Source organism: Somniosus microcephalus, chromosome 2 (assembly GCF_052327205.1).
Source record: "Somniosus microcephalus isolate GS21.2 chromosome 2, FLI_Smic_1.0, whole genome shotgun sequence".
In the NCBI taxonomy this organism is placed as follows: domain Eukaryota; kingdom Metazoa; phylum Chordata; class Chondrichthyes; order Squaliformes; family Somniosidae; genus Somniosus; species Somniosus microcephalus.
This window is the reverse complement of record NC_140988.1, coordinates 204,674,353-204,746,441: the sequence shown is the minus strand read 5'-3', so window position 1 is coordinate 204,746,441 and position 72,089 is coordinate 204,674,353.

Here is a 72,089-nt window from a genome sequence, read left to right as displayed (position 1 = left end):
GCATATAAGATTGTGAAGGGGTTGGATCGGGTGGATGCGGGGAGGATGTTCCCGATGATGGGTGAAACTAGAACTAGGGGGCATAGTCTTAGAATAAGGGGCTGCTCTTTCAAAACTGAGATGAGGAGGAATTACTTCACTCAGAGGGTGGTAGGTCCATGGAATATGCTGCCCCAAAAAGCTGTAGAAGCTACATCATTACATAAATTTAAAACAGAAATAGACAGTTTCCTAGAAGTAAAGGGAATGAAGGGTTATGGGGAACGGGCAGGAATTTGGACATGCGTCTAGGTTCGGATCGGTCATAGCCCTGTGGGTAGCGGAGCGGGCCCAGGGGCCGTGTAGCCTGATCCTGCTCCTATTTCGTGTGTCTAATCCTGTTAGATTCGGGAGATGGTTCTGTGATAGTAGATTGGCGGTTAGGATCAGATCAGCCATGATCTTATTGAATGACGGAGCAGGCTCGAGGTGCCGATTGGTCTACTCCTGCTCCTATTTCTTATGTTCTTATGTTCTTATGTAGACTGAAAACAGCGTTTGGGTTCGGGGTTCGATCTTGGTGCTGTCTGGAGCTTGTCGTCGTCATGTGGTCTCCAGGCGCTGCAAGGGCGTTGTCCGGGTTCTCGTAAAACAAAGTTAAAGTCTCTGTTTGGGTACTTTACCTTGCAGGGATGGTTCTTCGTCGACAGCGGCCAGTTTGAGTTGGTGTGCAGATATTCGACGGTCGGCCGAGGCTGAAGGACCGATGATTCGAAACCTCCCCTCGTTTGGTCTTCTCTGGCCGGTCTGCCCCTCGGTGGTTTTCCCTTCTCCCCTCGTCGCATCCCGCCTCGCCTGGCCTGAATCTGTCCGCGTCCGCCCGACCCGGTGTCGGGGCAGTTCCAGATGGAGTGGGAAAAGGGCATGGGCAAAGGCCAGGGGGTAAGTGCGGGACGGGGAAAGTGCGGCAGCCACGAGGGCGAGCGGCCGAGGAGCAGCACCAGCACACCAACCAACGAACGCACCTGACTATCTCGGACACCAACTCAACAACAACCAACTTCCTTGCTACCTGAGGGGGCCTTCAATTATACCTTCGTCGAAAACCCTTATCTGCGCACCAAATCAGGTTAGTTCTTTGTCTTAATCTTGGCGGGCTATTTTAAATAATGGTAGCAATCCATATTAACTGGTTTTGGATGGCTGGTAATTGCATCTACTGGCCCGATAATTGACTTGTATTGTCCTGAAAGTTCCTTGATGGACCTTGTCCGGCCTTGATGGCTCGGTTAATCTGTTTCCGATAATATATGCAGACTGCTAGATGGCCTTAACTATAGGCCTAAACTGAATTTAGATTTGCCTCCAATTCAGTCTAATGCATAATTCAGAGTCCTGTCTGGTTCCAAAATACAAAGTTTCTCTTCACAGAAAGCCTGCAGCCTTAGTTTCGATTTCTCCCAAGCTGTCTGCATTGCAGAATCTATTTTGGAATCCCACAGACTTTCTGCCACGAGGCATGGACGCCATCTTGGGTACCCTTTTTAATTTAAAATGTCCACGCAGGGTCCCGTTTATTAATAACAGCCTTCCGGGAAATGCAGAAATTTTGCGAATCTTACATGTTCAAACGCCAACTTATTCTCACTGTCCATACATACACTGCCAATTTCTTCACCAAACGCCAGCTTATAACTAAGCGTTTGGGTTTTTACCAACGCGTCTTTCGCTGCCCTTCTCTGCTCTTATCGGTTTATCTTCTTCTTCGTCTCATCTTGTCTCGTCTGCCCTTTTTGTGGCCTGTGTGTCCTGTGTGGCTTTTGAACTCGGGGCACTTTCTCCTCCCGCATTTGGCCCCGGTGTAATGGGCGTCCTTGGTTGTTGAGCCGTGCAGAGAGCGAGAAGAGAACCCGCAACGAGGCCGGGGTGCGAGTACGAGCGGCAGCAGGCCAAAAGGCCAAACGATGAGAGCAGCAGCAAGAGAGCTAAGAGCTAAGAGAGCAATTACCACTGATGGGCCTACAATTATACCTGTTCTTCGACTCCTTATCTGTGCGCCAAATCAGGTCAGTCCATTGTTTAACTTTTGGCGGGCTTGTTTTAAATGATTTCAACCATTTATTTTCACGACTTTTGGAGCGGTTGTCTCCGGGTCTAATGGCCCTGATGTCCTGGTTGTTTGTCATGGATAAGGCATAATTGGCCCCATCCTGATTTGATGGCTACTGTGAGCTTTTACCGTTTAAACATGCAGAAACCTAATGGCCACAATTATAGGCCCATTCTAGCTTGATCTATTTCAAGTCGAATGAATGCGTATTCTGTGTTTACTCTGTCTGGCTGGCTCCAGAGAGTCCTGTTCTCACAGATTCCTGAATTTTAAGTTTCATTTTCCTGGCCTGCTTGCCTGCAGAGCCTTGCTTTAAAAATCCTGTCAGTTTTGGTCACGAGGTTTACAGAAGCCATTTTGGGTACCCTGCTTTTAATAACTTGTTCAAAAACAGGGGCCTTTGATCCATAACTTGGGGAGTGCGGGAATTTTGAGAACCCTGCAACTTACACTCCCCCCTGTTGATACTGAACTTGCTTTAAGTATCATCCTGATGAGGTGAGCAAAATTTCCGACCCTCCATAGTCAAACTTCCCCTGTAATTATCTATCTAAGATACCCACGACACATGCATTTCCCATTCTGTAAAAATGTTGTGTACATAAGCATACATAGAATAATATCACAGTTGTTTACACACATCCAAGCACAGAGGGGGGCCGACACTCCTGCACCACTTGGTACACATTATCTTTATGACAAACACATTCGAACAACTTTATTAAAAACAATAAAAGAACATAAAAAAAACACAATCTTTAATCAATGATACAAACAGCAAATTCAAACATGTGCATCTCCCTCCATCTTAACATAATGTTCCTTCCATGTCCTTTGGTTTCAGAATTCTAGTATCTGACCCTTTCCCTTACATTGAGTGCATACTAGATACAATACTATCCCCAACTGGCACACCACGAGAATGTGGGAAGCCAGTCTGATCCACGAAGGGACCTCTATATTATTGAAAATGTCCCACCAAAGTGGGATCACAATGTCTAATATCTTAGCCCCTATCTCTACTGTTTTCTGCTCCAGAGTGTAAAAATGTTTCTTTGAAACTATAACTGCTTTGAGTATTTTGGTAAGGTGTTCTGGGAGAGGGGGAATTTCGTAGCCGAAATGTGCTGCGTACTTTTGCAAATTGGTAAAATTCTCTTTTACAGTGAGGTGAACAGTGGAGGGTTCAGGAACGGGGTCAATTCGTTCCTGGGCCACTTGAACTTCTGCCTCGGGATTAAAGCAGAAACTGCTGTCACTAACCAGACACCAGCTATGCTGTCCATGCTGGTAGTGGTGCGCGCCTGTGGTGACACAATATGTCCCACCTCCTATATATGCTATCTGCGGGGGAACATGGCCTTGTGCCATTGCCTCCATGGTTTTAAATAGCAGTTCAAGTGCTGGGGACACAGAATTACGTGTGCTCCCCAGCTCCGGCACCCTGAGAGGTCAGTACCTGTCATAGCGTGCTCCCACTTTATGACGTAAGGTGGGACCGCGGTGAAACAAATGTGCGCACCCCCTTGAATGACTCCAATGTTCTCAACCCTCTATACCGGTGCGGATCGGACTGTCCTACCCATGATCGGCATCCTAACTACTATTCCCATGATCGTGTGGTTAGACCGTCCACAATCCACTGGGACTGGGTAGGCCTCGGAAGCTAGCCGGAGTTGGCACGGGCTTAATGCATTCTCAAATGGATGGAGGGCTGCGAGTTGTTTGTTGCTGATCCAGGAGGGGACTAAACCCTGTTTTAAATCCTCCAGATTACTGCGGCCCTCACCCAGCAATCATGCCCCATACAGCACGCACACCTCGTTCTGCGCAGCCTGGTCAGAAGCATTTCTGTCCTCCCTTATGAGGGCATTTACAGTCTTTGCGTGCTTCTTCTTTAATTGGACCGTCATGGCCTGGTCCTCATACAACTCCGAGCCCACTACTCTGTTCTCATCCATTAATATCTTCCTTAACTGCATTTTTAAACCATTTATCTGGGTCTGCAACTCTCTGTCATCCAGACTGTTGATGACAGAGGACCCAGTGTTAAACGCAGTCAAATTATCATTCCATACTCCCCTTCTTTTTCTCCCTGCATTACCCAAAAACTCACGGTGTGTGGTGTACAGTTCGGTTTTGTCGACATTGGCGAAATTGAACTCATAACATTTCCTGAACATCTCCTTGAATAGGGCTTGGTATAGCTGCTCTGTTTCTTTGGGGCACCACTCCGGTAAGTGTACCTCAGTGAGATTTAAAATCACGGAGGCTACCGCATAGTGTACCCCCTGGTACAGCACCTGATCGGTAGGCACTAGTACCAGCCCATTCCCTGGTCCCTTGGTGGTGGCAGGGCACCCTTCCCTGTGTGTCCTCGCCGCCTGCTTCGTGGGCAGGGTCTTTCGGGGCGGGCTACAAGTTCCGTGGCATTGACTGGGATTGGGGAGTATGGGACCGTGCACACCTTCTGGCTGGTATCCCACTTCATCCTCTTCCCAGTGTCTCGCCACTGCCGGTGGAAAATGATAGATATGGCTGCGGGGCAGACCCTCTCCGACCCCCACATACATATATAAATTCATTGATCCGATTCCCACCACTTGTCCCAGCACAAACTTAATCCCCTGTGAGTCCCTGTAATCGTCCGGTGGGTATTGTTCCCCAACCATTCCCACTCGACTGCGGGGTTTCTCATATCCTTGCTCAGTTTTCTGAGCCACCACCACCTATCCAAAGGAAGGTGTCCCTTGCACGTTAAACATACACGCTTCCCCACGGTGACGCTGACCCTTGTGGTGATGACCTGTACCCTGGGGCACAGGAGGGAGGCCTCCCCGTACGTGAACCCGGTCTGGCTGGAGTACTGAGACGAATTGGACTCCAGCCACCCTGGCCACTTTCCCTTGTGGACGTAGACGGCGGTCTCCTCCACATCCCGTTCGCAGCTTCCGTCGGTTGCTATCGGTGCTCTATCTCCTGAGCACGCATAGATGTGAGAGTCGTCCACGTCGCTTCTCTTTCCAAGGCTCAGTCCTATCAGGGCGAGTAGGATTACGCTCCCCTTCATCCTGAAAATCCTTCTGCAACAGAATCAAAAACATATAGCCAGGTCCCCAAGAGATTCTCTGGCTTGGGTGAAGCATAGTCGGGTCTCGCGACCTCGACTCAAAATACACACTCTTAGCAGATTACTACTTAATTAAAACTACCCATCACCTTACTTAAACTTAAGCTTAAACACCCAAACTTAAGCTAAATAGCTAAATTTATATTACCTAAACTATGTACATCCGCCGCCCATCTCCGGGCGGCCAGGCTAATTCCTGTTAGGGCTGTGGCACACTGCTCCCTCCGGCATGGCTGCACTGCCCTGCACTGTCGGTCCCTCGCAGCCTGCGGCTGCTGGCTGAGGACCTCTGTCTTTGGACTTACACCTGACTCGGGAGGCTGTCCCTTTAAAATGGGGAGCCGGTGACCAGGGTTTCCTTGGCTGGGGCGTCCGTGGGGACCTTCTAGGGACTTTGGCGGGTGGGGTTTCCTTGGCTGGTGGGCCTTTAACCCGAACTGCTGTCCCCTCCGGTGCGGCCTGTGGGCTTACCAATGCCGCTGGCCGGGGATCTTCTTCCTCGGGCTTCACCTCTCCCGAACCTGGGCTAGAGGCAGGTAACTCTTCGCAGCCTGTTGCTGCAGGCTGAGAGTCTCCGCCCCCAGGTCCCAAACCTGGGTCCGGGGCGTGGTGTTCGCCCTCAGGTCCCTCCTCCTCTAAACCTGGGTCAGGGGCGGGGTCTTCTCCCTCGGGTCCCCCCTCCTCTAAACCTGGGTTAGGGGCGGGGTCTTCGCACTCGGGTCCCCCCTCCTCTAAATCCCAGAAGAGTGGGGGAGTGTCCCAATCGGTGGGCGGGATGGCCCCTCCCCTTAAACAAGCCACAGCGCCTGCCTGTGAAGTCTGTGAACCCGCTCCCGCTGCAGGCTTAGGATCTCTATCCTCAGGCCCTACCTCAACTGGGTGTTTTCTCCTTTCGGGTCTAAACAGTTTACACTGGTTGATGTGAAACCATTTTGTGCGCCAAGGCATCTTAATCGCCCATTTGCGGGGCGAGTCCGCCGTCTCCTTCCTCAACTTTTCCTTTAGGGTCCTATTCATTCTTTCCACAATCCCTGATGTCTGTGGGTTGTGGGCCACGTGCCACTTCCCCTCGATGCCTAGCAGCATAAGGGTATTCTGCATCACCTGCCCGGTGAAATGACTCCCTTGGTTGGACTCCACATACCGTGGTAACCCCCACCGCGAGAACACCTCCTGGACCAGAATCCTGGCAGTACCCAGAGCTGTGGCTGTTCTGCAGGGGAAGACTTCTACCCATTTGTTGAACACATCCACCAGGACTAGGCAGTACTTATAGCCTCCCTGGGCGGCAGGCAGGGGCCCGACATAGTCGACCTGTATCAACTGCCATGGTCCCTCTACCCTCCTGATGTGTCCCATGGGTACCTTCCATTTATGGTGGTCGGGGTTATTAGCAGCGCACACAAGACAGCCTGCACAGAACTCGCGGACATCTTCCCTGAGTCCCGGCCAGCATCCCGCCTGTTCCACCCGCTGCCAGGTCGTCTCAGGCCCGGGGTGTCCCGCTCCTGATCCCTCATGGGCCAGTTAAAGGAACTCCCTCCAGTGTTGCTGCGGCACAACCCACTGCTCCCCCCGGAACAGCATGCCCTCTTTGACGGAGAGGGTTGCTGTGCCGTAAGGACCCTCTACCCTTTTTCCCTCAGCCACTGCACTGAGGACTGCCTTGAGGACGGGGTCTTGGGCTTAGGTCGTCTTAAGGTCCGGGGCTAAAGCTACCCCTGCACTCCCCTGGGTCCCGTCCCTACCTTTGACTGCTGCCATGGGTCTGGACCCATATGGGTCCCAGAAAGTGCCTGCGCGGGCACCCTCCATGGCGAGCATGTCAGCCTGCTGGTTGCCTTGACCGCGGGGTTCTGTGGAGGAATGGGCCTTCACCTTGTGAATGAAGACCTCCCCTTCCTCCCCCACTGCTGCCAGGATCTTTTCCAGCAGGGGTTTTACTGTGAGGGGTCTCCCGTCGGCGGAGGTGTATCCACAGACGGACCAGATGGCCAGGTACTCCGTACACGAATTGCACGTGAACATACTGTCCGAGCAAATCATGTATGGGGTGAGGAAGATTTCGGGGTGTGTAACAACGTACACTACCATGGACAGTTCAGCCTCCTGGGTGCTCAGGGTGCTGGGGAGCTTAATTGCCCGGGCAATGTTTGCCGTTGGGTCATAAATTCCACACCCAGTGAGACGCTCATCAGCAGACACCGTGCTGGAACCGTCTACATCGATCTCGCGGCCCGTGGGATGTATCCCGGCCCGTAAACATATGTTCACTTCCCAAACCCCTTCTATGGAACACCGGTGGGCTGCTCCAGGATATACCAGGTTGGCTGCGAGCTTTGGCTCGCAGAGACCCTTCACCTTAAGATCCATCTGTGAGATGAGCAGGTTCCAGCGGGCAATGCGGGCACTGCTCACTGTTCCATCCTTGATCCTCCCATCCAGAAGTATCTGGGTGGGTGTGTGATGGGTGAGGAGGGTGATGGGAGAGGTGCCTGTGAAGATCAGTGATCTCTTCACAGCCCAATGTGTGGCTAAGAGGTGCTGCTCACAGTTGGAGTAGCTCCTCTCCACATCCGTGAGTATCCTGGAGGAGTAGACCACCGGCCTCAGCCTGGCGTGTCGCTCTTGGAGCAGCACAGCACTCAGGCTAAACCCACTGGCTGCTACCTCAAGAAAAAACTCTTTTCCCCCATCTATGGCCCCTAGAGCTAGTGAGGTCTGCAAGTCCTTCTTGAGCCTGACAAATGCTGCCTGGCAACCCTCATCCCAAACCCACTCCACTCCCTTGTGTAGGAGTCGGAGCAGAGGGGCTGCTGTGGCTGCATAGTCTTCAATAAAGTCAATGCAGTACCCGGTTAGCCCTAGAAACGACCTCACACCCGTGACTGTGTTGGGGACGGGTAACTCTTGTACTGCTTCCCTCCTAGCCTTATCTATGGCCCTTTCCCGAGCGCGTACGGTCAGGCCCAGGAATTTCACCTCCTGCTGGTCGATCTGCGCTTTCTTTGGGTTTACCATAAAACCCTTCTACCCTAGCAGCTCCAGCAGTTCCGTCAATAATGGGCTATGCTGCTCTCTCAAATCGGTGAAGAGAAGCAGGTCATCCACGTAGTGTACCAACTGTCTGGGCTGACTGAAATCCTTTAAACTGTTTGCCATACACTGATGGAAAATGCTGGGGCTGTTATGGAAGCACTGAGGCAAGCAGTTCCACGTGTACTGTTGCCCTTTAAAAGTAAAGGCAAACTTGGACTGATCTTTCCTCCGTAAAGGGATGGACCAAAAACCGTTGGAAATATTCTGCACCCTGAACGTGATCGCGGATGCTGGAATACTCCCTATCAGGTCGGCAACTGCTGCTACCGTGGGTGCACAGGCTGGGATGTTACTATTGAGCACCCGATAGTCCACCGTGGCCCTCAAGGAATTATCCGGCTTTCTAGCCTGCCACAATGGAGAGTTTACGTAGGTGGCTATCGGTCTCAGAACTCCCTGCTGCACTAACAAGGACATGGCTGCTTCCATGTCTGGCTCTGCTTCCCTGGGGAAGTTATACTGTTTCTGTGGTTGGGCCATGTGGTCCCCGTCTACGCTGACCTCAAACCCGTTGACCCTCCCGCAGTCGTGTTTGTGTGTGGCAAATGTGGCTAGGTGGGCTTGCACAAATGCCTGGAACTCCTTTGTTGTGTTACTGATCTTAAGCTCGAGGTTATAACCCTCTTTGGGCTTCATGGTGCATAGGGTCCCCTTCCCTTCTTTTCCTGGGATTACTACTATCTCGCCGTCCTTTCCTTTACTTGCCCCCCATAGGCAATGATTTCTTAAATCTACCAGGAGCTCGTCGCCTACAATAAAGTCAGCTCCCAGGACCCCTCTTCCACCTTCCACTTCCCATTTCATCAGGACACAGGTCCACTTGGAGTGGAGCGGCACTAAACGAAAGGCGAGTGGTATGGAAAATGAGCCTGCCTGCTCTTTGCCTTTGAACCCCGACAGACTGTGTGGGACCCCGTTAGATAGAGGTGAGGTGGTGGGGTTATCTGAATGGACCACGGGGCATGATGCCCCCGTGTCCAACAGATAGGTCCCCTTCACCCTTTCCACCTCCAACTCACGAGGGGTCTTTTCCATTCATCATAGCGGAGAAAACACAGGTAAACAGGCTGCGCTGGCTCTAGTCAGGGCTGTGGGTTGGATGGGGCTGACGGGGTGAGAGCACCGGTAGAGGCTGCTACTCTCCCGTTGCCAGTCAATAAGGACCTCATGGTGTCAAAGAATGACTCGACCGCTGCGGGAGGGATTCCTGCCTCTGCCTTTTGGGCTGGGGCCGTGGAATTCTTTCCCTTGTTATCTTTCCAAGGGTTTTTGCACTCTTTCAGCCAATGACCGTCCTTCCCACACCCGTAACAATTCGTCTTTGGGTTGGGGGGGTTATTCCCTTCCTGATGCCATTCTTTCCTACCCGGTCCGGGTTTTACCTCATGCACTTTCCCCTTGGGTGGGTGTGCATCGGTTCCCCTACCGTTCTTATAGGCTAGGGTCAACTGTCTGATCACCGTAAGTTCGGTGGTCTGGAGATTCTTGGGATCGAACCAGACTTCCGCCTTGGCCCGGACCTCTGGCAAGCTGTTTGCCACCAGGCAACGGAGCCAGTGGGCCAGTGGATCCCCATTCAGGAACGCCCGGTTAGGTGCCCCCGGACAGGTGCTCCGGTACACCAGCCATAACCTGTCCGCGAAAGCCTGCGGGGTTTCCCCTGTGAGCTGGACCGTCTTCTCCACACGGGAGCAAGGACTTCCCTCATTCATCCCCATGGCCTTCAGAACTTCATTCCTGAGCTCCTCATACCCGCTCTGCTGCTTCTTACACTCATCAGAGAGGGATTGGAAGAGCCTACTCTCCAGGGAGAATAGCAGCATTTTGGCCTCCTCAGCGCCATCGCAGTCGTTGACGCTGGCTGCCTGCTCTACTTCCCTGAAGTGGATCGAGGGGTCCCCTTTTTCGGTGAGCTTTGGGATATGGCTCACCATAGCCCTAAGCTGTTGGGTGCTGTAGGGTAATACGAACTGGTTTTGGAGGGGTCCTTCATCGTCGCCATTGACGGTTGGGCCGAACCTCCAATGCCGGCTGGGCACATCGGTCCCGGCTCCGACCTCTTTGGCTCCGCTCCCACCTCTGGCTCCACCGCACCTTGCTGCCAGACCTCATTAAAACCTGGTGCTACGGGTGCTGTTCGTGAGACCTCCTGTTCCTCAACCAGGTTGTCCCTGGGCACTACCAGTGATGTTTGAACTGTCCTCCCCTCGTTCCCCATAAAATCTGCCTGACCTGCCTTCGGGCTTATGAGGCACATCATGCCTTTTACCTTCCTCCGGGCCAGGCTCAGATTTTCTATCCGCTCCTTGCAGGGGCCATGATCCGCATCTTCAAACCCCTGCTCGCTCGCTAGCTTGTTAGCTGCCTTTACCTCCTGTACTTTCTCCTCCTGCTCCCTAATTTGCCTTGCTAGGTGGGCGTTCTTTTCCCGCAACCTTAACTCATTACCGTTGGCTTTGGTCACTTGGCACTGTAGGTATTCCAACTGGGCCTTGTGTTCTCCCATTAAATACAACCTCTCCTGGTTCAGGGTCTGCAACACTACCATTAACTTCTCCCCTGCTAGAGCCTTATTCTGGATCTCCAGGGCTGACTCCTTTAACTCGGCTGCCTGTGCTGCAACGAGCCTGTCCAAAAGCTCGACATGCCTTTTGAAACACATCAGCCAGACTGCCTTCTCTAAGGACTTCTTGTGTTCCTTCCCCTCTGTCCACTTAGCTGCTGCTTCTACTGGACGCCCAGCCCTTAACAGAGTGGTGATCCACTTCTTTGTGATATTCACCTTGCTAAACACATAATCAGAAATCCTTTCCTCCATCATGGTTTGCTCATCCGAACCATTGTCTACTGTATTGCAACCCTGTTGCCGCAGTCCTGTCGTGGTCGCCATTTTCTGTAGGGGTTGGCGTGTGCGCCCAGTGAGCTTCGCCTCTGACTGTCCCATGAGCGGTTCGAATCACTCCCACACCCCTGGGTTCTAGACACCGGAATTAGGTACAGGCGGTGATACAGAAAATCGAGTAGACAAGTGGTTTTGTGTAAGAAAACCAAGATTTTATTAAAGCAGAATAAAAACACATTCTTATGAGAATTACTGGTATGAATACAGGCATAAAACAATTACACTTATATGGGAATGGGGAACACACGGTACATCGAGGGAAAACAACTACATTAAACAATCCCCTTATCATTAATCCCACCCCTATACTTAACTAGATTAAGCTATGAGGGGCCAGGAATTCATGCTCACCAATCCAAAACCTGTTGCTTTAATGGTTGTGAGTTTTGAGGTCTGGTCTCCCTGTCCTTTGGGGTGCCCCATTGTCATGTGGTCTCAGGGCGTGGTGCTGAAGTTGTTGATGCGAAGCACCCTTCTTTTTCTCAGCCACCGTTGTCGTCTCGTTGCGATGGGTTCTCTTCTTCTTCTCCCTCGGGCGGTCGTCGGCCATAATGTTATGGTCAGAGTCGGTTGGCGGTGTTTACTGCTTAGAAGATTTTACTACCCATCCTTTGCACGCCAGTATATTCATCACGGGCGCTGCCACCCGTGTTTAACGCCTGCTTATTCGCAGTGTTCAAACGCCAACTTATTCTCACTGTCCATACATACACCAGTTTCATACACCAATTTCTTCACCAAACGCCAGCTTATAACTAAACGTTTGGGTTTTTACCAACGCGTCCTTTGCTGCCCTTCTCTGCTCTTATCGGTTTACCTTCTTCGTCTCGTCTCGTCTTGTGTCGTCTGCCCTTTTTGTGGCCTGTGTGTCCTGTGTGGCTTTCGAACACGGGTCTCGTTCTCCTCCCACGTTTGGCCCCGGTGTAATGGGCGTCCTTGGTTGTTGAGCGGTGCGGGGAGTGAGAAGAGAACCCGCCACAAGGCCAGGTACGAGCGGCAGCAGGCCAAATGGTGAAACGACGAGAGCAGCAGCAAGAGAGCAAAGAGCTAAGCCCGTGATTACCACTGTTGGGCCGACAATTATACCCGTTCTTCAACTCCCTATCTGTGCGCCAAATCAGGTCAGTCCATTGTTTAACTTTTGGTGGGCTTATTTTAAATGATTACAACCATTTATTTTAACGAATTTTGGAGCGGTTGTCTCCGGGTCTAATGGCCCTGATGTCCTGGTTGTTTGTCATGGATAAGACCTAATTGTCCCCATCCTGACTTGATGGCTACTGTGAGCTTTTACCGATTAAACATGCAGAAACCTAATGGCCACGATTAAAGGCCCATTCTAGCTTGAATAGATTCAAGTACTTCACTCAGAGGGTGGTAGGTCCATGGAATATGCTGCCCCAAAAAGCTGTCGAAGCTACATCATTACATAAATTTAAAACAGAAATAGACAGTTTCCTAGAAGAAAAGGGAATTAAGGGTTACGGGGAGCGGGCAGGAATTTGGACATGAGTCTAGGTTCGGATCGGTCATGACCCTGTGGGTAGCGGAGCGGGCCCAGGGGCCGTGTAGCCTGATCCTGCTCCTGTTTCGTGTGTCTAATTCTGTTAGATTCAGGAGATAGTCCTGTCATAGTGGATTGGCGGTTAGGATCAGATCAGCCATGATCTTATTGAATGGCGGAGCAGGCTCGAGGGGCTAATTGGCCTACTCCTGCTCCTATTTCTTATGTTCTTATGTTCTTATGAATGCGTATTCTGTGTATACTCTGTCTGGCTGGCTCCAGAGAGTCCTGTTCTCACAGATTCCTGCATTTTAAGTTTCGTTTTCTGGGCCTGCTTGCCTGCAGAGCCTTGCTTTAAAAATCCTGTCAGTTTTGGTCACGAGGTTTACAGAAGCCATTTTGGGTACCCTGCTTTTAATAACTTGTCCAAAAACAGGGTCCCTTGGTCCATAACTTGGGGAGTGCGGGAATTTTGAGAACCCTGCAACTTACAGCTCGCAGAGACCCTACACTTTAAGATCCATCTGTGAGAGGAGCAGGGTCCAGCGAGCAATGCGGGCACTGCTCACCGTTCCATCCTTGATCCTCCCATCCAGAAGCATCTGGGCGGGTGTGTGATGGGTGAGGAGGGTGATGGGAGAGGTGCCTGTGAAGATCAGCGATCTTTTCACAGCCCAATGTGTGGCCAGGAGGTGCCGCTCACCATTGGAGTAGCTCCTCTCCACCTCCAGGAGTATCGTGGAGGAGTAGACCACCGGCCTTAGCCTGTCATGCCGCTCTTGGAGCAGCACAGCACTCAGGCTATCCCCGCTGGCTGCTACCTCCAGGAAGAACTCTTTCCCCCATCTATGGCCCCTAGAGCTGGTGCGGTCTGCAGATCCTCCTTGAGCCTGACAAATGCTGCCTGGCAACCCTCATCCCAAACCCACTCTACTCCCTTGTGTAGGAGTCGGGGCAGAGGGGATTCTGTGGCTGCATAGTCTTCAATGATGTCTCTGCAACACCCGGTTAGCCCTAAAAATGACCTCACACCCGTGAATGTGTTGGGGACGGGTAACTCCTGTACCACCTCCCTCCTAGCCTTATCTATGGCCCTTTCCCCAGCACGTGCAGTCAGGCCCAGAAACTTCACCTCGTGCTGGCCGATCTGCGCTTTCTTTGGGTTTACTTTAAAACCCTCCTGTCTGAGCAACTCCAGCAGTTCGGCCAGTAGTGGGCCATGCTCCTCTCTCGAATCCGTGAACAGGAGCAGGTCATCCACATGCTGTACTAACTGTCTGGGCTGGTTGAAACCCTTTAAACTGTTTGCCATGCACTGATGGAAGATGCTGGGGCTGTTGTGGAAGCCCTGAGGCAAACAGTTCCACGTGTACTGTTGCCCTTTAAACGTAAAGGCAAACTTGTACTGATCCTCCGTCCTTAAAGGGATGGACCAAAACCCGTTGGAAATATCCAGCACCGTGAACGTGGTCGCGGATGCTGGGATACTTCCTATCAGGTCGGCAACTGCTGCTACCGTAGGTGCACAGGCTGGGATGTTGCCGTTGAGCACCCGATAGTCCACCGTGGCCCTCCAGGAATTGTCCGGCTTTCTAACCGGCCACAGTGGAGAGTTTACGTGGGTGGCTATCAGTCTCAAGACTCTCTGCTGCACTAAGGAGGACATGGCTGCTTCCATGTCTGGCTCCGCTTCCCTGGGGAAATTGTACTGTTTCTGCGTTCGGGCCATGGGGTCCCTGTCTACACTGACCTCAAACCCGTTGACCCTCCCGCAGTCGTGTTTGTGCGTGGCAAATGTGGCTAGGTGGGCGCGCACAAATGCCTGGAACTCTTTTGGTGTGTTACTCACCATCAGCTCGAGGTTATAACCCTCTTTGGGCTTCATGGTGCATAGGGTCCCCTACCCTTCTTTGCCTGGGATGACCACTACCTCACCGTCCTTCCATGTATTGTCCCCCATAGGCAATGATACCTTAAATCCACCAGGATCCCGTGGCCTACAATAAAGTCGGCTCCCAGGACCCCTCATCCACCTTCCACTTCCCATCTCAACAGGACACAGGTCCACTTGGAGCGGTGTGGTCCTAACCGAATGGCGAGCGGGATGGAAAATGAGCCGGCCTGTTCTTTGCCTGTGACAGACTGTATGGGACCCCGTTAGATAGAGGTGAGGTGGTGGGGTTATCTGAATGGACCACGGTGCATGATGCTCCTGTGTCCAACAGATAGGTCCCCTTCACCTATTCCACCTCCATCTCCACGAGGTGTCTTTTCCATTCATTGTATCGAAGGGAACACAGGTAAACAGGCTGCGCTGGCTCTAGTCACGGCTGTGGGTTGGATGGGGCTGATGGTGTCAGAGCACCAGTAGCGGCTGCTACTCTCCCGTGACCAGTCAGTAAGGACCTCATGGTGTCCAAAAATGACTCGACCACGGTGGGAGGGATTCCTGCCTCTGCCTTTTGGGCTAGGGCTGTGGAATTCTTTCCCTTGTTGTCTTTCCAAGGGATTTTGCACTCCTTCCTCCAATGGCCGTCCTTTCCACACCCATAACAATTCATCTTAGTGCTAAAAGGGTTATTCCCTTCCTGATGCCACTCCTTCCTACACTGTCCGGGTTTTACCTCATGCACCTTCCCCTTAGGTGGGTGTGCATCGGTTCCCCTACCGTTCTTATAGCCTAGGGTCAACTGCCTGATCACCGTAAGTTCGGTGGTCAGGGGATTCTTGGGGTCAAACCAGACTTCCGCCTTGGCCCGGACCTGTGGCAAGCTGTTTGCCACCAGGCAACAGAGCCAATGGGCCAGCTGACTCTGGTTCATGAATGCCCGATTAGGTGCCCCAGGACAGGCGCTCCTATAAACCGGCCATAACCTGTCCGCGATAGCCTGCGGGGTTTCCCTGTGAGCTGGACGGTCTTCTCTACATGGGAGAAAGCACTTCCCTTATTCATCCCCATGGCCTCCAGAACGTAATTCCTGAGCTCCTCATACCCGCACTGCCCCTTCTTACACTCGTCAGAGAGGAATTGGAGGAGACTACTCTCCAGGGAGAATAGCAGCATTTTGGCCTGCTCAGCACCATCTCAGTCATTGACGCTGGCCGCCTGCTCTACTTCCCTGAAGTGGATCGAGGGGTCTACCTTTTCGGAGAACTTTGTGATATGGCTCACCATAGCCCTAAGCTGTTGGGTGCTATAGGGTAATACGAGCTGGTTTTGGAGGGGTCCCTCATCGTCGCCATTGATGGGTGAGCCGTACCTCCAATGCCGGGCTGGGCACATCGGTCCTGGCTCCAGCCTCTCTGGTGGGGGTTGTTCCACCTCTGCTCCCACCTCTGACTCCGCCCCCCCTTGCCGACAGACCTCGCTAAAACCTGGTGCTACGGGTGGTGGTCGTGAGACCTCCTGTTCCTCAGCCGGGTCATCCCTGGGCACTACCAGTGATGTTTGAACTGTTCTCCCCTCGTTCCCTATAAAATCCGCCTGGCCTGCCTTCGGGCTTATGAGGCACACCATGCCTTTTGCCTTCCTCACGGCCAGGCTCAGATTTTCTATCTGTTCCTTGCAGGGGCCATGATCTGCATCTTCAAACCCCTGTTCACTCGCTAGCTTGTAAGCTGCCTTTACCTCTTTTACTTTCTCCTCCTGCTCTCTAAATTGCCTTGCTAGGTGGGCGTTCTTTTCCCTCAACCTCAACTCATTACCCTTGGCTTCGGTGACTTGGCACTGTAGGTATTCCAACTGGGCCTTATGTTCTCCCATTAAATGTACCCTTTTCTGATTCAGGGCCTGCAATGCTACCATTAACTTGTCCCCTGCTAGAGCTTTGTCCTGGATCTCCAGGGCTGACTCCTTTAACTCGGCTGCCTGTGCTGCAACAAGCCTGTCCAGAAGCTGGACCTGCTTTTTAAAGCAAATCAGCCAGACTGCCTTCTCTAGGGATTTCTTGTGCTCCCTCCCTTCTGTCCTCTTAGCTGCGGCATCTACCGGATGCCCAGCCCTTAACAGACTGGTGATCCACTTCTTTGTGATATTCACCTTACTAAACACATAATCAGAAATCCTTTCCTCCATCATGGTTTGCTCATCAGAACCATTGTCTACTGTATCGCACCCCTGTTGCCGGAGTCCTGCCACGGTCGCCCTTTCTGTAGGTGTTTGTCAGCGTGTGTGCCCAGTCAGCTCTGCCCCTGACTGTCTCTGAGTGGTTTGAATCGCTCCCACACACCTGGGTTCTAGACACCGAACTTAGGTACAGGTGGCGATACAGAAAATCGAGTAGACAAGTGGTTTGGTGTAAGAAAACCAAATTTTATTAAAAGGCTGAATAAAACACAATACTACTGAGAATTACTGGTATAGTTACAGGCATAAGACAGTTAATACACTTATATGGGAATGGGGAACACACGGCACATCGAGGGAAACAAATACATTAAAAATCCCCTTATCTTTATCCAACCCCCTATACCTAACTAGATTAAGCATTGAGGGACCAGGAATTCATGCTCACCAATTCAAAACCTGTTGCTTTAGATGGTGGGGTTTGAGGTCTGCTCTTCCTGTCCTTTGGGGTATAATGTCGCCACGTGGTCACGGGGTGTGGCGCTAAAGCTGTTTGTGCGAGGCACCCTCCCTTTTTCTCCATTAACGTCTTCATCGAGTACTTCGTCGCGATGGGCCTTCTTCTCTTTTGGGCGGTCGCTGACGGTATTGCTGTGGTCGGGGGTCGGTTGGCGGTATTTACCGTCTAATGATTTTGCTATCCATGCTTGGAACACCAGCTTATTCTTCAACTGGGCTATTACTGTCCATGTGACAGACGCCAGCTTATAACTAGGCCGTTTGTCTAGATTTTGCTACCCATTCTTCGAACACCAGTATATTCTTAAATTGGGGTTTTACTGTCCCTGCATGTAATGCCGACTTATTCACAAAAAGCCAGGTTATAACTAAGCGTTTGTTCCCCAACGCATCTTTCGATGCCCTTCTCTGCTCTTATCGGTTTACTGTATTCTTTGTCTCATCTCGTCTCGTCTGCACATTTGTGGCCTATGTGTCCTGTGTGGTTTCGAACTCGGGTCTTTTACTCCTCCCGCATTGGGCCCTCGGTGTAGTAATGGGTGTCCTTGGTGTTGAGTGGCGCGGTGAGCGAGAAGAGAGCCCGCCACGAGGCCAGGGTACGAGAACGAGAGGCAGCAGGCCAAAAGCCAAACGATAAGAGGCCAGAGCAAGAGAGAGCTAAGAGACCGATCACTACCGATGGGCCTACAATTATATCCGATTCTTCATTCCTTATCTGCGCGCCAAATCAGGTCAGTCCTATGTCTAACTTTTGGCGGGCTCGTTTAAACTGATTACAGTCATTTACTTTAACAACTCCTGAAATTGTTGTCTGGTTTCGATGTCCTGGCTGTTGGTTATGTATGAAACTTAATCGGATTTTCCTGAATTGATGGCTTCTGTGAGCTGTTACCGATTAAATATGCAGAAACCTGATGGCCTTGATTGCGGCCCATTCTAACCTGATCTGTTTCAAGGCGAATGAATGCATATTCTGTGTTTGCTTTGTCTAGCCCCACAGAGTCTATTCACAGGTCTATGCATTTTGAGTTTTGTTCCAGGCTTGAAAAAAAGGTGCCTGCCTGTTTGCAGAGCCTTGCTTTTAAAATCCTGGCCTTTTGGTCACGAGGTTGCAGAAGCCATTTTGGGTAGCTGTCTTTTTCATAACTTGTCCATGCAGGGTCCCTTTATCCATAACTTTGGGGAATGTGGGAATTTTGAGAACCCTAGAGAGACAGCGGCTATCCCCTGAAGACGTGGCCAATGATGCCGTTGAGGCGCCCATCCAACGAAGCTGAGGAGAACTACAACTCCAGTCACATGTCCACCAGAGCCATAATCGAGCAAACCATCGGTTTGCTGAAGATGCGCTTCAGATGCCTGGACAGATCAGGTGGAGCCCTGCAGTACTCAGCAGCCAGGGTCTCCAGAATCGTCGTGGCTTGCTGTGCACTTCACAACATGGCACAGCGTCATGGCTTGCAGATTCCTGAGGACCAACTGTCTCGTCACATATCCTCCTCAGATGAGGAGGAGGAGGAGAGCGAGAACAAACATCTTGCAGAGGCCCATCAACCCGCGGCAGCAGTACACGAGAACATTGCTGCCCGGGATGCAAGGAACACACTCATCTTGGCCAGATTTGCTTAGCCTAGCCAATCAAGCACTTTCGCCTTGCAGCTTCTTACCTGAGCATCGATAATGGCCAAGGACCAACGGATTCCTAGCAATTTGACAACCATACTGACAATTGCAATTAATCCTAAACCCTCAATGTGAAAGTTCCATTCGCGAAATGACAACCGCCACAACTACAGCAGTAGCCATCAGATTTTTTATTTACATTATTCATCTGATGGCTTTTTCACAGAAAACATCAAATTTCACCCTTGTGACTATTTGTGCACTATCTTTCTCTTACGCGTCCTCCTACGTGGTACTTCCCCTGTGGCTTCAGCAGATGTGGAGGCCCCTTGCTCACTTTCCTGCTGCTCCTGTCTCGACACCTTTGGCTGGCGTCCTCTAGGGTTGTGAACCTGTGAGGGCTCGGCAACAGTCTCCTGCTCCTGCAGCTGTGCAGGGGTTGAGACACCGATCTCTGGGTGTGGACTCTGGTGGGGCTCTGACCGAGGGCTCTGCAGTGGCATGGAAGTGTGAGTGCTTGGAGAGGAGCCCCCACTTCCTTGCTGTCTGCCACCAACTTCCCTCTCATGGGTCAGGTCCCCCTCAGCGCTTGCAAGTGGCTTGAGAGCACCTTGCTGCACATCGGGGGGGCCATGGGGACCCGTATCTGCACTACTCAGAAAGACTTCCATGAAGGTCTGGTTTCTCTGTTCAATAGATGACCATCGCTCCTCCAGAGATGTCATTCTATTCTGAACAATCACCATGTTTTCTGCAATCTGGCAACTTATCACCTCCATGGAGGTTGCCATCCTTTCCATGGTGATGCGTTCATGCACCAATGACTCCACAAAGGATCTGCTCATGTTCCTTATGGAATCCTCCATTCACTCCACACTCGCTGCGACCCTGGAGACAAAACCTGCCAGAGACTCCTGCATCTGTTCCTGGAGTTCCAGCACCGTTGATCTTATGGATGGACCCAGAGGCAGAGGGTCGACATGCAGCTCAGCCGAGCTGGCAGAGTCCTGCGCCCTCCGACTAGGACTCTCCACTGCTGTCCCTGTCTCCACAATCTGCTGATGCTCACTTGTGAGCTGTGATACACCAGGTGACAACACTATTTTATGTCCCGAAGGTCCCACCGAGGTGTGAGTGTCTGCGCTGGTGATGGGTGCGCTGAATTCTGCTGACTCTGCACCCTCAGAGGTTGCAGCTTCCTCTGAGGAGTCTTGAGGCTCATGCTCTACCTCCTGGCTAGTGGGGATGAATGCTTGCGATGGTCCTGTGGGGGAGTAAAGGAAAGAGTCAGAGATGTGATGCCAAGGTTACATGCACATTGCATATTGCAGATGATCATAAGTCCATCTGTTAGAGCTTCAGAATCATTATCAGTGACTCATGCAATGTCAATGAGAGAGAGGGAAAACGATTCTGTCACCAGCTTGCTGTGATGCGCCCCTCTGTCCATCCCCCACTTGCGCATCTTCCTCCACTCCTACGATTTCCAGGACCGCCTCCTCCCAGGGGGTGAGGTGGGCTACTGAGGGTGGCCCTCCTCCTGTCCTCGCTCTTTCTCACTTATTGTGAGCTCTCTTTTCCTGCAATGAGGGAGACAAGTGGAGGTTGAGTGAGAATGAAGGAGTGAGTGTAGAGATTCCACAGCATAGATACTTAGAAGGAGACAAAGATGGAGTGAGGTGGCAAGACCAAGGGCCCTCCCTGTGTGTTGTCAGTTGTTTTCATAGCATCACAGTGATAGGGAGTGTGAGGGCTGCATAGTCGAATAGTTAGGTGAATGTGACCATAGAGAGAGAGGGAATGGGTAAGGGTGCATGGATGTCAGTGTCAAGTGGGATGTGGAGGAAGAGATTGCTAAAGCTGAGTGCTTGTGAGGAAAGGCAATGGGGATCGGATTGAGGGTGATGGGAAATTCATACTCACTTTTCCAGTGCGCAGAAGGTCATGAAATCTCTTCCTGCACTGAATCCAGGTTCTGCGGGTTACTGATAATGAGTTGACCTCCTCTGCCACCTGGATACACACAGCCTTGGTCTGCTGGGGAAGCTTCATCCTCCCTGAAGAAGGGAAGAGCACCTCTTCATGAGCTCTTGCTCCCTCAACTAAAGCCTGCAAGGCAACGTCATCAAACCTGAGAGCAGACCTAGGTCTCTCACTGCTCATTCTGCCTCCAGGTCCCTGTAGCATGAAAGGCCAAAAGGTTGGCAGTCTGCAGAAGAAGCAGGGCTTGTTACAGACCGTAAATGCAGCAGCAATGATGATGTCATCGGAGGCGACTTTCAGACTGGAAAAACTCATTTGCCATGGGTTCCCACACGTTGGAACTCAATTGGCCAATTAACTTAAAATCGCATCAATCTCCCACATTGATTTAGATTCGGGTGGATAACACGAAATGCGGATTACACGACCCCAGCCCGCCCCTGAATTAAAATAAAGCCCTATACCTCTATTCATGAAGCCCAGGATCCCATAAGCTTTTTTAACTGCTTTCTCATCCTGCCCTGCCACCTTCAACAATTTGTGCACATATACCCCTAGGTCTCTCTGTTCATGTACCCCCTTTAGGATTCTATCCTTTAGTTTATATTTCCTCTCTTCATTCTTTCTACCAAAATGTATCACTTCACACTTTTCTGTGATAAATTTCATCTGCCATGTATCTGCCCATTCCATCAGCCTATCTATGTCCTCTTGAAGTTTATCACTATCCTCCTCACTATACTTCCAAATTTTGTGTCATCTGCAAATGTTGAAATTGTACCCTATAGACCCACATCCAAATCATTAATATATATCAAGAAAAGCAGTGGTCCTAAAACCGACTGCTGGGGAACACCCTCCAGACTGGAAAACAACCGTTCACCACTACTCTCTGTTTCCTGTCACTTAGCCAATTTTGTATCCATGTGGCCACTGTCCCTTTTATTACATGGGCTTCAACTTTGCTGGCAAGCCTATTATGTGGCACTTTGTCGAACGCCTTTTGGAAATCCATGTGCACTATGTCAACAGCATTGCCCTCATCAACCCTCTCTGTTTCCTCTTCAAAAAAAAACTTGATCAAGTTGGTTAAACACAATTTTTCCTTTAACAAATCTGTGCTGGATTTCCTTAATTAATCCACACTTGTCCAAGTGACTGTTAATTTTGCCCCTGAGTATTGTTTCTAAAAGCTTTCCCACTAGCGAGGTTAAACTGACTGGCCTGAAGTTGCTGGGTTTATCTTTACACCCTTTTTTGAACAAGGGTTTAACATTTGCAATTCTCCAGTTTCTAAGGATGATTGGAAGATTATGGCCAGTACCTCCGCGATTTCATCCTTCACTTCCCTCAGCATCGTAGGATGCAACCCATCTAGTCCTGGTGACTTATCTGCTTTACGTACAGCCAGCCTTTCTAGCACCTCCTCTTTATCAATTTTTATCCCAGCCAGTACCTCCTCGACCTCCTCCTTCACTATGTCTATGGCAGCATCTCCTTCCTTGGTGAAGACAGATGCAAAGTACTCATTTACCACCTCAGCCATACCCTCTGCCTTTTTGGTCCCTAATCGACCCCACCCCTCCTCTTACTATTTATATGCCTATAGAAGACTTTTGGATTACCTTTTATGTTGGCTGCTGTAGGGGGTTTCTCTTGCTCGTTCTGGTCTCCTACCAGGCTTCGTGCAATAATTACCCTTGAGTGGTTCGACCCACTCTTCCCTACGGTTCTAGACCTTGGACTTAGGTGCAGGGAACTGTAGTGCAGAGAAAAACTCAATAGACCAGGTTGAATAGCACGAAATGGATGCTTTTATTATTAAACAGTTTGCAGCATTATAAAATACATGTCATAAGCACAGATTAAAGTAACTACAAGCATGCACATATCTATAAACTTAACTCTATGGAAATGGGGAACACACGGCACATCGTAAAAGGGGAAACACATTACGATTACCCTTAACCCCCTTCCCTAGACCTAAACTAAGTTTCAACTTGAGGAACTCGGGATCATGCTCACCACTTTCAGATTCGCGAAAAGGGGGTTCGCAGCCCTTTTGGCACAGCTTTCCATCGTCACGTGGATTTGGAAACTTCTGGCGCAGTCTGGTTTTTCTTACGTGGTGAAGCAGCAGATACAGCCTTGATGAGCACTCGTCATGGATGAACCCGTTAAACCTGTGTTACCTTTACTGAAAGGCTGCCGAAGAACTGGATGCACCTTGGAGACTCTGCTACCGATGTGATGTTGTAGAAATGGATGCACATGGAAGGTCCGTTACCGAATGGGATGTTGAGGCACTGGAGTGCTAGGCCCGGAGTGTCCTCTTCTCCGGCCTGGGTCGTCGATCTCCCGATGGTCTTCCTCGGGGCGGGACGCTGGTCCCAAAAAGCTTTCTTTATGCAGTCATAATGTCCTTCTGAGGGTGTCTTCTTCTTCGGCCTGGGTCGTCGATGATCTCCCGACAAAAGTACCCGGGCCACCCTTGTCGTCTTCCCGTCGTGGCTGAGCCTTGCCCGGCCGAGCACCGACCACGTTCCGAAACCGAAGTGCTGCCTTAACCGAAGAGTCATAGAAGTTCTGAAGCGAAGCGTGAAGCCAAGCTACAAAGCATACCGAAGTGAATCGTGAAGTGAAGCAAAGCGTCCTGATGGACCTTTCAATCCAGTTATACCTTTTTGGGACAGTCTTATCTCCCGCCAAATCATAGTCCTGTCTTTGTAATATTTTTGGCGGGCAGAAATCTCTGCAGGGGCGCTTTGTCTTTGTAACGGGAGCCGGTGATAGCTGAACTGGCCTTCCTGGGCCGATAATGTCTTTTACTTTGTCACCGTAACTCGGTTCGTATATTGATCGGTCTGGAGATTGCCCTCGATGGCTGTTAAACGGTTTTCCTTTGTACAGTAAATGGGTTTTAAGTGTTCGTTCAATTGTCCGCCCATTTCTTGATGGGCCTCATCCTGTTACCCAAAACTGTCCTGTACTTAGAATCTAATTAGTATGTATGCTCAGTTCCATGAGTTTCGATTTCCCGACACTGGCTTTCGCGGGCTTACTGTCCTCAATCCACAAGCCTGTCTGGCTTGCAGTAACAGAAATCAAATGGTCCCAGAAACTGATCACGAGGTCCGGCGGCCATTTTGTATGCCCTTTTATCAAAGGTTTTTCTGTACAAGCTTCTTTTGGTCAATAAACTGTCTTATTAACCCTATTTTCTTGCGTGATTAATTACTAAAAATTTCGAATCTTACAGTCCCCCCTGTGATACTGACAGCTTGCTTAAAGTATGAATAAACCTTGGTGAGCAAATTTTCCCTGATTCCTCACATCCAAACATTCCTGGTAATTAACTATCTATGACCCTCACGACACATGCAGTTCCCATTTCAGAAAAAAATTACTTTGTGTACAGTTGGACAATCATAGGCAGTACTACCTTAAACTATAACACATTCATCTTTCAGATGTGAATGGGCCGATACCCCTTACACCACCTGCATACACCTTTTATTAATTAAAAAAACAGAAAATCTTATCAACGGCTATAACACAACAGTATTCACACACTTGAATCATGCAGTGGCTAAAATCAAGAGTGGAGGGACGCTTTAACTTTTAATACTTAGCAGCTTAAACTGGGGTGTCCTCTTCCCCCACTCATACATAGTGTTCTCTCCATTCTCCTGTGTTCTCGTGCCTCTGGAGGCGTTTGCCTCTCTTGCAATGCACAAACAGTAGGAATATTACAATTAAAACCTGACACACTACTAGGATATGGGATGCTATTCTAATCCAGGCCGGGATCTCTATATTAGTGAACAGGTCCCAACATGGTGGGGTGACTATGTCCAATATGTCTTTCCCTATCTCTAATGTCTTCTGCTCCAGTGTGTAAAAATGCTTCTGTGAAACTATAACGGCTTTTAAAATCTTGGTGAGGTGTTCGGGAAGAGGGGGAATGACATAACCAAAATGCGCGATGAATCGCTGCAAGTCCGTGAAATTCTCTTTTACAGTGAGGTGAACGGTGGAAGGTACAGGAATGGGGACAATCCATTGTTGTGCCACTTGAACTTCAGCCCTGGGTTTAAAACAGAAGCTGCTGTCACTGACCGGACACCACCCGTGCTGTCCGTGGCGGTAGTGAGGCGCTGCAGTGGTGACACAGTATGTCCCACCTCCGATATATGCCACCTGTGGGGGCACATGGTCCTTTGCCATTGCCTCCATGGTGCAATTTATCGGCTTCGCGCTAGCGGCTCTGAACCCGCACTGTGGTTTCAAAAAGGCATTCAAGTGCTGGGGACACAGGATGATGTGTGCTCCCCGGCTTCGACACCCCGAGAGGTCGGTGCCTGTCTTCGTACGCTCCCATCTGATGACGTAAGGTGGGACCTGTAAAGTCTGTGGGTTGTGCAGTTAATAAATACACAGACTTCAGAAGTAACAAACAAACAGGTCTTTACTATTCGAAGGTCCGGGCGAATCTGCCCCAGCAATCCTGCTACAACACTTATATACTGGTGTGGTCACTATCGGTATTACAGTATACAGAAGCCAAACAAATAGTGCCACACCTAAAGTAGTTCTCTTAAAGGTGAACGGTTGCATTCAATAGTTCCCTTAAAGGTAGACGGGTACATACACTACAATCCTCCTTTTTTAGCTTATTACTTACAGAGTCCCCGTTAAACATACATATCTTCAACTTCCTATAAAACAAATTACAGATATAATCTCGGTGGAGTCAATGTCATATAAAACAATTTACAAATATAATCTCGGTGGAAACAGTTCACGGGTTCAGTCTCTGCGGAAACAGTTCATAGATTCAGTCTCTGATCTTGACTCGTTCCGAACAACATTTCTTTGGTGTAGCCGGTTCACCTGGCTAGCGTGACTCCTCCATAGCCTTTTTCTTGACGTAACAGCTTGAACTTTTGTCCTGTTGAACCAGCAGTGCGGACTTTTACAACCAACTGGCTGTCTTGACATTTTCCAGTTTTCCAACTGATTTAGCTCCTTTCGTAATGTCCCGCCTGGAATGGTAGAAGTGCTAATATTTTAGACAGTTATTATCTTCTGCTTCTTCTTTTTCTTTTCTGCCTTTTTGAAACTCTCGGAGCTCCTTTCTCGGCTGCCAGCTGTAGCGCCACCAATTCTCTATGTTCCTTAGACCTTAAGTGCTTCATCCGGATTTCAGCACTTTGAGAGTTTTCATCACAAGCTGGGCAGACCACATCCTCGTAATATTCAGTGTCACTCAACAGGTCATGGTAATATTCGGGTTCGTCCTGAGTTAGGCCCGCTAGAGAGACTTCTTCTTCCTCCTCACCCGTCTGGACGTTAGCTGACGGTGGTTCCTTCCCTAAACATCTTTCTTGAAAAGCCTTCTTCATGCATTCATATTCATCCCGCTCTTCCTGGGTTATCTGCCATTCCTTCACGACGGACCTCATTTGTGAGCTCAATACCTTCCTTTCCATCGGTAATTGCGTTATCAGGCTATTTAACCCTTCTACTGCAGTGACGGTTTCCACATTCTTCTGTTCACCTTGACGTGATTCAACGTACTTTTGGCATCCTTGTAAAATTTGTGTTGCCACCTCAGCTATCTCCGTGACTTTTGAGAGCTCCGAACTCGTTCCCCCTGAAGATTGAAGCTCGTGTTCAGATTGTTCCCCTTGCAGAGTCTTGTCCTGCAGCATATGAAGGAGTTGGCTGACCGTTAACTCTTCCCTGGGAACACGGTGGATCAGAGTCTTCTCCATTTCATCCACCTCTTTCTCCAATACTTCCACCTTACGTTCCTCTTGAACTTTGGCTTTCAGCGCTCGGAAAAGTTGCGCCCTGATGCTCTCTAGTTCATGTTCAGGGACCATTCTTACAGTGTCCTGTTCTTCCACTGAAAGGATTCCCAGTTGAATCTGTTCCTCAAGTTGTTGAACCTCGGTCATTGCCGCCTCATATTTGTCTTGGGTGTCCTTCAATGTTTTTATAAGTTCTTGGACATCCTGTCTTTCATGCTCTGCCATGATTTTCACCTCTAATTTCTCATCTATGGATGGAGCTTCTATCGATGAGTCTGTCTTGGCCTTGAGCTCATCAAGAATTTCCTGCAGCCTTTGGACTTCTTGCTCATGTTCAACCTTTAGTTGTTCATAAGCTTCTACTGAAACTAGCTTTTCGGAGGCTGCCGAGTTAACCCCCTCCAGAATTGTAGCCTGGACCTGTTCATACTGTTCTTTCAACTTCTCACACTCTGCTTGTAAGGAGTCGTAGAGAAGAACTGGAATAAAATCCTGGCTCCCTGAAGATTCCTCTTCCTTTGGTTCATTCTGTAAATATTCTAGTTCCTGAACAGCATCAGGGGAATGTGATTGGTATTTGACCACGATGGCTCTATGGTCGCTCTCTGCTTGAGCTAGCTGTCTCTGTAGTCTTTCCAGGTTCTCCCATTCAGTGTCCCAGAACTTTTCCATATTTTTCATCTCTTGTATGAGACGGTCACTCTACTGTTCTAATTGTTGTCGTACTTTGACATAAGTTTGAGTCCGAACTCGGTGTTCTTCCGTCGTGGATGAATCCTTTGCTTGAACAGGCTCAGCATTCCCTGTCAACCTGGAGTTCTGCTCTGCAGCTTTATTCTTCTTGGTAACATAAGTCCTTCTGCATGTCTGCGTTTCCTTCCCCATCGTCGGCAAGTCCCTTTTAGCCTTGTCTTCCATATTTGCATTGGTCTTATCGTCATCCATTTCAGAATCTGAGCTGATAGCTTGCACCGAGTCCTCCCTCATTATGGCTTTTAGGTAGTGCCATTCCATATCTATTTTCTTAATCCACTCCCGTCCTAGAAGTGGTGGTCCGCCTTCAGGTACTACGTACAAATTCATTCTTGGGTGTTCTTTACCTCTATCTCTCACCTTGACTCTTATTTTCCCCATGGGGTATACATTCTGCCCCGTGTATGTCTGTAATACGAACTTGGTATTTCTTAAAGGTATGTGAGAGAATAGCCGGTGGTAGTCCCTTCGGTTGATGACTGATAGAGCTGATCCAGTGTCCAGCTCCATTCTTACTTGGACTCCAGCTATTTTTAGTACGACCCAGATCGTTTGTAGATCCGTCTCTTTCCCCACATTGTGGATTCTCAGACTACCCAGCTCCTGGTTGTTTGGGTCTGAGTCTGAATTCTGTTCGTCTGCACTCTTCTCAGCCACCTGATGTACCTTGTTGTACTTTTCTTGTGGTGGCTTCCGTTGATTGTTGGTCTTTTTCCCGGACCGGCATACCTTCGCGATGTGACCCAGTTTGCCACATTTCCTACACTCTTGGTTCTTAAACCAGCATTGATTCTGGTCGTGCGTTGTCTTCCCACAACGGTAGCATTTTGTTGTGCTCGCAGTAATTTGGTCCACCCCGAGTGCCGCCGCCTTTAGCTGCATTTCCGCCATCCCTTTCGCTGCGGCTTCGTGTGATGCAGCTATGAGGACAGCCCTGTCCAGTGTGAGGTCGTTTTCTTCCAGTAGTCGCTTCTGCGTTCCTTCTTTGGACAATGCGCATACGAACTTGTCCCGCAGTGCCTCTGTCAGATTCCCTCCGAACTGGCAGTATTTCGCCAGCCTACGCAGCTCGACCAAGTATTCCGCATTGCTTTCGTCTTTCCTCTGCGTTCTTGCGTAGAATTTGAATCGTTCAGCCAGCATCAACGGTGTGCGGTTCAAGTGGTCCTTCAGCACAGCCACAATTTCTTCGAAGGTCTGATCCGCTGGTTTAGCTGGTGCTATTAGATGCTTCAAGAGCCCGTATGTTTTTGCCCCCATCGAGTTTAGCAATGTTATCGCCTTGTCGTCTTCCTCTATTTTGTTGGCTTCGCAATAGATCTCTATGCGTTCCACGTACGTGGCCCAGTCTTCTATTTCAGAATTAAAGTTGTTAATATTCCCTCGCTTAGGCATCTTTCTTCCCTTGGGAGCAGCACCAGTATTTCTTTAAGTATTCTTATTTACTTGTTTGTTTCTAAGATGGCGGTTTTCCCGCGAAATCGGCGGTTTCCCGCTCTTTCCTTCTCTCCCCGCCCACTTCAATGGTGGTATGTCAATCAAGATGGCGGTTTTCCCGCGAAAATGGCGGTTTCCCGCTTCTGGCGTCTTCTCCGCCTAATGGCGGCTTCCCGCGTTTCTTCCCGGTGGAAGGGGTACGCTTCCCCCACAGCGGACAGGTTCAGCCACTGGCTGGCTACCGCACAGCTCCCCTTACTCGGCTATGTCTTTTCCTCCCGCCCGCACGGCTCTACCGGCGCTGGGTACACCCCGTTAACGGAGGACAGTTCAGCCGCTGGACTGGCTCTCGCGCAGTCTCTCTCTCCGTACCCGGCTCTGTCGCTCTCTCACCCGCACGTTCGGTGTTACCGGCCCTGGGTACCCCGTTGGTGGAGAACAGCTCAGCCGCTGGACTGGCTCTCGCGCAGTCTCTCACCCCGTTTTCGGCTGTGTCTCTCACCCACTCCCGCACGTTCGGTTTTGCCGGCTCTGAGTACCCCGTTGGTGGAGAACAGCTCAGCCGCTGGACTGTCTCCTCGCAGTCTCTCTCTCCGCACCCGGCTCTCACCCGCACGGTTCCCGTTCGCCTTCCCAGCCCTCTCGCAGACCGGTGTTTCCCTCCCCGGCTGTGGCTGGGTTTCTCTTCCCACGCCTACTCGCAGGCTCAGCGCTTCGTGGCTGCGGTCGCTGCCCGGATTTTATCGCCGATCGCGGTCCGGCTGTCACCCGACGCCGTTGGACCCGACTTTTGGCCTGCACAGCTCCCCCTCGACCGAGGTCGAGTGCTCTGCCCTTATCCTCCGGATACTTCTACACCTTCCCCCACTCACAGTCTCTTCGGCCGCCTTGTTTCTTGCTGGTCGGCTCACTCCGCACCGTGGCAGAAGGGTAGTCAGTGCCTGTTGCTGATACAGCTTTTGTTGTTAGTCTTCCTGCTTTCTGTTGTTGCAGCCTCGTGTTTTCTTTTGGTAGCACGACGAGGGCGGTTGTCTCTCTTCGACGCTCTTCGTTGCTTTTGGTAATCTTGCCGCAGGGTACGATCGGACTCGTCGCCACTGTAAAGTCTGTGGGTTGTGCAGTTCATAAATACACAGACTTCAGAAGTAACAAACAAACAGGTCTTTACTATTCGAAGGTCCGGGCGAATCTGCCCCAGCAATCCTGCTACAACACTTATATACTGGTGTGGTCACTATCGGTATTACAGTATACAGAAGCCAAACAAATAGTGCCACACCTAAAGTAGTTCCCTTAAAGGTGAACGGTGTGATGAAATATTCCATTCATCACTGCCTGTGACTGTGGTTGGTTTCAGGTTCCCCCTTACCATTGTATTGCCTGTGACTGTGGTTGGTTTCAGGTTTCTCCTCACCATTGTATTGTGTATTGGAATGTATGGAATGTGTTGTGTGTAGGGCTCCGCCCATACCTGGCCTCTATGTAAGCCAGCTCAGTCTGGCCTCACAGCCAGTACTGCAGACCTCCAGGGAAGATACCTCTCTCCACTGCGTGTTATCTTCTAAGTTAATAAAAGCCTTGTTTTGTTTCGCTAACATCGAGTCTCGGGATTATTGAGGCACATCAATTTTATTAACTTATTTTTCAACACAATGGATCAACTCCTGAAACCCGAACGTTTGGATTTGGATCAGCATGCTCCGGATGCATCAGCACGCTTCGGACACTGGTTTATGTGTGTGGAATTCTTCCTGGACAATTCCGCAGCCGTCAAAGACGCTACGGACGCTGCGAGTATGAAACTCGGAATTCTGTGGAATTGGGTAAGCCACCGGGTTTACCCCCTCATCCAAGACGCCGACACGTACCTGGCCGCCTGCGACATCTTAAAGGCGCATTACCAGCAGCCTACGAATGAGGTGTATGCTAGGCATCTGCTCGCCACTCGCGCACAGCGACCTGGGGAATCGGTGGAGGAGTTCCTAGGCACCCTGAAAATGCTTGGCAAAGACTGCAAGTGCCGAGATGTAAAAGCCGCAGTGTACACTGACGAGCTTGTTCGCGATGCCTTTATCACAGGCCTCAGCTCCACTTACATCCGGCAAAGACTGCTGGAAAAAACGGGATTGGACCTGAAACAGGCTGCGGACACCGCGCGATCCCTGGATGTGGCCCAGAGAAACTCGGATGCCTACCCTTCAGCCCGCGCCGTCCACGCCGCCACGTGTGCACCAAGGGCGCCGCCATCTTGGAAGGCATCTTCCCCGCCCGGCAGCCCGACACCGTCGGGGCCCCGCTCTCCCCCCAGAAGCCCTACGACAGCCGCGACGCGTCGGGGACCCAACTGCTACTTCTGCGGACAGCCAAAGCACACCAGAAACCTGTGCCCGGCGAAAGGCACCACCTGCTTTAAGTGCGGTAAGAAGGGGCACTTTGGGAAGGTGTGCAGAGGGAACCCCGCTGGAAAACCAAAACCCGCCACCGCCGCGTGTGCGCCGTGGGAGCGGCCATCTTGGACGCCATCTTGCCCGACCTCGTGGGGTCCGCCATCTTGTGAGCAGACAGCGCGGACGCCATCTTGTCTCGATCAGGGCCCTACAGTGGCATCGGTCACAGTGGACCAGACCAGGCCCCACCTGCTGTCCAAATCAATGGTGGACATCGAGGTAAACGGGTGCGGGGTTAAATGTTTAATTGACAGTGGAAGCACGGAGAGTTTTGTCCACCCGGAACTGGCACGACAACTCTCCATAAAGGTGGTCCCTACTCGGGGTACCATCTCTATGGCTGATAAAACCCAGACATCGACCATTCTGGGTTACTGCACGGTACAATTGTCCGTTAACGGGACTGTAGACGATAATTTTAAAGTATTAATCATGAAGAATCTATGCGCGAGCGTGATCTTGGGCCTGGATTTCCAGTGCAACCACCAAAGCATCACGCTCAAGTACGGTGGGTCCCAGCCGCCCCTCACAGTGTGCGGCCTGGCTACCCTGAAGGTAAAGCCGCCTTCGCTATTCGCGAACCTTACCCCTAACTGCCGGCCAATAGCGACCAAAAGCAGGAGGTACAGCTGGGAGGACAGGCGGTTTATCGCAACTGAGGTAGACAGGCTCCTGAAAGAGCGCATTATTGAATGCAGCAATAGCCCGTGGCGCGCCCAAGTGGTGGTGGTAAGGGGTAGCGAGAAGAAACGGATGGTGATCGACTATAGCCAAACGATCAACAGGTACACCCAACTAGATGCCTACCCGCTACCCCGCATATCAGAAATGGTGAACCAAATCGCCCAATACCAGGTGTTCTCCACCATCGACCTCAAGTCAGCTTACCACCAGCTCCCTATCAGACCAGAGGACCGCCCGTACACCACCTTCGAGGCGAACGGACGCCTCTACCAATTCCTCAGAGTCCCCTTTGGGGTGACGAATGGGGTCTCGGTCTTCCAGAGGGAGATGGATCGCATGGTCGATGACCACCACTTGCAGGCAACCTTCCCCTACCTCGACAACGTCACCATCTGCGGTCACAACCAGCAGGATCACGACTCGAACCTCGAGAGGTTCCTGAAAACCGCACAAAACCTCAACCTCACCTACAACGAGGACAAGTGCGTTTTCAACACCACGCGCCTCTGCATACTAGGCAGCGTGGTGGAGAATGGGGAAATCGGACCAGACCCCGACTGATTGCGCCCCCTACGGGAGCTGCCCCTGCCCAACACTCCCAAAGCCCTGAAAAGGTGCCTGGGGTTATTTTCTTATTATTCCCAATGGGTCCCCAACTACTCCGACAAAGCCCGCCCCCTCTTGAAAGCATCCTCTTTTCCGCTCTCTGCTGAGGCCCACGCCGCCTTCAAAAGCATTAAGCAGGATATTGAGCGGGCCACGCTACAGGCAGTGGACGAGAACACTCCCTTTCAAGTGGAAAGTGATGCGTCTGACTTCGCCTTGGCGGCCACCCTCAACCAGGCGGGGCGGCCCGTAGCTTTCTTCTCGAGGACCCTCCAAGGGCCCGAGATCAGACACTCCTCCGTGGAAAAGGAGGCCCAAGCCATCGTGGAGGCAGTGCGCCACTGGCGCCACTACCTAGCCGGCAAACGCTTCACCCTACTTACCGACCAGCGGTCGGTAGCGTTTATGTTCAATAATAAACAGAGGGGGAAGATCAAAAATGATAAGATTCTTAGGTGGCGGATCGAGCTCTCCACCTTCGAGTATGACATCATTTACCGGCCAGGGGCCCTTAACGAATCCCCTGACGCCCTCTCACGAGGGATGTGTGCCAGCGCCACCGGGGATCGGCTTCAGACCCTCCACAACGACCTCTGCCACCCAGGGGTCACGCGGCTGTTCCACTTCATAAAGTCCCGCAACTTACCCTACTCGATTGAGGAAGTTCGGTCTCTGACCAGGAACTGCCGCACTTGCGCTGAGTGCAAGCCTCGGTTCTACCACCCTGATAGAGCCCACTTAATCAAAGCTACACGGCCCTTTGAGCGGCTCAGCTTAGATTTCAAGGGCCCCCTCCCGTCCGTCGACCGCAATGTTTACTTCCTGAACATTGTGGACGAATACTCCCGGTTCCCATTCGCCTTCCCCTGCCCAGACATGACCAGCGCCACGGTCATTAAATGCCTCAACAGCCTGTTCTGCCTGTTCGGTATGCCGAGCTACATCCACACGGATAGGGGGGCGTCCTTCATGAGTGAAGAGCTACACCAGTACATGCTGTCCAGGGGTATCGCCACGAGCCGTACCACCAGCTACAACCCCCGGGGTAACGGTCAAGTGGAGCGAGAGAACGGGACAGTATGGAAAGCAGTCACTCTAGCTCTAAGGACCAAGGGCCTCCCTATCTCCCGCTGGCAGGAAGTCCCCTCAGATGTGCTCCATTCGATACGGTCGCTATTTTGTACTGCCACGAATGCCACGCCTCATGAACGAATGTTTAGCTTCCCCCGGAAATCCACCTCAGGCGTATCCATGCCGTCATGGCTCTCCACCCCGGGTCCGGTATTCGTGCGAAGGCATGTGAGGGGCCATAAGACGGACCCTCTCGTGGAGCCAGTGCACCTACTCCACGCCAACCCCCAATACGCGTATGTCCGGCACGCCGACGGAAGGGAGGACACCGTGTCAATAAAAGACGTCGCCCCAGCCGGTAACGACAACAACCACGGCAATAGCAGCAACAACGACCACAGCAACTCTTACCCACCCACTACTCTTTCATCACCCCCGGAAGAACATCGACCAACGGCACCCCCACCAACTACCCCTTCAACAACCCTGGCGGCACCCCCGGCAGAGACCCAGGAGGCCACCGGGGACACCCAGCCGACACCCGTGACACCACAACAGCCACGTCGGTCACAGAGGACTACCAAACCCCCGAACAGACTAAATCTATAGAAGGGGTGAATGTGATGAAATATTCCATTCATCACTGCCTGTGACTGTGGTTGGTTTCAGGTTCCCCCTTACCATTGTATTGCCTGTGACTGTGGTTGGTTTCAGGTTTCTCCTCACCATTGTATTGTGTATTGGAATGTATGGAATGTGTTGTGTGTAGGGCTCCGCCCATACCTGGCCTCTATGTAAGCCAGCTCAGTCTGGCCTCACAGCCAGTACTGCAGACCTCCAGGGAAGATACCTCTCTCCACTGCGTGTTATCTTCTAAGTTAATAAAAGCCTTGTTTTGTTTCGCTAACATCGAGTCTCGGGATTATTGAGGCACATCAAACGGTTACATTCAATAGTTCCCTTAAAGATAGACGGGTACATACACTACAGGACCACTGCGTAACGAATGTGCGCACCCCCCTGAATGACTCCAATGTTCTCCACCCTGTATACCGGGGCGGGCTTTGCTGCCGGACCCAACACCGGCATCCTTACCACTATTCCCATGATAGTGTGATTCGAGTGTCCGCAGTCCACTGGGACTGGGTACGCCTCTGCAGCTAGTCTGAGCTGGCACGGACTTAATGCGTTCTCGAAAGGGTGGAGCGCTTGCAAGTGCTTGTTGCTGATCCAGGACGGGACCAAACCTTGTTTTAAATCCTCCAGATTACTGCGGCCCTCGCCCAGTAACCACGCCCCATATAGCACACAGGCCTCGTTCTGCGCAGCCTGATCGGACGCATTCCGATCCTCCCTAATGAGTGCATTTACCGTTCTAGCATGTTTCTCCAGCTCAGCAATTATTTCTTTTAAGTGTAGTATCATGGCCTGGTCCTCATGTAGCTCAGAACCCACTACCTTATTTTCGTTAGTCAGTATGTTCCTTAACTGGGCTTTTAAACCATTGATCTGTGTCTGCAGCTCCACGTTGTCTAGAGCGTTGACAACAGACGTCCCGGTGTTAAAAGCAGTGAAAATGTCATTTACAGTACCCCTTCTTTGCCTCCCTACCCGATCCAAACTTCCTGTGGTGTGGTGTATAATTTGGCCTTGTCGATGTCGGCAAAGTCAAACTCGTAAAATTGTCTGAACATTCGGGTTAACAGGACCTGGTACAACTGTTCCGTCTCCTTGGGACACCACTCCGGCAATCGTACCTCAGTGAGGTTTAAAATCACTGAGGCCACCGCGTAGTGTACCCCTTGGTACAGCACCTGACCGGTGGGTACCAATACTAAACCGTTCCCGGGTCCCTTTGTGGCGGTGGGGCACCCTTCCTTCTGGGCTAGCGCTACCGGAATCGTGGGCAGGGGCTTGCGTGGGCGGGTGATGAGTTCAGTGGCGTTTACCGGAATCGGGGAGAATGGGGCTCTGCACGCCCGAGTGCTGACATCCCATCTCATCCCTTTCCCTTCATCCTGCCACTGCCTCTGGAAAAAGATGGATACGCCCTTGGGGCAAACGCGTTTTGAACCCCACATACAGACATATATCCCTTCATCTGGTTCCCACCATTTGTCCCAACACACACGTAATTGTCCGTCAGTCCCCGTAATTGTCCGATGGGTATTGTTACCCAGTCGCTCCCACTCGATAGTAGAGTTCTTCATGTCCTTTCCCAGCTTTCGTAGCCACCACCATCTACTTAGCGGTACGTTCCCATTACACACCAAACAGATCCTCTTTCCCACGGTAATGCTGACTCTGGGTGCAAGGATCCTCACCCGAGGGCACGATAACGAAGTCTCTTGGTAGGCAAAACCGAAATTGCTGGAGTATTCCGTAGAATTCGTCCCCAGCCATCCTGGCCATCTCCCTTGGTGGAAGTAGGTGGCGGTTTCCTCAACCTCTCGCTTCCCTGTCCCATCCGTCGCGATGGGGTCTGTGTCCCCGGAACATCCGAACACGATGACGTCCTTGGTGCGGCCTCGGTAGGCCAGCCCGCACCCGATCGCCGCGAGTGCTACGAGAATCCTTTCCATTGTATCCCTGGTTTCTGTAATCGATAAGAGGATGTAGCCAGGCTCCCAATAGGTGCTGGCCTAATTAAACGGACACTCGGGTCCCTTGACCCCGCTTCCAAACAAACACACATACTGGGCAGACTTCGAAAACTACCTTTAAAACATCCCCATCATCTTAAACTTTACATACCTTAAACTAACATTAAAAGTACATTAACTTAACTTATCTAAACCTAAACTTAAACATACCTAAACCTATGTACAGCGCCGCCCTCCTTCGGGCGGCCTACTTAATTCCTGTGAGGGCTGCAGCATGCCGCTCCCTGTGGCGGGGCTGCACAGACCTTCGGCTTTGATCCCCCGCAGCCTGTCGCTGCTGAACGGGAACTGTGCCTTTCCTGGGCTGCTCTGGACCGAGGTTGGGGGAAATAAGGAGAATTTGGCCAATGCTTTCTGGGCTGAGACGTTCGAGTCGACCTACGAGGGGATGCCTTGGGCGAGGCTCCCAGGGCTGACGGACCGGGGGTTGGGACCTTCACCGTCACAGCCTGTGGTCCCACCACAGCTGCCGGCTCCGGCTCCCTTCCCTCTGGCTCCGCCCCCCCGGGGCCGATATTTGTGGCATCCGACCCCACCTCACCTGTCCCTACAGGTGGTGAGTCTCCGCCCCCAATCCCTACCCCCCCTAAGCTTGAGTCGGGGGCGGGATCTTCGTCCTCTGACTCTTCCTCCTCCGTGATCGGGTCAAGGGCGGGGTCGAGCTGTTCGGGCTCTTCCTCGTCCGAATCCCAAATTAGAGGGGAGACCTCCCTCTCCATTGGGATGACTCCTCCCTTCACGCAGGCTACAGTTCCAGCCTGTGTGGTCTGTGACTCTGTCGCAGGCTGAGGATTTTTGTCCTCAGACTTGGCCCCTGTTGTTGGCCCTTGTGCACCCGGCTTAAACAGTTTACACCGCTTCATGTTAAACCACCTTTTGCGTCGGGACACCTCTACTGTACGAGTGGCGCAGACCGGCGGATTTTGCACCGATTCCGGCTCATCCTCCTGGTCTACGGTTCTCTCGCCAGCGCATAGGGTTAGACCCAAGAATTTTACTTCTCGCCGGCCAACCCGCGCCTTCGTAGGGGTTTCCTTAACACTTTCTATCTCCTTCAAACTCGTACCCTCTCCCCAGAGACAATGATTTCTCAGGTCCACGTGGATCCCGTGGGCTACCAAGAAATCAGACCCCAGGACTCCCGTTCCACCTCCCACCTCCCACTTCATCAGGATACACTTCCACATGGTGCGGAGTGGTCCTAAACAAATGGAGAGGGGAAGGGAATGTGCGCCAGCCTGTTCTTCGCCCGTGAAGCCCAACAGACGATATGGGACCCCGGTGGACAGAGGCGAGGCGGTGGGGTTATCTGCGTGGATTACGGTGCACGATGCTCCCATGTCCAACAGATAGGTTTCCTTCACCTCCTCTACCTCCATCTCTACGAGGGGTCGTCTCCATGCATCATAGCGGAGCAGACACAGGTAGACGGGCTGCGCCGACTCTAGTCACTTGGGTACAGCGATTGGAGTTTCGGGAGCGCCAAGGCCGGTGGTGACAGCTATTTTCCCCTGCGTGGTCATCAGAGACCGCATTGTCTGTATGATTGACTCAATCGCAGCGGGATCCACAACCGCACCCGCTCCTGGTGCTAGGGCAGGAGCTACGGCTTGGGTTTGGGCTGGGGCTGGGGGAGTTTTTCCCTTTAAATCCTTCCAGGGATTTTTACAGTCCCGGCGCCAATGACCCTCCTTCCCACACCCGTAACAACTGCTCTTGGCTTGGGGAGGGCGATTCCCCTCCTGATGCCATTCCTTTTTAGCAGGAGCTGCAGGCCTCGCCTCATGCACCTTTCCCTTTGAGGAAGGCACATCCCTACTCTTGTTGTTCCTGTAACTTATCGTGAGCTGATCAAGTACTAGTTCCTCCATGGAGCGGGGGTTAGTGGGGTCAAACCATGTTTTGTCCTGCTCCCTCACCGGTGGCAAGCAATTGGCGACCAGACACCGGAGCCAATGAGCCCTTTGGTCATTATTCAGCCCGTTCCGGTCCGGCCCGCCCGGACAGCTACGCCGATACACTGGCCACAACCTTCCGGCGAAAACCCGTGGGGGTTCCCCCTCTAGCTGTACCGTCCTTTCCAATTGGAGGAACGGAGTTCCGTCACCCTCCCCTATAATCGCCAGGATCTCGTCCCGTAACTCCTCATACTCCTTGTGCCCTCTCTTGCTCTCATCAGGGAGACACTGGAGGAGCGAGCTGTCCAGGGAGAACAGCAGCATTTTGGACTGTTCAACCCCGTCGCAGTCATTAACTGCTGCAGTCTGCTCCACGTCCCTAAAATGGACGGAGGGATCTCCTGACTCGGAGAGTTTTGGGATGTGACTTATCATTTCCCTTAACTGTCGTGCGCTATGGGGCATTATGATCTGATTCACGAGGGGTCCGTCCTCGCCATCCTGGTCCGGACCGAGCCTCCGGTGTCGCGTAGGACACATCGGTGCCGGTCCCGACTCTACTACCTGGTGTTGCTCTACCTCAAGAACCTCTGTGTCTGACTTCTCCGTTTCCTTCCCCGGAGTCCAAGACTCAGTATAGGCGGGAGGTGCCGAGGGCTCGGGGGTTAGTACTCCAACTGCCTCTTGCGGAATCGGTCTTTTGGATTCCTTGGCTAACAGTAGCTGGCTCGCTGGTGGGTTTATGAGACACACCAAGCCGTTTGCCTTTGCTAGGGCCATTCTCAGGTCCTCTAGCTCCCTGTGACAAGTGCTATGATTGGTGTTCTCAGACCTATCCTCCATGGCCATCTTATATGCTGCCCTAGCCCCCAAAATACTTTCCTCCTGTGTCGCTACCTGCTTAGCTAGGCGGAAACACCTATCTCTCATTCTACCTTCACTGGCCTTGGCCTCAATGACCTGACACTCCAAGTAATCTATCCTGGTCTCATGGCAGTGAGTTACGGATTGGCGTTCCTGATTCAGCGCGTTAAGCGATTGAATCAGTTTCTGACCTCCCGCAACCTTTTCCTCTACTTCTGTTAGTAGCCCTTTGATCTGGGCCGTCTGTGCTACAACGACCTGGTCCAAAAGCTGGACTTGCTTCTTGTAGCACATCAGCCAGACTGTCTTTTCTACCGATTTCTTATGCTCTTTGCTTTCTGTCCACTTGATGGCTGCGTCTAGCGGGCGCCTATCTCTCAATAGGTCAGATATCCACTGTTTTGTAAGGTTTACCTTCCCAAAAACATAATCCACTATTCTCTCATCCATCACATTTCGTTTATTCAGACCTTGATCTAACACACTACATTCCTGCTGCCAAGGTCCTGCCGCGGTCGCCATCTCTGTAGGGGGTTTCTCTTGCTCGTTCTGGTCTCCTACCAGGCTTCGTGCAATAATTACCCTTGAGTGGTTCGACCCACTCTTCCCTACGGTTCTAGACCTTGGACTTAGGTGCAGGGAACTGTAGTGCAGAGAAAAACTCAATAGACCAGGTTGAATAGCATGAAATGGATGCTTTTATTATTAAACAGTTTGCAGCATTATAAAATACATGTCATAAGCACAGATTAAAGTAACTACAAGCATGCACATATCTATAAACTTAACTCTATGGAAATGGGGAACACACGGCACATCGTAAAAGGGGAAACACATTACGATTATCCTTAACCCCCTCCCCAGACCTAAATTAAGTTTCGACTTGAGGAACTCGGGATCATGCTCACCACTTTCAGATTCGCGAAAAGGGGGTTCGCAGCCCTTTTGGCACAGCTTTCTGTCATCACGTGGATTTGGAAACTTCTGGCGCAGTCTGGTTTTTCTTACGTGGTGAAGCAGCAGATACAGCCTTGATGAGCGCTCATCATGGATGAATCCGTTAAACCTGTGTTACCTTTACTGAAAGGCTGCCGAAGAACTGGATGCACATGGAGACTCTGCTACCGATGTGATGTTGTAGAATTGCACATGGAAGGTCCGTTACCGAATGGGATGTTGAGGCACTGGAGTGCTAGGCCCGGAGTGTCCTCTTCTCCGGCCTGGGTCGTCGATCTCCCGATGGTCTTCCTCGGGACGGGACGCTGGTCCCAAAAAGCTTTCTTTATGCAGTCATAATGTCCTTCTGAGGGTGTCTTCTTCTTCGGCCTGGGTCGTCGATGATCTCCCGACAAAAGTATCCGGGCCACCCTCGTCGTCTTCCCGTCGTGGCTGAGCCTTGCCCGGCCGAACACCGACCACGTTCCGAAACCGAAGTGCTGCCTTAACCGAAGAGTCGTAGAAGTTCCGAAGCGAAGCGTGAAGCCAAGCTACGAAGCGTACCGAAGTGAATCGTGAAGTGAAGCGTAGCATCCTGATGGACCTTTCAATCCAGTTATACCTTTTTGGGACAGTCTTATCTCCCGCCAAATCATAGTCCAGTCTTTGTAATATTTTTGGCGGGCAGAAATCTCTGCAGGGGCGCTTTGTCTTTGTAACGGGAGCCGATGATAGCTGAACTGGCCTTCCTGGGCCGATAATGTCTTTTACTTTGTCACCGCAACTCGGTTCGTATATTGATCGGTCTGGAGATTGCCCTTGATTGCTGTTAAACGGTTTTCCTTTGTACAGTAAATGGGTTTTAAGTGTTCGTTCAATTGTCCGCCCATTTCTTGATGGGCCTCATCCTGTTACCCAAAACTGTCCTGTACTTAGAATCTAATTAGTATGTATGCTCAGTTCCATGAGTTTCGATTTCCCGATACTGGCTTTCGCGGGCTTACTGTCCTCAATCCACAAGCCTGTCTGGCTTGCAGTAACAGAAATCAAATGGTCCCAGAAACTGATCACGAGGTCCGGTGGCCATTTTGTATGCCCTTTTATCAAAGGTTTTTCTGTACAAGCTTCTTTTGGTCAGTAAACTGTCTTATTAACCCTATTTTCTTGCGTGATTAATTACTGGAAATTTCGAATCTTACACTGCCATTCTATTCTCATAACCTTTCTCTGCCCCTCTTATTTTCTTTTTCACTTCTGCTGTGAGCTTTCTATATTTAGCCTGATTCCCAGATGTATTCTCGACCTGACATCTGTCATACACACACTTTTTCCGCTTCATCTTACGCTCTATCTCTTTCATCATACAGGGAGCTTTGAGTTTAATTGCCCTACCTTTCCCCCTGGCGGGAATGTACCTCGACTGTACCTGAACTATTTCCTCTTTAAAGGCAGCCCATTGTTCCAATACAGATTTTCCTGCCAATCTTTGATTCCAATTTACCCAGGCCAGATCCATTCTCATCCCACTGAAATTGGCCTTCCTCCAATTAAGTATTTTTACTCCAGATTGCTCCCTGTCCTTTTCCATAGCTAATCTAAACCTTATGATATTATGATCACTGTTCCCTAAATGTTCTCCTACTGGCACTTGCTCCACTTGACCCACCTCATTCCCCAGAACCAGATCCAGCAATGCCTCCTTCTTTGTTGGAAGAATGGAGGACATTTTCCCAGGATGCGTTTGCAGAGACCATTTTGAGGGAAGTATCTTCCTTAAAAGAATATCTTAAACTAAAAACTGCAGTACAGCAAAAATTCCATAAGCTATGCACAAGAAGACTCCCGTTTTGACCTATCATACTCTGTGTATTACTAAGCGATTAATTTTGTGGGCATGCACCTGCAGAAAAATTGTTCACAATTATCAAATAATTATTCCATCTCTCACAATAATTAGGCAATCACTGCCTTTCATATGAATATATTTTTTGGCAAACCTTTCAGGTAATTTCAGTTGCTTCTACATAAAGATCAACTTAAAATGACATTGATGCGGCTGAAATTTAATGCAGAATTTACACAGCAAATTAGATCATTATATACTATGAAAACATAACCTATAAATCACAGACACATAAGTGGTGTATAATCCACTGACTAGGAAAATCACCCTCCTTCTCCAGGTGTCCCAAAGTAGAATTATATATATATAAATGGTAATGAAAATGCTGATAATATACTGAAAAAGTTATATGAATGCTGCTGAGAAACCTAATCTGAAAGATGATAGGATGGAGAATTATGTCATATAATAATGATTTGGTAATTGTAGAGATAACCAAGATCAAAGAAAAGTTCAGGAAAATATTCCTGACTTTTCTCTCATCTACTCAAAGCAATGACTCCTGTAACCACCCATCCTCCTGTACCTTTCATCACACAGCACATCATAACCAAACTTGATCCTGTCCTTACCTGTCGCATTGTGCAACAAGCATCACTGATTGGAGTCAGCTAATTCAGTGCAGATCAAGGATCGGAGCAGGACCAGAACTCTGTGCTCTGTATGAATTAGTACTACAGTGTACAATGCATTTTAATTACAGAGTTTTTAAGACTGATTTTACAAAAATGCATTCTGCACCAACGGTAGAATTGGCATGCTTGAGTAAATTATGTGCAAATGAATGTCAGATGGCTCTGCACAAGAATGGAAAAATGGACACTGAGCCAAAGAAGGAGCAATCAGAAGGAGTCACCAAAAGCTTGGTGAAAGAAAAGGGTTTTAAGGAGAGTCTTAAAGGAACGCTTATTAGGAAAGCTAATAGAATGTTATTGTTTATTGCAAGGGGAATTGAATACAAAAGTAGGGAGGTTATGCTTCAGTTACACAGGTGTGGAGATGCCGGAGTTGGACTGGGGTGGACAAATGTAAGAAGTCACACAACAGGGCATTGGTGAGACCACATCTGGAGTACTGTGTACAGTATTGGTCTCCTTATTTAAGGAAGGATGTAAATGCATTGGAATCAGTTCAGAGAAGGTTTACTAGACTAATACCTGGAATGGGCAGGTTGTCTTATGAGGAAAGGTTGGACAGGCTGGGCTTGTATCCGCTGGAGTTTAGAAGAGGAAGAGGTGACTTGATTGAAACATATAAGATCCTGAGGGGTCTGGACAGGGTGGATGTGAAGAGGATGTTTCCTCTTGTCGGAGAATCTAGAACTAGGGGTCACTGTTTAAGAATAAGGGGTCACCCATTTAAGACAGAGATGAGGAGAATTTTTTTCTCACAGAGGGTCGTGAGTCTGGAACTCTTTTCCTCAGAGGGCGGTGGAAGCAGAGTCTTTGAATATTTTTAAGGCAGAGGTAGATAGATTCTTGGTAAGCAAGGGGGTGAAAGGTTATAAGAACATAAGAACATAAGAAATAGGAGCAGGAGTAGGCCATACAGCCCCTCGGGCCTGCTCCACCATTCAATAGGATCACGGCTGATCCGAACCTAGACTCACGTCCACTTCCCTGCCCACTCCCCGTAACCCCTAATTCCCTTATCAGCTAGGAAACTGTCTATCTCCTTCTAAAATGTATTTAATGTCGCAGCTTCCACAGCTCTCTGAGGTAGCAAATTCCATAGATTTACTACCCTCTGAATGAAGAAGTTTCTCCTCATCTCAGTTTTGAAACGGCAGCCCCTTATTCTAAGATTATGCCCCCTAGTTCTAGTCTCACCCATCAGTGGAAACATCCTCCCTGCATCCACCCGATCAAGCCCCCTCACAATCTTATATGTTTCGATAAGATCACCTCTCATTTTTCTGAATTCCAATGAGTAGAGGCCCAACCTACTCAACCTTTCCTCATAAGTCAACCCCCTCATCTCCAGAATCAACCGAGTGAACCTTCTCTGAACTGCCTCGAGAGCAAGTATATCTTTTCTTAAATATGGAAACCAAAACTGTACACAATATTCCAGGTGTGGCCTCACCAGTACCCTGTACAACTGAAGCAAGACGTCCCTGCTTTTATACTCCATCCCCCTTGCAATAAAAGCCAAGATTCCATTGGCCTTCCTGATCACCTGCTGTACCTGCATACCAACCTTCTGTGTTTCATGTACCAGGACCCCCAGATCCCTTTGTACTGTAGCACTTTGCAGTTTCTCTCCATTTAGATAATAATTATCGGGGGTAGGCGGGAATGTGGAGTAATCAGATCAGCCATGATCTTATTGAATGGCGGAGCAGGCTCGAAGGGCCGAGTGACCTACTCCTGCTCCTAATTCATATGTTCGTATGAACAGATGGAAGCGGTGTTGTTTAGGGGACAAAGGCTAACAGCATGGCCACCAATGATGGGGCAAAGAGAGAGAGGATGCACAAGAGGCTGGAGTCAGAGGAATGGAGAGTTTGGGTGAGGGTGGATTCAGTGCGGCTGCAGAAATTTAGATAAAAGGAAGGGTAATTGCATGGGAGGAATTAAACAAAAGGATCAGAATTTTAAATTTGAGGCTTTGGGAGATCAGGAGAGGATGGGCACGTGGGATGGTGTGGGATTTGACAGCAGAGTTTTGGTTGAGCTGAAATTTACAAAGGGTACAGAATGGGAGGTGAGGAAGAAGAGCATTGGAATAATCGAGTCTGGAAGTAACAAAGGATTTAATGATATTTTCAGCTAGAAACGGAGGTGAAGTTGGAAATAGGCAGCCTTTGTGATGGAGAGGATATGCATCAGAAACTCAAAGCAGGATTGAGCAGCATGTAAAGTCTGCAACAGCCTTGTTCAACATCAGACATTGGCCATGATTTCCCCTACCTGGGCAGGTTCATGGCAGGCAAGGTCGGTGGCAAGTTGCGGCCTTGCTGCTGGCTCCATCCTGGCCTCCGATATGACTTTCCCCGATTGAGCTTGTTAAGCCCGCCCAGCAAGTTTCCTGGCCAATTGTAGGAAACGGGTCTGATGACATCATTTGATGACACGTCATCAGCCATTTTTCTTAAAGGTATCATGCACAAATTTAATTTGACATTTGTACTGTCAGTTTTCTACAGTATTGAGGTGCTGCAAACACTGACAAGCACTGCACAGAGGTGCATGGCTGTACCCAGGCTCTCGCAGGATCTTTCCATATGCTTATGGAGGGAGTCACATCACACAGAGAGGTTCTCTTCCCTTCCAATGCGTGGAAGAGACCTCCCCAGGAGACCAACGTGGCCTGGTTGCACATTGCACAGGAGGGCACAAGCAGGGTGGTTGTCAGGAGGACCAGGCTGCAGTGGCACAAACCTTTCAATGATCTCTGTAGATCACAAAATGTTACTGCAAAGCCACACACAACCTCATCCTGCTGTGCCACTCATCACATCCCCATCACTCTGCCTTCCCTACCCTACTCCTGCACATCCTTACTCACACCAACTTAGCTTGCACCTCCACCCATCCCTCTCTATCTACATTATCACTTCCCCATCTCACTAGCCAACCCTCACACTCACCCTCATCCTAGTCTAATCATACCAACTAACAACACACAAAACACTTGTGTGTTTTAGCCAATGTTCATGTGAAGTTTCTGTTAATGTGCTGTCAAACATTGAAATCTATACGTTTAACACTTTCCGTTCTTGGACAGATTTGTGTGCACCTTTGGAATTGGCTTAGTGAGTGGCAGTGAATGGTTGACATATAACAGTACCTCCTGCAATGCTGATGAGTGTGAAAGGAATGGCTTGGGCATTGTAGGGATGCTTTATGTTGTTGGTGTGGGGTGGTGCCAACCTGGTATATCATGTGGTTGAGAAAGATGAGGGAGGACGATAGCTGGGTGTCATCAGTGTAAATGTGAAAGCTGATCCCATGTTTGCAAATAATATCGTCAAAGGGCAGGATGTAGATGAGGAACAGAGGGGCCAAGGATAGATCCTTGGGGTCTCCGAACAATAGACTGAACATAAGCCAGGGACTAAGATAAGAATAGCATACTCTAACTAAAATTAAATAAAATAGAGCTTTTTTGCATGTAAATGCTGCCTTTTATGTTGCAACATCTGAAAACTTTTGCACAATGAGTTAGTTTTTAATGCATGAAGTTGTTATGTAGGTAAAACTTAAATTATTCCCATTCTGTTGTTCAGGCAATAGGTAGACATTCAGGAAAACAAAAGACATTCTTTATCAATCTGGATTCATAAGGCATACAGCACCCACCACATTGCAGTTGGTTTTAATTATAGGACTTTACTATGCATTAAACCAAAGACCACTATGACTTACAATGAAGTGAGATCAGGCTTTATATTGATTCCTTAGGCTTCAAATATTTGAAGGCTGGGGAATGTAAAAAAAAATGAGGACAGGGGAGAACCTTTGGGATGTGAGACAAAGAATTCTAAGTATCAAAAACACAGGAGCCCTGACAGAGCCCCCACTACTGCATATAAGCTGTGTGTGAAAAATGTCCCTTGTGAAGCACAGAGCCCAAATGCACTAGTTTATATTCCTCTGATGGGTCACTACAGCCTACATTACTTACAATGTCATAAAAATCATAAAGACAGAAGAATGTAATTGGAGGGAAATGATAGACTTGTGGCGTACCGATCACAGAACGGACACAATCCGCTTTCCGGTCCGTAGACTATAAATCAGGCGTCATGCCTTTAAGAAGGATCACACCTTTAAGAAACTCGATCTGCAACATTGTTAAGCCCAGAGCGGGGGAGGAGCAGTTGAAGCTGTGCACTGATGAAAGAGAGTTGTACTTTGTGTAGTCTCTGACTCCATTTTGTGTTCAGCATGCAGCCTCAACAATTAAACCTTTTCTGTTGAACCTCTCCGAGTTCAGTATTTTTTGCTAGGAGTACATAGACTCCTACAGACTCACTTAAAAATAACTCAGGATGATTTCGTAATCTGGAAAATCTGTGCTGCTCATGGAGAATCTCACCACTGGCAGCACAATTCAGAAATACGGGTGTGCTCTGCTTACAATTACCTGTCATTTGCCAACATAGGCCATTGGTTAGAATCAGCTAACTCAGCACCTGGCAAGGATTAGACCAGAACCAGAGTTTGCGCTCTGTACCGGTCAGTACTGCACCAAGCATTTACCCACTGAGCCAAGAGGGTCAGTTTTTTGAATGGAAGATCATGGGGAATCATGACCAAATTCCTGATCTGCCCATCCAGTGGGTGATAGATCTGCAATAGAAGCGAAGTTTCCTAAAATTGGTTCTCTTGAGTGAAGCCTTCAAAACTACTTTTTAAACATGCAGCACCCGCTGAGGGAATGTAAGCAATTTGCTCAATCGCTGAGTGAGAAACTGAAAAACATTGAGAAAAATGACTTACGGGATAGAAAACTATTAAACGCCTACTGGCTCTTTGGATTTGCAAAATGCTATCCAGTGGATAAGTGCATTGCATGGTGTGGTGTGGAACCATACAGGGCTCAAGCTGGATACTTATTCTGTATTGAATTAGTTTATCTCAGCTGGAGTGACAACAAAAACTTTACAGTTGCCGTCATCATTCCAGGCCAGCAGGTCAGAACGAAATTGGTCGTGATTTCTGCTCCTGATCACTGTTCTGAGATCTATGCTGGAAAGTACATGGGGTAGATTTTCATCTTCCCTTCCTGGCCAGTAATCTGGTGGAGCGGGTCGCCCACCCTTTATAGAATCTGCCTGATTTTCATTCCATTGAATTGAATGGAGTGAACACCAGGCAGTTTCTATAATGGCCAGTGATCTGCCTCACAAATTACCATCCAGGCAGTGAAGAGGAAAGTCTATCCCTGTATGTCTGGATGTTTTGGGCAAGAACAGGTTAAAGCTTGGTTGTGGTGGCCCGGCAGTTCAATAAGATGCTGATCCTCGCAGTCTAGAGACATACGGGAAGAATGGCCACTTATGTAGCTGTTTTCAGAAGGTAAAAACAGATCCTGATTGCACAAAATAAATCACAACACAGGCAAATGCTCCAACAATAAATAAACTGATGGATTGTAACATACTCCGAACAGAAATGGCTCAAGAAACTAACTAGAAGATAATAAATATTGTGTTGTACCTAAGGGAAAATAAATAGTACATCATATCCAATATTTTATTGAGCTCTATTGAGTACACTTTAGTCCTTCTAACTTTTTACTACAGTCAGCAAGAAAAAGCATCCAGGAAAATCACTACCTCAACAAAGTTTGCCTTAGATGTGCCGACAGTATAACAAAAACAAATTACATGCAACACAATCCAATTCATTTTGTTGTGGCCTGATATATGTTAGATCCGTGATTCTGAGAGTATGATGTTTTTCAATAACCACACGGATGCTGTAACTTAACAATCAACAGGTATTTACTGGAGTAGGGTAGTCTCAAGACTGGGGGTACAGAAGCATGCTCAAGGCTTATATACAGGTGTGGTCACTGCCGGTACTACAGTATACAGGAGCTGTAAAAGTATTTCTCTCTTAAAGGTACATACATTATAATTCCTCCCCTTTTAGATTAGCAGTACCCATAGTATTCAAATAACAATTAACACTTTAACATGTACATTAAACAACAATAGTCCATTTATAGATTCAGTCGTTGGGGCGGCTTCCTGATCCTTTCGGGATAGCGCCTTTCCTGAGGCTCTTGTTCTTGGTGCGGAGGCGATTCTGGCCCCTTTTCGTCGGTTAGTTCATCGGTTTCCACTGCTACTGGTTTGGAGGTAGATGCTACCGGTATGTCGGGTTCATCCCCAGGTACGCGAGACATGGGGTTGACTCGTTCCTGTGACGCTAAGATCTGATCGATGTGGCGTCTCACAATGTTCTCCCCGACATCCACTGTGTACATTAATGGTCCCTGCCTTGTGCATATCGTTCCGGGTTGCCATTTCTCTGTTCGTTAGTCACGGGCCAAGACTGGTTGTCCTACATTGAAGCTCCTTGTCGGCTTCTCATTGATGTGCTGGAATTGTTTATCCTCAACATTTCTTCGCACATTTGGTCTGAGCAAGTCCAAACGAGATCTCAACCTTTGGTTAAAGAACATCATGGCCGGGGTCTGGTTGGTAACTGCATGTGTCGCGTTCCGGTAGGCTAATAAGAAATTGTCCACCTTATGCTGTAGTGGAATTTCATCATCGCACATGGCCTTTATCGCCTTCTTAAAGGTTTGTACGAACCTCTCAGCCAATCCATTTGTGGCTGGATGATACGGGGTGGATGTGTAATGCCTTACCCCATTCCTTCTCATAAATTTTCGAAACACTTCGGACACAAACTGTGGTCCATTATCAGAGCAAATCTGCTCTGGCGAGCCGTTCCTGGCAAATATGGTCCGTAGGACTGCAATCGTATTCTCTGTAGTGGTTGAGGACATTTTTATCACCTCAGGCCATTTCGAATGAGCATCTACTGCTATTAAGAACATTGAGTCCATGAATGGACCAGCAAAATCAATATGCACCCGTTGCCATGGAGAGGAGGGCCACTCCCATTGGTGTAGAGGGGCATGTGGTGGTGCATTTTGGACCTTCTGGCATCCTGAGCAGCTCTTGGTTAGGTCCTCGATTTGTTGATCGATTCCCGGCCACCACACATAAGCCCTAGCAAGGCTTTTCATTTTCACTCCCCCCAGATGACCTTCATGAAGCTCATTTAGCACTCTCTCCCTTAACTTGGGTGGAATCACCACTCGGGATCCACACATCACTGTCCCCTGTCATACTGACAGCTGTTCTCTTCTGGATGAGAATGCTGGCAACAGTGAGTCGCCATGTGTTGGCCATCCCCTCACCATCAGATCATATAACCGAGACAGCAGCGGATCATTGCAGGTCTCCTTCTCTATATCCGCGTTCGTTACTGGCAATCGTTCAATTGTTGACGAATAAAATATCTCAATAGGGTCCACTGCTGGTGCTTCCTCCACAGTAGACACTGGCAGGCGCGATAGCCCATCAGCGTTCCCATGCTGTTTCGTGCCTTTATATTCTATTTCATATTGATTCGCCCCTAGAAACAGGGACCATCTTTGTAACCGTTGTGCAGTCATCACTGGAACCCCCTTCTTAGGATTAAAGATGGAGACAAGTGGTTGGTAGTCAGTCAGCAAGGTAAACTTCTGCCCATGCAGATAGTGGTTGAATTTTTTTTACTCCCCATACTAGACTGAGGGCCTCCCTGTCAATCTGGGCGTAGTTGCGCTCGGCTGAGGTTAGTGACCGAGACGCAAAGGCTACTGGCCTCTCCAACCCATCTGGGAATTTTTGCGACAGCACCTCTCCAATACCATAGGGTGATGCATCACATGCCAAACGAATTGGTAGTGCTGGGTTGAAATGGGCCATCACCTCTTTTGATGTGATCAATTCTTTATACTTCTGGAAAGCTTGTCTACGTTCGTCATTGCTCTTCCATGGTACCCCTGTTTGTAGTAGGGTGTTCAGTGGGTGTAATACCGTGGACAAATTTGGTAAGAACTTATGGTAGTAGTTTACCAGCCCGAGGAACGACCTCAGTTGTGACACATTTTCCGGTGCTGGAGCCTTGACTACTGCCTCAATCTTTTCAAGGGACTTATGTAACCCCTCTTCATCGATGACATGGCCACAATACGAGATCTGTTTCTGGAAAAACTTGCACTTGTGGTGATTAGCTCGTAGCCCATATTCCTTTAATCTGGTAAGCACCTTCTCCAAGTTGGCGAGGTGATCACTGTCATTTTCGCCCGTGACCAGGATGTCGTCCAAATAATATTGGGTCCCTGGAATACCTTGCAGGACTTGATCCATCGCCCTTTGCCAAATAGCCGGAGCCGATGCTACCCCGAACAACAGCCGGTTGTATTGATAGAGACCTTTATGAGTGTTGATCGTAAGGTATTGTTTCGAGGCTTCTTCTACCTCCATTTGCAAGTACTCCTGGGCTAGATCAATTTTGGTGAAGCGTTTACCTCCAGATAGCGAGGCGAAAATTTCCTCAATTCATGGAAGTGGATATTGTACCGTGTGAAGGACTGTGTTCACTGTCACCTTAAAACCCCCACAGATGCGGACCTTCTTTGGTTCCCCAGGCGTTATACTCAACGACCTCTTCATTACAGGAACAATGGATGTAGCCCACTCGCTCCAGTCTACTTTGGACAGTACTCCTGAACATTCCAACCCTTCCAGCTCTGCTTCGACAGCTGGTCTGATCGCATAAGGCACTGGTCTGGCCTTAAGAAACTTTGGGCTTGCATTTTCCTCTATTTTAATCATTGCTGTTATGCCTTTTAGTGTTCCGAGTCCCTCCTGGAACACTTCTTTTCCATCAGTTAGCATTTTTGACAGTCATCCAGGTGTGACGTCGTCATCCTTTTTGGCCTCAACCTTCAGTGCCTGTATGGGATGCCAATCTAATTGCATCTTCCGGATCCATTCACGTCCTAGCAGTGGTGGTCCTCCATCTGGCAATACATATATGTCCATTTTAGGTATTTCCTGGCCTTTGTATATCACTTTCACCCTTATTTTTCCTTTGGGGTTGACTTTTTGCCCCGTGTACGTCTTCAAGACAATCTCTGTAGCTTTCAAGGGTATATGTGAAAATAGCCGCTTGTAGTCCCTTTGGTTTATGACTGTTAGGGCTGATCCTGTGTCCAATTCCAATTTCACTTGGACTCCGTCTATCTTGAGTGTAACCCAGATAGTCTGGTGATCCTCCATTTTGGTTACCTTATGTAGTTTCAGACAACCCAGCTCCTTGCTTCCGGAGTCTGTGTCACTTTTCTGTTCTTCTGAACTACTGTCCATCACCTTGTGTACCTTTTTGCACTTCTCCTGTGGAGATTTCTTGCTGTTGGTTTTCTTCCCAGACCTGCAGACTCTTGCTATGTGTCCTGCTTTTCCACACTGTCTGCACACTTGGTCCTTGAACCAACAATCCTTCTGGTCGTGTGTTGTTCTGCCGCAGCGATAACACCTCCCTGTTCCATAGGACATTTCATTGGTGCCATATTCTTGCGGTCTCCATTGTATCTCTGCAGCACCTCTTGCAGCTGCTTCGTGTGATACTGCCATACTGAAAGCCTTGTCCAGCGTAAGATCCTTTTCTGATAGAAGTGTAGTGTCCGTGTGTAGATAAAGACACTGAAGACAGGAGTTGGTTCATAGGTATTTACTAAGCAAGTCTGGGGGGGGTTCTAAAGGATATACACAATACACAGGCTTATATAGCCCAAGTGGCAATTACCGGCATTACGCACACCTGGGGCTCTTAAAGGCACATACACCACAATTCCTCCCCTTCTAGCTAACTAGTACATCATATTTTAAGTAATTATTAATTACATGTTATATGCAAAATAATATATGTTGCTGTATTAATTAATTATAAGTTAGTCTCTCAGGAGGCTTCCTGACTCGGTCCGGATAACGCCTCGGGGGTGTAGTAGTTTCTGGTGGTGTAGTAGGTTCTTCTGGTAAGGCTGATTCGGCTTGAAGGCCAGTGTCGGGTTCATCGGGTTCCAGTATCACTGGATCGGAGGTAGATATGAGTATCTCTACTTCATCGTTAGATGTATAGCGTGGTGGTGTAGGTTGTCCCTTTTCGGATGACTTGATGATTTGGTCAGCATGGTGCCTTATTATGCTTTCTCCGATGTCCACGGTATACATCAGTGGTCCTAGTCGTGTGCAGATAGTTCCAGGCTGCCATTTCTCGGTACGGTAGTCCCGGGCCAAAACCGGTTGGCCTATCTGGAAGGCCCTAGTTGGCCTTTCATTCATGCCCTGAAACTGCCGGTTCTCCATGTCCCTTCGGATGTTGGGCTTGACCAAATCCAGCCGGCATCTTAGGTTTCTATTGTAGAACATCATGGCGGGAGTTTGGTTTGTAACCATATGTGTTGCATTCCTATATGCAAATAAGAAGTTATCCACCTTGTGCTGAAGTTTTATGTCTTCATTACCCATGGCCTTTATGGCCTTCTTAAAGGTCTGGACAAACCTTTCAGCCAATCCATTGGTGGCGGGATGGTATGGGGCGGACGTGTAGTGCTTTACCCCATTGTTCTTTAAGAACTTTCTGAATTCTTCGGACACAAATTGCGGTCCATTATCAGAACATATCTGTTCCGGCAGCCCATTCCTGGCAAATATGGTCCTTAATACTGTGATGGTTTTTCCCGTGGTGGTGGAGGACATCTTTATTACCTTCGGCCACTTGGAGTGTGCATCAACTGCGATTAAGAACATTGAGTCCATAAATGGACCAGCAAAGTCGATGTGCACCCTTTGCCATGGAGATGAGGGCCACTCCCATGGATGTAGAGGGGCCTGTGGCGGAGCATTTTGGACCTTCTGGCATCCTAGGCAGCTCTTGGTCATGTCTTCGATGTCTCCATCGATACCTGGCCACCATACAAACGCCCTAGCTAGGTTCTTCATTTTCACTCCACCCAGATGCCCCTCGTGAAGCTCCTTTAGCACTTTATCCTGGAGTTTGGGTGGAATCACCACTCTGGATCCACACATCAAGGTTCCTCGGCACACTGACAGCTGTTCTCTTCTTTGCGAGAATGCTGGCAACAGTGGTTCGCCATGCGCTGGCCATCCCTTCATTGTTAAATCGTAGACCCGTGAGAGAGTAGGGTCATTTCTTGTCTCCCTTTCAATGGCAGAATTTGTCACCGGTAGACATTCCACTATGGTAGAGTGGAATATCTCTACTGGGTCTACTGTAGGTGCCTCTTCTATCGTTGGCAACGGCAGGCGCGATAAACCGTCAGCATTCCCATGCTGTTTTGACCCTTTGTATTCAATGTTGTATTGGTGTGCCCCTAGAAAAAGGGACCACCTCTGTAGTCTTTGTGCCGTCATAATGGGGACACCTTTCTTAGGGTTGAATATGGAGATGAGGGGTTGATGGTCAGTCAGCAAGGTAAATTTTTGTCCGTGTAGGTAATGGTTGAATTTCTTCACTCCCCATACCAGGCTGAGTGCTTCCCTGTCTATCTGGGAATAGTTACGCTCAGCTGAGTTCAATGAGCGTGACGCAAAAGCTATCGGCCGTTCCGAGCCATCAGGGAATCTATGGGACAATACCGCTCCTATGTCGTAAGGGGATGCATCGCACGCCAGTCTGATTGGTAGTGATGGGTTGTAATGAGCCAAAACTTTCTCGGATGTGATTAAGTCTTTACATTTATGGAAGGCACGTTTACAGTCTTCGTTCCATTTCCAAATCACTCCTGTGTGTAGAAGATCATTAAGAGGGTGTAGAATAGTTGATAAGTTCGGTAAAAATTTATGATAGTAATTTATTAATCCCAGGAATGACCTCAATTGTGAAACATTTTCAGGTGCTGGGGCTTTTGTAACTGCTTCAATTTTTTCAGGTGACTTATGCAACCCTTCCTTATTAATTATGTGGCCACAATATGATATCTGATTTTGGAAAAATTTGCACTTGGGGCGATTTGCTCGTAGGCCCCGTTCTTTCAGCCTAGTGAGCACCTGCTCCAAATTGGCAAGGTGCTCGTTGTCGTTTTCTCCTGTTATAAGGATGTCGTCTAGGTAGCACTGAGTCCCCGGAATCCCTTGCAGGACTTGCTCCATAGCTCTTTGCCAGATAGCTGGAGCTGATGCTACTCCAAAAACCAGTCGATTGTACTGGTACAGGCCTTTGTGTGTGTTTATTGTGAGATACTTTATGGAGGTCTCCTCAACCTCCATCTGTAGATATGCCTGTGCCAAGTCAATTTTTGTGAAACGTTTTCCTCCGGATAGTGAGGCGAAAATATCTTCTATCCTCGGAAGAGGATACTGTACCGTGTGAAGGACTGGGTTTACAGTCACCTTAAAGTCTCCACAGATGCGAATTTTTCTCTGTTCCTCAGAGTTATTTTTCAATGCTTTTTTCATGACTGGAACGATGGGTGTTGCCCATTCGCTCCAATCTATTTTGGATAATACGCCTGCCTTTTCCAAATTCTCCAGCTCTGCCTCGACTGCCGGACGTATTGCGTATGGCACCGGTCTTGCCTTAAAAAATTTTGGAATTGCTGCATCTTCCACTTTTATTGAGGCGGTGACGCTGAAGTAAGATATTAAAAATTGGATTTAATAAGGTAAAACAAACCAGGATTCATCTGTAACACCAATATACAAAATGGAGGGAATAGGTTAATTCGTGCTCCGAGTTGAACAATAGAAGTCTGTAAAAGTTGTATAAACCCAGATAAGGTTTAAACAGGACTATGGGTTAACTGCTGAGAGATTAAAACAGTCAAAACAACCCCTTAGAAAGAGGGAGAGATATATGGGTTCGGCCACGCGAGTCGACACCTTTGCACTTAAGGGTTTGTTAAGTGTGAAGCTCAACAGGGTTCTATTCTTTTAACTAACTAAAGTGTTTTTGCTCTGTAGAAATAATTCAAGAGAGAGAGAGAGAAAGTCTGCGGATTGCCCGCTTTGGAAAGATCTACTATCTTAGAGAAATACTTAAAAAGACCAAGCCACCTGACAACAGCAAATGGACGATCGTAAAGTAATAAAGTTGAGGCCCCTGGGTCATGAGAAAGTAACAGGACCAACTGATAACGAAATGTGAGATTTGTAAGCGAGTGGAAGAATGAAATGTCACGGTTTTATAATTACAATTTAACTATAATTCTGTATATGCTAATAAGCTTATCCCCGCCTTTAGGGCAGGGCCTTAATTTTTGTATAACTGTGTGAACCTCAAGAGATTCGGTGGAGTTGGAGCCTTGTGTTGGGACGCAAGAGCCATAGCTCCCCAGGCCTGAATAAACCGTTTTTACTTCAATTATTGGGTCTGTCTTTCTTACATCAAGCCAGTGTTGTCGACTTTGTATATCACTTAGTCCACACTTTGGGGGATTACATCAATTGGCGACGAGGATGGGATGTGCGTTCTGAACCAGACTCTCGGACAGCGTTAACCTAAGACGGGTGAGTATGTTTTAATTACCACCTGTAAAATTAGGGGTTAATCGCTGGTGAGACATTGAGTCAGAATCGACGTATAAAAGAACTATAAAAAGAAAGACACCTTTAATTGAAGGCGGTTAAAAAGTAAACTGCAGTAGGGGTAGGGGCAGGTAGTTCCCTACCAACCTTTGGGGCAGGTAGTTCCCTAAGGACCGTGAGGCGGGAAAGCCTCGGTAGGGGCAGGTAGTTCCCCACCAACCTTTGGGGCACGTAGTTCCCTAAGGACCGTGAGGCGGGAAAACCTCAGTAGGGGCAGGTAGTTCCCTACCAACCTTTGGGGCAGGTAGTTCCCTAAGGACCGTGAGGTGGTGATACCTCAGTTAGGGGCAGGTAGTTCCCTAAAATCCGTGAGAAGGCGAAATCTCAACAATTGAATGAATGGGTGCACCGTGGTGAGTGAATGAGATAAAACCCTACGGTCATAAAGAGGTTAGAACGGACAAGGGTGAGGTCTGTCCCCAGCACCTAGCCTGAGCCTGAATTAAGAGGACAGTAGTCCCACGTGACGGCCAGGATCAAGTAGGACGCCGGGAGCTACAGACCCCACAGTACCGAAACCTCAGAACTAAAGGGTTGGTGTGTGTCTAACGAAACGAAGTGACTAACAGAAAGCAAGAAACTAACTAAGGTGACGCTATAGGGGCGAACAACGTAGCGTACAAACCTAATTCACCAATACCGTGAATTAAGCATTAAACATAGCAGTTAGTTATGACTCAGAGGGTGGAAGAAGAATCCTCAAGGGACCTGGATTCTATAACCCGACTCCTGGAAAATAAAAAGAAACAGTGCAGCGAGCCAAAGGCTTGGTGGGGAGGAGCTAAAGATAAAGAGGCAACAGATAATGTAAGGAATTGAAACAGAAGGGAGAGATAAAGAAGGAAAAAGATCTAATTTGCAGGCGAACCAATTTGAAACCCCAGCAAAAAATAAATAAACAAACAGGGATTTGGAAACTAGGGAAAGCTGTTGAGTCACAGATTTAAAAAGGAAGGAAAAGATAAACTTAAAGCTTTACCAACATGGAAGTTATTAGCATCTGTACCAAGACAAGTAAAACACGAGATTTGCTGAGTGAAAGGAACCTTAGACATATGCTGAAATTACAGTTTGTATAAAAATGTGTGAGTGTGGATGTTTTCCTGATTAGGGATGTTTAAGAGGTTACAATATTCCTTTGTCTGAAAATCTGTCCGTTAAGAAAAAGAAATGTCTGCTGTGTGTTGTAGCTCCACCCACTTCTCTGTGTTAAAGTAAAAGCATTTAACCCCTTTGTCTTGTCGGGGATTTTGGAAGTTTAAGAATGTGCAAATAAGATTGTGCCCTCAGAATGAAAAAAACCTATTACAATTTAAGTTAAGCTGAAGTGTAAAAACTGAGAAGAGCAACAAAAAGTTTGTTTAATGAAAGATTAAGTTTCAGTCTAAGATCTAACCTTGGAGTTATGAGGTAAATTAACCTATTAAAACCAGACTTTCATTGTGGCCACAGTGAAATTCTGGTTGATGTAAATTGGTGTAGTCCGAATTGAATAAGATAACTCCACTCCGCAAGAATATCTGATAGTGGCAGGTCCCTCTACAATATTTAATTGACTATGGTACTGGAAGCCTTATAGAAGGCGGGACTAGAGTTAAACCTTAGAAAGGTATAGGTAGGGAAGGATGAAGTAGTCGACCTAGGATACATAGTGACACAAGGGAAGAGACAAATGCCCAAAAACAGATGGGAGGGGCATTAGGACTGGCTGCGTGCTTTGATTGCTCGCAAGCTTCTAGGGATGGCAGCAGGAAGGGACCGCGCCAGAGAGGGGAGGGGGATCCGAGGATGTTTGTTGATGCATTGGTAGGGGGCCGACAGTGCAAAATGTTAATAGACACAGGAGCCACAATCTCATTGACAGACTTACCCTTGCCCCGAACGAAACTTTCAGTTAGTATAGCAGGAATCGGTGGACGAAGAATCAGGGCTTATAAGAGCGAAACAGTCTTACTAGAAATTAGATGTATAATAATACCTACACAGTTGTGGGTATGCGAGAACACCGAAGGAACAATCCTAGGGATAGATATACTGCGAGAAGTAGGAGCTTTAGTCGACCCTAAAGCGAATGAAGTGTACTGGCCCCCAGATTATAAGTCAAACAAACAGGCAGGCCCGGGAAACAAAGTAGAAATGGCCCAGCCTATACAGGATTTGATCAAAGGGGGGTAGCCAAAGGAAAATGTGTAAACCTATATAGATAGTCGGAATGCCTTTGGGGTGGTGTCTGATTACATGATAGCGGGAGTAGGCAGGGATATATGACACCAGGAGAAGACCCGTAAGAGACAAGAATATAATCAAGGAATGAGTAGGAACCTCTCTCCTACCCAAAGAGTGCATAATAATAAATTAAAGCACACAAGAGGATGGGCAACTAAACGAGCAATTGAGAGAGGGAATCTGACCAATGAAGCCCAAATGTTCATGTTGAGTCAAAGTGTGAAACCACAACTGTCTCTCAGTCAGGGATGTTTTTTGGGTTGCGTGAAGTGACGCAATAATGTTTAGCTCCACCTTCAAAAGCCTGCGAAGGAGTTAACCCTTTCCACTGACAGCTGCTTGAGTTCACCAAGCAACAACTTCAGTATTACTGAATAGAATTTAAAGATATTGGACATTAATAAATGTAAATTTCTTAATGTTGAGTTAATATTTCCCCACAGTGATAGAAGGAAAATTAGGATTTGATAAATGGAAGTTATCTTATAAACTAATTGCAGCACCGTCTCAAACGGCAGGGAGACTGCTTGGGAAGCTGTCCTGTTACCCAAAGATAAATCTGGACAGATAGTTAGAGACATGAGGCCAAAGACCAACAGATTATACGGGATCGAGAACAGGATACACGGGACGACCAGAAGGAGGTCTTAGCAATAGACAGCAAAGTGATAGCAGAAATAATACCAGCCAAATCAGGGCTAGCACCCAGATGGTCAGGACCTTATGAAGTATTAATGAATAATGACACATGTGCTCATGTAGATGGGTCTGGAACGGGTAAAGGAAGGTGGAAACACTGGACTCAGTTAAAAATATATAAGCCATGGTGTGGAGATGCCGGAGTTGGACTGGGGTGGACAAATGTAAGAAATCACACAACACCAGGTTATAGTCCAACAGCTTTATTTGAAATCACAAGCTTTCGGAGCGCTGCTCCTTCTTCAGGTGAAGTGGAGAAATGCATAAAGACACAGCTTATATAGTCAGAGAATCATGTCAGATGTTTACAGGTAACCTTTCCAACTGCCATTTGTCACACCTCGGCAGAGAGATAATCACAGCAGTCAAAGGTGTGAATGGTGTCCAAACAGGTCAGTCAGGGAAACATTACATCAAAGAACAATGAGGTGGGGTCACAAGGGGTCAAATATTGCAGATGCTGGGGTCTGTATGAAAAACAAAAAAACAGACAAAAAACATGGTACATACTCATGTGACTCGGCCAACGTTGTCTACCTCATACGTTGCAGGAAAGGATGCCCCGGAGCATGGTACATCGGCGAGACCATGCAGACACTGCGACAACGGATGAATGGACACCGCGCAACAATCACCAGGCAGGAGTGTTCCCTCCCAGTCGGGGAACACTTCAGCAGTCAAGGACATTCAGCCTCCGATCTTCGGGTAAGCATTCTCCAAGGTGGCCTTCGAGACACACGACAACGCAAAATCGTCGAGCAGAAACTGATAGCCAAGTTCCGCACCCATGAGGACGGCCTTAACCGAGATCTTGGGTTCATGTCATGCTACATGTAACCCCACCTGATGCAGGGTCATCCAGACTCGAGTCGACATTGGCTTTTTCTCTCTACACAGATGCGGCCGGACCTGCTGTGATTTCCAGCCAAAAAAAATGTTTTTTGTCTGTTTTTTTGTTTTTCACACAGACCCCAGCATCTGCAATATTTGACCCCTTGTGACCCCACCTCATTGTTCTTTGATGTAATGTTTCCCTGACTGACCTGTTTGGACACCATTCACACCTTTGACTGCTGTGATTATCTCTCTGCCGAGGTGTGACAAATGGCAGTTGGAAAGGTTACCTGTAAACATCTGACATGATTCTCTGACTATATAAGCTGTGTCTTTATGCATTTCTCCACTTCACCTGAAGAAGGAGCAGCGCTCCGAAAGCTTGTGATTTCAAATAAAGCTGTTGGACTATAACCTGGTGTTGTGTGATTTCTTACAAAAATATATAAGAAAGACAATGAGTAAACCAGAGACGGTGCCCTTTTTGACAGAGGAGTATACTAGAAGATATAAAGAATGGGAAGGGGAGTTACTACATATATGATGATAATAGGCTGTGTATGATGATAATATTATATGCCATAGTTTGCATCTTCAGGTATGCCTGGGGACAGAGCCACAGAACAAGAAATGCAGCAGATGTACAGCATTTTGAACTGATAAAATGGATAAGAGCAGAATAATTCTAACTGGCTGGTGACGACCAGCCCCCTTTTTGTAATTACAGGAACATTGGACGTCCGGAATGAGATGGAGCGTCCTCGCCTTGATTCTAGGGATAAATATAAGTATTGCCATTATCGAGGGGGATTAGTAATAAGGAGAACACAGGATGAGGTGTATTTTAGTGTAGCACAGAGAGTTACTAAGCTTGCCATTAATAGGAGTACTTTTGAGATACAAAACAAACCTGGAACTCCCTGTGGGTAAAACAATCAGAGGATCCACAGGAGAAAAAATCTATCTTACAAAGATGTAAGAAACGGGGAGAATTGGAAACGACCGGAGCAGGGTATGCGGCCGGGTTAGCAACAGTTAATAGCTTGGACATAGAAGGAGTAAACGAAGGAGTAGAAGAATTACAAGCAAAAATAGAGAAGTTACTAAAACAAGCTACTGGAAATAGCCAGCAATTGACACTGGCAGGGAAACCAAACAATAATGCAATTGTCGGGGGTGGAAGAGATAGTAGCCCCCCATGCAGAAACAATCAATACAATTATTGATAGACTTAATAATGCTTCTCACCAAACCGATAAGGAACTAATATGTGCCACGTAGGGCTCATGGCTATTGTCGAATGCTCAGCATAACATGAGGCAAATAAATAATGAACAGATCCCTGATTGGATTACTAATAAGGATCTGGAACCTTGAATTGACACAAATAAAAGCCTATGTAAGGAATGTAAAATGGGACAAGTACACCGGGCAGGCGATTGTCTGACCCCATGGACTAAGATGATTGGCTTTGTACTGGCCATCCCACAATTCCCAGAAGGGGGACAACTCCGATACGATGTGATTAATATAGGAGAAGTACAAAGGGAAAGTGGGTTAAATATCATGATGTCCCTACCAAGGTGCTTTGGGAAAGGGATGAAGATAATAAACAGAAGAATGAAACCTAAAGGGGGGTGGTAGTGGACGGGTGCCACCACAAGGGAAGGACATGGGTGTGCACACACCCCCCCACCGAGGGAGACACATCAGAGTACGGATTTACGAAAATTACCAATTGCACCCTCGAGGTTCACCCAAGGGGATACACCGGACCTGGGTAGCATCAAGGAACAATGGGACCTGTTGTGTCACCACAATTGAAAAGAAATATGAATATCAAGATATGGCTTATACCATTCCCCAACCAAACCGTTGTATTGGTCTAAAGATACCTATACAGATAGGAAAACCTGGTCATTTGATAATATGAGACTTACTAAAAAGGGTTGAAACTTATGTCATACCAGAGCCCAAGGCAATTCCTAAGTTAGAGGAAGCTTGGCAGAAGTTACGGCAGGAAACGAAGGAAGTTTTAAAGTATTATCACAAAATAGAAGACTTAAAGAAGACAACAGAAAGACATTAGTACAACATTAGAGGAAACTCACCCACTTCCTCATATTTTGATAATTGGGGACCAGGATGGTCGGGGACTGTGGGCGCCTCAGTGATACAAGGCATAATGATATTCCTCTTGATTGTTATTCTGATATATTGTGTATTTTTATTTCTCCAGTGCCTCTGTAACAGAATGAGTAAGGCCGATATTGGTGCGGTGAAATAAGTCGAGCCTGAGGAGGGGCAGGTAGCGATGTTAAGAATGGACAACTCCCCCGCCTCTCCAAGGCAAATGGTGTAAGACGCGATGGGAAGCCCTGAAATTATATGGGATTAATTGGGCATGGTAAATAAAGACCAGGCCGGCCAACCGTAAGATGGAGGTGGCAGAAGGATGGTGGCAGAAGGAGGGTGGTGAATGAGGATTGGTGTGTGATGACAGTCTCGAATTGGCACGTCACACACCCCACGTGGGAATGAGGGACAGGCTTGAGCAGAAAAGCCTCAACCATTAGTGCAGGGTCTAAGGGGCCCCGGGAATGGTTACACCGGACGGAGTGCATAAAGGAAAGCCCACCGTAAAGGAAAGACCACCATAGCACAGAGGGGGAAGTCGGCCTCCAAATTGATAAGATATATATACATGTATAACCTAAACTGGTAGAAGGCCAGGGAGTGCACGCTCTGGCAGACACCAGGAAGTGGAAATACATGTTGACCTGTTTGGAGCAATTGTCTAAAGGTCAAAAGGGGGGACTGATATTAAAAATTGGATTTAATAAGGTAAAACAAACCAGGATTCATCTGTAACACCAATATACAAAATGGAGGGAATAGGTTAATTCGTGCTCCGAGTTGAACAATAGAAGTCTGTAAAAGTTGTATAAACCCAGATAAGGTTTAAACAGGACTACGGGTTAACTGCTGAGAGATTAAAACAGTCAAAACAACCCCTTAGAAAGAGGGAGAGATATATGGGTTCGGCCACGCGAGTCGACACCTTTGCACTTAAGGGTTTGTTAAGTGTGAAGCTCAACAGGGTTCTATTCTTTTAACTAACTAAAGTGTTTTTGCTCTGTAGAAATAATTCAAGAGAGAGAGAGAGAAAGTCTGCGGATTGCCCGCTTTGGAAAGATCTACTATCTTAGAGAAATACTTAAAAAGACCAAGCCATCTGACAACAGCAAATGGACGATCGTAAAGTAATAAAGTTGAGGCCCCTGGGTCATGAGAAAGTAACAGGACCAACTGATAACGAAATGTGAGATTTGTAAGCGACTGGAAGAATGGAATGTCACGGTTTTATAATTATAATTTAACTATAATTCTGTATATGTTAATAAGCTTATCCCCGCCTTTAGGGCAGGGCCTTAATTTTTGTATAACTGTGTGAACCTCAAGAGATTCGGTGGAGTTGGAGCCTTGTGTTGGGACGCAAGAGCCATAGCTCCCCAGGCCTGAATAAACCGTTTTTACTTCAATTATTGGGTCTGTCTTTCTTACATCAAGCCAGTGTTGTCGACTTTGTATATCACTTAGTCCACACTTTGGGGGATTACATCAATGCCTTTCAAGGTTCCTAGTTTCTCTTGAAACACTTCTTTGGCGTTGGCCAAGATGTCTTTTAATCGTTCAGGTATGATGTCATCATTGTTTTTTTCCTTACTGGTCACCGTCAGTGCCTGAATGGAGCGCCAGTCTAAACGTATCTTCCTTATCCATTCACGTCCCAACAACGGTGGACCACCATCTTGTAGAATGTATAAATACAACTTTTGTATTTCTTTGCCGTTGTATACCACAGGCACCTTTATTTTTCCTTTGGGGTATACTTTCTGCCCCGTATATGTTTTTAAGATAATGGATGTGTCTTTTAGAGGTATATGCGAAAATAGCCTCTCGTAATCTCGTCGATTTATTACGGTTAGAGCTGATCCTGTATCTAGCTCCATTTTAACTGGGGACCCTGCTATTATGAGGGTAACCCAAATGGTCTGGTAATCTTCATTGGCAATTACATTATGTAATTTGAGAGAGCTTAGTCTCTTGTTCCCGGAGTCGCTATCGCTCTTCTGGTCTTTGGAGCTACTGTCCGTCATCATTTGTACCTTTCTGTGCTTTTCCTTATTGATTCTTTTCCCGTTAGTGGATTTTTTATTTTCAGATCGGCATACACGTGGAATGTGTCCCATCTTTCCGCATCGCCTGCATGCTTTTTCTTTGAACCAGCAATCCCTCTGGTCATGGTTGGATCTGTCGCAGCGATAACATCTCTTGAAACCCCGTGTCATTTCATGGGTGCCGAAGTCCTGTGGCCTTTGCTGTATATTTGCCGCTCCTATTGCACTGAAAGCCTTGTCCAGTGTTAAATCTTTTCCAGAAGATACCTTTTTTTGTGTTTCTACACTTAGGGGATCGCAGATGAATTTGTCTTGCAGAGAATCTGCCAGTCCTGCCTCGAATTGGCAGTGTAGGGTATCAACAATCTCCTCAAAATTCTTGTCCATCGGTTCGGCTGGAGTGATTAAGTTGCGTAACAGCTTGTATGTTTCTGCGCCCATTAGATCCAGAAGCACTGAAGCTTTTTTTTCATCTTCTATTCCATTTGCGGTGCAAAACACCTCCACTCTTTCTACATATGTGGTCCAATCCTCTATCTTGTTATCAAAAACATCAATATTGCCAAAGTTAGGCTCTGTTTCGTTATCAAAAGCATCAATATTGCCAGACTTAGGCATTTCAAAAAAGATATGACGCTTCCCGCGCTTTTTTTTCTTCTCTGTAGCAACGATATGGCGCTTCCTGCACTTTCCCGCCGCTGCTACCGATAACAACGCTGTTTTACTGTGGTTTCCGTTTATTCACTGTTGGAGACTCATTCCCGACGGAGGTCTAAACGCTGACATGCTTGCCGCGCCGGCCGTCTCCCGAGTGCACCCTCCCAGTCCGTTATTGCTTGCCTCCGATTTCGCTGCCTGTCTCAGCTGTAGAGCCCGCCGCTGGAGCCCCAGCCTGATGCCCAGGAAGGATTAGCGCAGTACCTGCCACCAGCTTGGCCAGCTGGTGAAACCACAGTTTCTCTTACTTCCTTGAGTCTTCTGGACGCTGGAGGAATCGATGTCCTTGAGGTGCTGCCGAATTGCAGGTAAGTCCGTTTCCACTTCGTCGCCACTGTAGTGTCCGTGTGTAGATAAAGACACTGAAGACAGGAGTTGGTTCATAGGTATTTACTAAGCAAGTCTGGGGGGGTTCTAAAGGATATACACAATACACAGGCTTATATAGCCCAAGTGGCAATTACCGGCATTACGCACACCTGGGGCTCTTAAAGGCACATACACCACAAGAAGCCGTTTCTGGGTTCCTTCACTTTGCAGCCCACACACAAACTTGTCCCTTAACGTATCTGCTAGTCCCACTCCAAACTGGCAGTGTTTCGATAGCTTGTGCAGTTCCGTTAAGTACTCAGCATTGCTTTCATCTTTGTGTTGGTTCCTTTTATGGAACTTAAATCGTTCTGCTATCAGTAGCGGTGTGGGGTTTAAGTGGTCCTGTAGGATTTCTACTATGCTTTCATAAGTTTTGCACCCATGGAATTTAACAAAACCAGTGCTTTCCTAACATCTGGCACTTCATTCGCCCTGCAGTACACCTCAATACGTTCCACATATGTCGCCCAATCTTCGACTTCATTGTCGAACATAGAGATACTGCCACTCTTCGGCATCCCTGGGTGTGATTTAACTGTCAAAAATGGCGTCTCCCGCGCTTTCCCTTCTTCTCCGCTGGCACAAAATGACGTCTCCCGCGCTTTCCTTTCTTCCCACGCTCGCCCTTCTTCTCCGCTGCGGCTTCTAAAAATGGCATCTCCCACGCTCTTCCTTCTTCTCCGCGGCTCAATGGTGTCCCCCGCGCTCTCCCTTCTTCTCCCCGTGGACACTGTTCAGCCCTTGAGCCCTGGCTGTGCTCTGCGCATTTTTTTGTTTTTTTTCTGTGCGCCTTTCCCGTTTCTGCCGCTCGGTCCTGAACCCGGCTGCTGCTTTACCCTCTCTCTCTCCGTTTTGTTTTTCCTCAACGCCGCTCGGTTTTCAACCCCCGGCTGCGCCCTGTGCGCTTCACCCTCTATCTTACCCCGTCGATGCTGCTCAGCTTTTTCTCCGCCGTCGGTCGGCTCCAGCCGCCGCTGTCCAGGAAGGGTCTGCGCTGTACCTGTCGTCAGTCTGTTGCTGATCGTCGTGGCTGGGGAACCAAGCCCGGCTCTCAACTGCCTCCCCTGCGATGTTCACTCTCTGCCGGACGACTGGGCGGTTGCTCGTGGTCGACGCCCGTGCTTCTGGCCTCGACTTTCTTCCACCGTCCTCCCGGAGTGAATCCTCGAAGTTAAATGCAGAGTTGCAGGTAGATTCGAATCGACACTCGTCGCCACTGTTAGATCCGTGATTCTGAGAGTATGATGTTTTTCAATAACCACACGGATGCTGTAACTTAACAATCAACAGGTATTTACTGGAGTAGGGTAGTCTCAAGACTGGGGGTACAGAGGCATGCTCAAGGCTTATATACAGGTGTGGTCACTGCCGGTGCTACAATATACAGGAGCTGTAAAAGTAGTTCTCTCTTAAAGGTACATACACTACAATATAGGCAAATGGCAACATTTCTGTCAATATAAATACCCACAGCCACACAAAGATTTAAGACTTATTGTGGAGTCAAACAGCAACACTGATTAAGAATGCACAGAGGCACTGAAAAGACATTAAAAATTAATAGGCATGCCTACTGCTGCTATCACAGATCTCAAGCTGAACTGAGAGTGTTCAACTCAACCTTCACAAAACAGTACAGTCTTGTACCACCGTACACTAGCAATTTAGCCAACTGAAACAGATAGTTTGAGTTTGAATGTTAAGTACTGCACCTGTACTGAATATGCTTTGAGTATCTACACTCTACTGATTGCTGAATGAGTGGAGACCTGATAGACTTCTTTAAAGTTATGGAGGGGTTCGATGGGGTAGACATGGAGAAACTGTTTCCACTTGTGGATGAGTCAAAGGGGACAAAGAGACAAAGGGGCAGAAATGTAGATAGTCACTAACAGATCAAATAAAGAATTTAGGAGGAATTTCTTTACACAGAGAGTGGTGAGAATGTGGAACTCACTGCCACATGGAATGATTGAAACTTTTGGCCTTAACACATTAAAGGGGAGGTTTAATGTATACCCGAGGAAGAGGGGAATAGGGGAATATGGGGGCAGGGTGGAAAGAGGTAATTAGGGTGGAAGGAGACTCATGTGGAGTATAAACACTGGCATAGACTGTTTGGGCCGAATAGTCTTTCTCTGTGCTGTAGATTCTAGGGGGTGAAATTGGTCTTGGGTGGTAGCACAAAATGGGCGATAGCATAAGAACATAAGAAAGAGGAGCAGGAGTCAGCCATTCGGCCCCTCGAGCTTGCTCCGCCATTCAACAAGATCATCGCTGATCATCGACCTCAACTCCACTTTCCTGCCCAATCCTCATATCCCTTGATTCCCCATGAGTCCAAAAATCTATCGATCTCAGCCTTGGTCTGCCCACTTTTCTTTTCCATTGAAATTATTAGTATGATGAAAATCAACACTCTTTAAAATTTAAGAGCTCTAAGTGAATGCCGCCAAGCTTGAAAAGAATAGTAATGAACATGAGGTAAATGAATTCGGTTATTATATGTGATCATGGTATTTTTATAAATGCCTGTAGATTGGAAGAAGAATGGGAGTCTGGGGGAGAAAAGGAATTGCATAGTTTTGAGGTGCTGGGAAAGGCTGAGTTAGAGAAAGATATGCATATTGGGGCCATTAATCTTTATATCAATGATTCTCAAACTTTTTGGGGTGGGTTCATCTTTTCCACTTTTTTGAGTCATGCCCCACAAAAAAAATTATTACATCTTCTTATATCCTTTAACCAAGAATACTGCACAATACCAACTCTTCTCTATGAAAATGTGACCATATGCATAATGGATGATGCCAGTAAGTACCTTGTTTCAGAAGTAGGCTTCCTCAGCTACCTATATAACAGAAGAATATTTTTTGCAATAAATATGAAATACTGCAACTTGAAATTCCAGCAGAAAAATTATTGTGCACCATAAATAAAATAAGAAGTGGCTAGGAGTGTGCTTGCTGGTTCTGAAGAGTTTATATCAAGGAAGATACAAAGTGTGCCACTTCTGCTGATGTTGTGTATAATTGTGTAAGGGTCATGTAACCTTCTCCAGGCATCTGTTATTGAGAAAGAAATAATTTACATTTATAAAGTGGCGTCCATGTCTTCGGGACTTCCCAAAATACTTCACAGCCAATGCATTGCTTTTGAAGCATAGTCACTGTTCTTTTGTAGGCAAATGCAGCAGCCAAATTGCACACAGCAAAGTCCCACAGACAGCAAAAAGATAAATGACCAGTTGAACTGTTTTTGGAGGAACCTAGTTGAAGACCCAAGGCTTATAATGCAGGACACCACCAAGGTTGAAAGAGTAGGAGAGATGAAGTAGATTAAGAAATGTCGGAAGGTGATGATAATCTTGGGTTTCAAATGCTTGTAAACTATAGAGGAGACTGAGAGAGGTAAAGTGTTCTGTATTGTATTATATGCAATCTATTTTCAATTGTAATACTGCTATTCAGCTAATATGGGGTACTTTTACTGATGTAATTTTAATACACAGAGAATTATGGAAGGGCACATGCCCAACTTCCCAATGTTCACTCCCACTGGGTGAGACTTCCTACCAGGAGTGAGATTTCATAAAATTACTGCTCATTTTAACAGATCTATTTACTGAGTTCATGATAGTAGAGAAACCATCCCTCTCCCCACCCTAGCTCCATTTTTAACTCTATAATTAAGTTCATTAAAAGACCTGGGGAGTCATTTTCACTTTCACCAGCTGGGCAGTAATCTGGGGGAGCTAATCGCCCGCCCGTTGTAGAACCTATTGATTTTAATGGGATAAAGAACAGGCAGGTTCTACAGCGGGCAGGTGGTCCCCTCCCCCAGATTACTGCCTAAATGGTGATGGGGACAATAACCCCCGCCTGTTGTTACGTAGAATGCCTACTGGTCTGAATAGTGAATGGTTGGGAGCATTTCCCACTTCCTCAAAATGGTCCTTTTGTCAATAAATATATTTCTAACTATTAAACAAGTACTAATTATCTTGGGGAAGATACTAATGATGTTCCCTGGGAGTGATTTACATTTGCTTTTAAATTATCTGAAACTCTGCTTTTGCCTTTCTCAAAATTACATCATTAGTACAGTTAAACCAGGTCATTACAAGCCCAAGACTGGCAAAGCAGCGTTTCTTCTCAGTGTTCATCCTAACAAGGTCTGAACACTTCACTTGATTATAATGGAGCACCCGATGGGACCAGTGGAATTGTTTGCTATAACAAGATGGTTATAATGATATAGTTTGGAAAAATGAGATACAATTTTATTCAAATTTACCTGAGAGTGAAGTATAATCTGCAGAAGACTTAGGCTCAGATGACATTGAATCAGCTCTCATATCTCCTGCTATTTTAACATGTTGTTGTGAATTGATTGTTTCATAGACATTTGCATATCTAATTTTCACATTTTAGATGCTTTCAACTCTTTCATTTGGGTGGTAAATAGCAATTGGCAGCATTTCACATGACTACATTTTCACTACCTTGCACTTGTGAAAACAAATAGAAATGCTAAAGGACACAGAAAGTAAATCAAAACAGATATGCAGCAACAAGATCTAGAAAACTTATATTCATCTTTGACAAAGTACCTTCCTATCTATGTTTCCTAACCCAGGTGTAATACACATCAAAGAAAACATCCATTTTTGTTTAGTAGAGAATACGATAGAAATTGGTCCTCATTGTGAATGCCTTTCAAGCAGAAATGATCAATTTTACAGAGCTATGTCCTGTACCCCAAAGACATGTAAAATTTGTCTGACACCATATTGGCTTCGGATGATTTTAAGACAGCCCGGGCGGCCACCTTTAACAGGTGTTAGGTTCTTGTATATGCTAATGAGGGCCTAATGCCTGTTTAAGGATGCCACAGCAACATTAGTCAGCGCTGAGCTCTGCTGAGGTTTTAGTGGAATTGTTGCAGCCTAAGAAGTGACCATCACCAAAAAGTAACTTTTGTTTTATTAATCTTCCTGTGGAGTTTGTAGGAACAGAACATAAGAACATAAGAACATAAGAAATAGGAGCAGGAGTAGGCCAATCGGTCCCTCGAGCCTGCTCCGCCATTCAATAAGATCATGGCTGATCTGATCCTAACTGCCAATCTACTATCACAGAACCATCTCCCGAATCTAACAGAATTAGACACAGAAAATAGGAGTAGGATCAGGCTACACGGCCCCTGGGCCCACTCTGCTACCCACAGGGCCATGTCCGATCCGAACCTAGACTCATGTCCAAATTCCTGCCCGCTCCCCGTAACCCTTAAATCCCTTCACTTCTAGGAAACTGTCTATTTCTGCTTTAAATTTATGTAATGATGTAGCTTCTACAGCTTTTTGGGGCAGCATATTCCATGGACTTACCACCCTCTGAGTGAAGTAGTTCCTCCTCATCTCAGTTTTGAAAGAGCAGCCCTTTATTCTAAGACTATGCCCCCTAGTTCTAGTTTCACCTATCATCAGGAACATCCTCCCCGCATCCACCCGATCCAACCCCTTCACAATCTTATATGTTTCAATAAGATCGCCTCTCATTCTTCTGAACTCCAATGAGTAGAGTCCCAATCTACTCAACCTCTCCTCATAGGTCCATCCCCTCATCCCCGGGATTAACCGAGTGAACCTTCTTTGTACTGACTCGAGAGCAAGTATGTCTTTTCTTAAGTATGGACACCAAAACTGTATGCAGTATTCCAGGTGCGGTCTCACCAATACCTTGTACAACTGAAGCAATACCTCCCTATTTTTATATTCTATCCCCCTAGCAATGAAAGCCAACATTCCATTGGCCTTCTTAGTCACTTGCTGCACCTGCATACTAACCTTTTGAGTTTCGTGCACCAGGACCCCCAGATCCCTTTGTACTTCAGCACTTTCCAGTTTCTTGCCATTAAGATAATAACTTGCTCTACGATTTTTCCTGCCAAAGTGCATAACCTCACACTTTCCAGTATTGTATTCCATCTGCCAAATCTCTGCCCACTTACTTAGCCTGTCTATGTCCCCTTGCAGGTTTTTTATGTCCTCCTCACTCACTACTTTCCCTCCCATCTTAGTATCATCTGCAAACTTTGATATGTTACACTCGGTCCCCTCCTCCAAATCGTTAATATAGATTGTAAAGAGTTGGGGACCCAGCACTGACCCCTGCGGAACACCACTAGTTACTGATTGCCAGTCTGAGAATGAACCATTTATCCCAACTCTCTGCCTTCTGTTAGATAGCCAATCCTCTATCCATGCCAGAATATTACCCCCAATCCCGTGATTTTTTATCTTAAGCAATAATCTTTTGTGTGGCACCTTGTCAAATGCCTTTTGGAAGTCTAAATACACTACGTCCAGTGGTTCCCCTTTATCCACCCTATATGTTGCTTCCTCAAACAACTCCAGCAAATTTGTCAAACATGACTTCCCCTTCATAAAACCATGCTGACTTTGTCCTATTAAATTGTGATTATCCAAATGTCCTGTTACTGTCTCCTTATTAATGGACTCCAAAATTTTACCTACCACAGATGTTAGGCTAACCGGTCTATAGTTTCCAGCCTTCTGTCTACTGCCCTTTTTAAATAAGGGTGTTACATTAGCAGTTTTCCAGTCTGTCGGCTCCACAGCACTCCGGAGGGCCGCCTCTGGCTCATGATCGCCCCTCCTCCCGTTCATTTCCACCCCATCCCTTCAGCCCTAGGACTTACCTGAGGGTCGCTGCTGGCGAGACAGCAGGCCCAAATTTCACCACGATTTCGAACGAGTTGCCTCAGAAGGTGTGACAGGTGCTGGCAGCAAGCCTATATTATTAAAATGAGACCCAAGGCCCAGTTGTGATTGAGCCTCATGCCTCTTGCTTCTGGCATATGCTTGTAGCACCTCGTTTATTTTGGGCCCAAAGACAGGCCAAAGCCAATTTTTACCTG